This window comes from Nuphar pumila, chromosome 11, assembly GCF_984573655.1.
Source record: "Nuphar pumila chromosome 11, dmNupPumi1.hap1.1, whole genome shotgun sequence".
Lineage (NCBI taxonomy): Eukaryota > Viridiplantae > Streptophyta > Magnoliopsida > Nymphaeales > Nymphaeaceae > Nuphar > Nuphar pumila.
In genome coordinates, this window is record NC_143259.1 from 61,720,861 (window position 1) to 61,792,949 (window position 72,089).

Sequence of the window (72,089 nt, forward strand, 5' to 3'; positions counted from 1 at the left end):
ACTTTGTACAGTTTAGATATAGATTGCTTTGAACATCACCCGTTAAGTCTTGAAGGGGCCTCTATTTGCCATCATTATCTGAAGTTGGATCCAATGTTGTTTCCATAATAACGTTGTTCAACATTTCTTTGACTTGATCATGAACCTTTGTCATATCATCACTCTTATCATAATGTACATGAACTGCATTATCATGGGCTTGAGCTACACTCACATGAACTAAATATATTCTATGGTAGAACCACGTCCAATCAAGTGTAGTTTGATTTGTGATAGAACTTTATATTTTTTATTCTTAGAGTCTCGACATGGGCATCACATTCTAACAACAGAGTTGACATGGGCACGTGACGCTTCAAGGAATCAATCAATTCTCGATGTATAATTCTATTGTGAATGTGTATCTAGGATGGATCCATATTCATAGATGACAACCCCACTATATTTAATAAGAGAATATTTGATTACTGGCATTTATAAATGAAACACAATTTTTTAAAATTCAAAAAAATGCCCCTAAAATTTTAAGTTTTTAACATTCACATAAATATGACTTTCATTATTGAAAGTCAATAAAAAATCATTGAAATCAAAGCACAACGAAAACCCACTTAATTAATCTCTTTCCCTCTTCCTTCTCTCTATCAATATAGTGCTAACTATATTGACTATGAAGATTAAATCTGCAAGAACAACCTCAGTATATATGCTATAAAAAAGAAAGCATGTAATTCTCCAAAAAATTAGATTAAAAAAATATTTTAGATCAACGCATTCAAATATATAACGCCCTAAATCCTTATAGGTACCTAATGATTTGTTATGCTAATAGTGAGCATAACCAACTAAGAAAAAACTCTACATATGCAAACAGATACACACAAAAAATCTACATATGCAAACAGATAAACTCTTAGGTTCAGGTCTCATAAAAAAAATGTTTTAACATACCTATATATAGGGATGGTCTAGCGGCAGTCCGACAGTGGTCTGGTGGAAAGGAAAGAGGTGGATTGAAGGCGGCCAGCGAGATCGCAGAGAGAGGTCTAGTGAGATCATAGAGAGAGAGAGAGAGGTTCGACAATGGATCGACAGTGGTTCGGAGGTGATGAGGGGGGAGGATTGGAGGTGTCCAGCGAGTTTGCAGAGAGAGGTCTGGTGGCGGTCTGACAATATCGCAAAGAGAGAGAGAGAGAGAGAGGTTAGACGAGATCTAGAGATAGAGGTCTGGTGGTGGTTCGACGTGCGTGCATGCACAAGAGGGAGAGATAAAAAAGGTCATCGGGCACTTTTTAAATATGTCTATATAATGGTGACATAACTGTCACTATTATAGAGTAAAACCCTATAATGATGTGATTGATATGTCATCGTTATAGTGTAAAACCTTATAAAGTGTTTTAATAACAATATTTAATGGCCAAGAATCTCATCGTTACATATATGTCTTTAATGATAATAAAACTCTCATCGTTATAGAGTAGAACCTTATGACGGTGAGATTCAAATCTCGTCATTAGTGATCTATAATAGTGAGATTTTATGACCATTAAATATTGTTATTAAAGTGTTTTAACCGTAATATTTAACAACCACATAATCTTATCGTTATAAGCATATCTTTAACTATGACAGATGTTGTCATTATAGATGTGCCTTTAACGATGAGAGTTATATCAAGGACGAGGCATTCATGGCCCGGTCTAACTCATTGTTATTGATTAATTAATAATGGTGAGACACAAAGTTGTAGTAGAGTAATAACAATGTGATATTTATGTCTCATCTATTACCTATTAATTAGCAATGACTCCTCTCATCATTATTGTTTCATCAATAGCGTCGAGTTTTTTTCTTGTCATTAAAGAGTTGTCGCTATTGACCCTCATCCTTGTAGTGACATTTGGATGTCGCCATTAAATACATATTTACAATGACAAGTTTATCTGATCGTTAAATATTGTCATTAAAAGAGTTTAACAGTTATATTTAATGGACAGAAGTTCTCGTTGTTATAGATCAATAATGAGAAGATTTGAATCTCATTGTTATAAGGTTTTACTCTATAACAGTGAGAGTTATATCGTCGTTAAAGACATGTATAATGGCAAGATTCTCTATTATTAAATATTATCGTTAAAATACTTTAACAACAATATTTAACGACCATGGAATCTCGTTGTTATAGATCAATAACGGTGAGATTTGGATTGCATCATTATAGGGTTTCACTATATAACTGGGACAATTATATCCTTATTATAGAGTCATATTTAAAAAAAGGCTTGATAGGCCCTTTTTATATTTCTCTCTCTACGATCTCGTTGTACCACTAGCCACCACCTCCAATCCTTCTTCCTCGATCTCGCTCACCGTGGGTGTTCTGAGCTCTCTCTGTTTGTGTGTATACAAGGAAACCCTTTCTCTCTCCCTCATCTCCTCACCATGGGTTTCTCTCCGACGAGTACCCTGACAATTCGACAAGAGATTCTCTCATCAATTGTCACCTCCTTAATCTCTCTATGTCTGCAAGGAAGCAAGTTTCTCAAGCAAGCAAACCCTAACTCCACTCTTTGTGGTTTTCTTTTTTTCTTTCAATAAAATTTCTTTTGAACCCTTTGATGCAACTTTTTTAATAAGGCATTTTAAAAATATATTTTCAATAAAAATGTTTATGCAAACCGTGTATCAAATAATAAAAATTGATTAACACTAGTGGTGAAGTCTGGGTCAAATTTAGGGAATGAGAAAAGCACTTTTGTACCCCACACAATACTTCTTTGTTGCCTTGAAAATTAATTAATTAATTAAAATAAATAAAATGGAGTGCTGCCCTCTGTAGAGGGCTTACAAAAAAATAATAAATGATTTTATTACATACCCAAATTAATAAAATTAAATTTTTTTATCTAAAAGAAAGAGGAAAAATGTTCTTCTATGCTTGAGCTTCTTGTCCTTTCCTTAAATGGTTATGATCTTTATAAGGGCTCTCTGAGAGGCCTGAAAGGCCTTTTGATTGGACCTTTTTAGGACTTGAGAGAGCTCTTTGGGGGCTCATTTTGGGGCTCATTGCACATCTGAATGTTCTTCTATAAAAATAAACAGACGAAACACAAAAATATGAGAAAAAACTACAAGAAAATCACGAGTTAGTTTTAAGAAAAATCACAAAAATACTAAACAACTATGAAGTACACTACACTAAAAGAAAAGATAACATAACTAATTCTATAACTAACATAAAATAACTGAAAGTGCAGTAGAATCGAGGCAACAAGCACTAGAGAGGGGGTGAATAGTGCTTTAAAAATTATCTACGGAATTTTGACGGATTTTGCAATTCACAAAGCAAGCACACAAAGAACACAATAATTTATCCCGGTTCGGTCTTTCCCGACCTACATCCAGTCCCCAAGCAAAACTCGCTTGAGATTTTCACTATCAACCTTGTGTAACTATAAGATCATACAGACCAAATTCGGTCCCACTTTCAGTAACACACCTACTGAAAGCAAACAACTCCTTTAAACCAAGAAGTCCTTTCTTTTACAGAAAATTGAAATAAGTAACAACTTACAAAACAACCTACGAGCCCTTCTTATGAATGTAAATGAGATGCAATTGGCTTTTGAGGCTGTTGGAATACTCTACTCACGAATTCACTATCTCTCAAAGGAATTTGAGTGAAAAACTGAAGTGAAAATATCAAGTGAGTGAGAAAATGAATATGAGTGAAAAGCAAAGAGTAATTGATTCAAATTGATTGAATTGCAGTACTTTTGAGTGTAAAATGCACTCATATTTATAGTTAAAAGTTTCCATACGTTGAGGGTATGAAAGGGTGTCAAAACAGTTCATTTTGAATGATCAAAATGTTTGAAAAATGAAAAGACACACCTTTTTAAAGTTTCAGGAAAAACGGCAAAATAAATCGACTGGAACAGTAGTTAGTCGACTAATAATTAGCTATTAGTAGACTGACAGTAATCATCGGTCGATTGATCTGTCAATTGAGCCGTTTAAAAAATTGAAGTTTTGAAACTTAGTCGACTAGAGAAAAGTTAGTCGACTGATAATATCATCAGTAGACTGAAAAACCTTTTAGTCGACTGTTGCTAAATTTTTCTGAAAATATATGTTCTGTTCAGTTGACTGATAAAATCATTAGTCGACTGCTGCTAAATTTCCAGAAAACAGACATTCTGTCCGGTCGACTGATAAAGTCATTAGTCGACTAATTTGACAAAAATGACATTTTGTTTAAAAAATTTGGCGCGAAAGAATTAGTCGACTGGTGAGTCTATTGGTCGACTAATAAACACGAAAATTTAATAAAAGAGTTTTCTAAAAAGATTTTCATGAAGGGTTCTTTTAGAAAAGTTTTTCAAAAGACTTTTTAGCTGAAATGCAACCGAAATATGCACTCTAAGTAAGGCTTTTACAAGAATCTAAGACTTTTAATGAATTTAATAATTGCACACTAGTCTTCAAAGATTCTTCATCGAGTTCTTCAATGCTTGTCATCTTTCTTCATCACCTTAGCTGAAATGCAGTTGATTCACTTGCTTATCATCAAAACCTTGTACTTGAAGTATCATGTATGGCTTCATTGTCGTAACAATCTCTCCTTTTTTTATGATGACAAACTTAATCAAAGATGAAGCATTTAGATACATAGATGGAGATTTTACTCCCCCTATCAATATGCTACACAACATTAAAAGTAGGACATTCAAAGCACATATATCACATATTAATGGTTTGCATTTCCATCATTACTTCATGCATTTTTAAAACTTTTTCATAAATGCAATTTTCAATGCTTTCTCATGATATAATTTCCATGTCATAATGCAATATTCAATTTCTATCTTTTTCTCTTAATTTCTCATTTCTCATGCAAGGTCTATCTTTTTCTCTTGTAATTTTCATGCATGTGTCTACCAAATTCTATCTTTTTCTCCCCCTTTGTCATAATAAAAAAGAGTAAGGGCAGAAATAGCATAAGCAAAATGTAAATTCAAGTTCAAAATATTACAACCCATAAAGTATCAAAGTTCAGTAAAGACAGAAAACAAAGATCAGAAAAGTGAGTTGAGCAAGTCCTTGATTGCAGTAATATCTTTCTGAATGGAAGAAAGTTGTTGAGTCACATCTTCACGAAAAGTGTGTTGATGCAGCTCCAAAGCTTCCAGTCGCTGCAAAACTTCATCATTGTCTTGACTAGTAGAAAATTTCTTTCGTTTTGCTTGAGATGAAGGTGTCACAGAAGATGGTGAGGGTTCAGAGATTGATGGTTCAGTAGGATCAGATGGTTCAATTTGATCAAAGTTTAAAGGAGGCAGATATTTAATTTTCATTCGTTTAAAAATAGTTTGATCAAAGAACTCCTTTTGCTCAATATATTTTTCATTGGTTAAGGGTACTTTGAAATATCTGAATATACGAGTAAGAAGACATCCATACGGAAGAAAAGGTTTTTGTTTCCACAAATTAGTAAAATACACGTTAGCCCAATTTACAGAAATATTTTCAAATAAGACATAAAGAGCTGTAGAAAGATCTATGGAATAATAATCAAAAGAACCAGTTTTAGGTAGAACATTGTGGGCAAGGATTCGTCTAGCAATGCGTTCACGAGTTTGAAGATTGATATTTTTGAAAGAAGGACAATGAGGTGCACCGGGAAGAAGAATTTGTTCAAAAATTCTTTCATCATTAAGTTTAATAGTATTGAAAAGAGTGTCTGAAGGTAGATATTCTAGGATTTGTCCAAGTAATTTAGAATCAAACTCAATTTCAACATCACAAACAAGAGAGAAAAGAACTCCAGTTTCATGATCAATTTATAAATTTGTATAAAACAAGTGAATCAGAAAAGGATAATGAAGGGTGTCTGCACAGGCATCAAAAAGATGTGAAATACCTGAAAATAATTCTTTGATTTTGTAACGAGAAAACATGTGAAAGAGGACATTTTGGCCTGGTAAAATAGGAAGTGCAGAAACCGATCCAAAAGTATCATATAAAAGAGAATTTCTGAGTAATCTGAGAGAAAATCCATATTTTGCTAGAGGTGTAGGAGGAGGAGAACCTTTTTTTGATGCAGTCTTCTGACGAGGCATGGATGAAACAGATTCACCAAAAAAAAATCAGTTGCAGAGAATGATTGATCAACACATTTGTTGAGAGGAACAGTTGATGTTGGCTTCCAAATGACGTCTGGCGGGAGGAAGATATCTGTCGTCATGCAACAGAAACACTTTATGCAAAGTGAATGATGTGCCTTAAATTTGTTGGTAGTGGCCAAAATAATCAACAGTAACAACCTACTGAAAAGGGATGTCGATTCTCCACAAATTTTAGGCAAGAGGGAAGAGACGAGGAGGAGTCCGCGGTGGATGACGGCAGGTGAGAGGAGGCTGCCACAAGGGGATTCCGATGAGAACTGAAGATGCACCGGTCACGGCAAGAGGATTCCGGTGACTCCCTGTCACGGCCAGAAGATTCTGGCGAGGAGAGGTTCGAACGACACTTCGAGGGTTTTTCGGAAGAGAGAGAGGAGAGAGAGAGAAAGAGAGGTTCGTTTAAGAAAAGGGAAAACGAATGGGCCTAAAAAATGAAACGGTGCCCTTTTTAAAAAAATCGGGTGTTTTTTTTTTTTAAATCCAAAGGGTATTGGGTCCCTTCAGTTGAAATTTTAAAAAAAAATTTAGTCGACTAAAATTTTATCGGTCGACTAATAAGGTGTGACTCATTCTATAAAAATTTTAAAGCATCAGTCGACTAGAAATTTATCGATCGACTAATATGGTGCGATTTTGAGATTTTGTTCAAAAATCAACATTTTATAAATTCAAAAACAAGCAAATGCCTAGTTCTCTTCTAATTCTCATAAAATCTTCATTTTTAAGTGGTTTAGTGAAGATAACGGCATGTTGTTCATTAGTGGAAATAAAATTTAACGAAATGTCTCCTTTTAACACATGATCTCTTAAGAAATGATGTCTAACTTCAATATGCTTAGTTCTTGAGTGTTGAACAGGATTTTTTGAAAGATTTATAGCACTAGTGTTATCATAATAAATAGTTGTTGTGGAGTAATTCAAACCAAAATCTTTTAAGGTATGTTTCATCTATAGTACTTGTGAACACGCTAAACTAGCTGCTATATTCTTCAGTTGTTGAGAGTGACACTGAATTTTGCTTTTTACTAAACCAAGAGACTAAGGCATTTCTTAAGAAATGACAAGTTCTGCTAGTACTCTTGCGATCAGATTTACTTCCTGCAAAATCTGCATCACTATATGAAACTAAATCAAAGGAAGATGATTTTGGGTAAAACAAATCAAAATCTGAAGTATCTTTCAAATAACGAAGAATTTGTTTTACTGCAGTTAAATGAGATTCCTTTGGATTAGCTTGAAATCTTGCACACATACAAACACTAAACATTATATCAGGTCGACTAGCAGTTAAGTATAATAGAGATCCGATCATACCTCTGTAGAGCTTAGTATCTACATTTTTACCATTTTCATCTTTATCAAGAGAAGTAGTTGTGCTCATAGGATTTCTTCTTGATTTCGATGAGTCCATCCCAAATCTCTTGAGAAGTTCTTTTATATACTTAGCCTGATTGATGAAGATTCCTTCTTCAGTTTGCTTTATTTGAAGTCCAAGGAAGTAGTTTAATTCGCCCATCAAGCTCATTTCAAACTCTTCCTGCATAGCTTTAGCAAATTCTTTACAAAGAGAATCATTAGTAGAACCAAATATTATGTCATCAACATAAATTTGCACAATATGAATATCTGAATTAAGATTTTTAATAAATAAAGTGGAGTCTAGCCGACCAATGAAAAAACCAGATTGTTCTAGAAAATTTCTTAGTCTTTCATACCACGCTCTTGGTGCTTGTTTAAGTCCGTACAAAGCTCTTTTTAATTTGTAGACTTTTCTGGATATTTCTCATTTTCAAAGCCTGGAGGTTGCTCTAAATAAACTTATTCATTGATGTGTCCATTTAAGAATGCACTCTTAACATCAATTTGATATAACTTAAAGTTCATGTAACTAGCAAAATCAAGCATCATTCGAATTGACTCCAGTCGAGCCACCGGTGCATAGGTTTCATCAAAGGAAACCAAAAAAATGATAGATCCAACTTTCTCTTCTTCTAAACCTCCACTCAGTAATAGATTCAATGGCTGCATCAACCTTTGGAGTCTCTCTATGGGGCGTGAATGAAGAGAAGAAAAAGAAAACAAAACAAAAGAAGAAGAAAAAAAAGAGAAAAATGAGAGGGGAAAGAAAGAAAAATATAATTAAAGAGGAAGGGTGTGTGTGTGATGCCTCCTCTTATAAACCCCTCTTGGGTTTCCCAAACCCAAAAGGTAAGTCTTCTTTATTAAAATCGTATCTATGTTGGCCTCTTGCCAACACTTTAAGGAAGTTTTTTTTTACTTTTAATTAAAAATGAAATCTTAGGTAAAATAAATTTTAGAAAGTAGTAGAATTCTCACCCAAGTAGGAGGGCCCAATAGGGGGACATCCCATCCTCTTGAGATCTCTTTCCTATTTAATTAATTTAGCTTTACTAAATTTAAATCATTAAAAAATTTAGTTTGGATCCTAAATCCAAATTTTTTATCTAATTAGGACCACACTTTAAATTCAAATTTCAAAAATTTCACCTCTAATGAAATCCAAATTCAAAATTAGGTTTAATTTAATCCAAATTCAAATACAGGTGAAATTAACTTCAAATTCTAAATTCACGTTGAACCAAATTCAAATATAATGTATTGGTAATCCAACTTCAAAAATTTAAATATGAAATCCAATTTAACCTGAAATTTAAACTAAATCAAGATTCATTTTTAACTTTAAATTTGAACATCAATGCACTTTAAGTTCAACTTAAATTATTTTAAATTCTTGATTTTTATTGAATTAAATTAAGTTAGAAACCAGTTTCACTCATGATTGATGGCATACTAAATTAATATTTTAATTAACTCAAACCCATAATTTAGATATAAAAATTCAATTTATTTTATTTAATAATTGACAAAAAATCAGAGGTATTACATCACACATATATTCAAACCAATATCGAAAAAATCATACATATAAACAATGTCAGATAACAAAAGAAAAAACACGTTTTGTTTTAAATATATACATATTGTTTGAAAGTTCATGAATTGCATGGATAGCAGATAGTCTCAGAACCGGAGGTGCACCTCGCTTGTATATTAGGCCTACGAATAAACATAGATGAACGAATTATACGCACACGCACACACACACACACACACACACACACACACACACATATATATATATATATATATATAACTAAATACATATTCATATACAAAATTAGAATATTTAGTTATATCAACTAACTTAACGTGCTTGTGAGGAACTTGGATGATTATTGTCCACCATTCTCAACAATAGCTCCTTCAACCTTATGACCTCAGATTTTACATCTGTAAGTTCCTCTTGCATTATATCCATCTTTTCATGATACATATTGTTTTCATGCAAGAGCTCTGCTCGGCTTGGACCTGCACAGAGTACTTCCTTGTTGGACACCCCCATGCCAAACATTCGTACACATTTATATTTGTCTGATCTCAAAACCTGAGAGAGGACATCCATTTGTGATGAGTCATCCATGAATGCATCTGACATCTGAGACAACTAAGCTATCTTGTCTTTGATCTCCGTCTGTTAGACATGTTAATTCAATAAGAATTACATATTTTATTTTCATATATAATTCTTCTATTAAAAATAATGAACCCTAAAGAAGCAAATAGGTCTTACCATTGCTTAATTTGCTTTCACACTGACAACCCTAGGTTTTTTGTTGGTATTGGTCATGCAAAACATCTGCCCCATCATCACTAACCTACGAATAAATGAAATATGATTAACAAGTGTAAAGTCATATACATGAATGATAACCATGCAAAATATGATATGAGCATTCTCTCCTCAATATTGTGTGAAACTCTTCATACCCTTAGTGTGCAAAATTTTTTGTTAGGCATAATTGGTTGTGTTCAGTGTACTTAGCACCTACAAAGACATGTGAGATATATATATACTATTACAATAGGATATAATAAATGTATACAATATTAACATATAATGAAAATGCAAACCCTCAATGAACAAGAATCAAAATGATGCATCAAACATTCTCACTGATGGTCAGGGATGTAAGGTGGATGTGTAGCAAGATACTCCTCAAGAGCACTATGTTGCTTGTAGATCAACCTAAACTCGAACCTGAAGTTTCTCTAAGCTCTAGCGTATTCTTTCATCACCCATCCCTTCATCATTCTAGAATTTTGAACTTTTCTTACACTAACAATATATATCTCTTACCTATTGTTAAAGGAATAAATGTTAAAGATCAAATGAATTATAAAATATTTATATTTGAAATATGCATACCAGAATTAAAGCCTAAGCATCCTCCTTGTGGGAAGTTGGTAATGCATGACAGGTGAAAAAATGTAAAGGTGTCTAGCAAGGATATCTTGTGATTGTTCCTATAAAGTTGCTAAGGTATTATGCCTCTCACCCTATGAGTTGTCTACACTTATTAATGACAAACTTATGTTTCAATCTCAGGTGAATGCCTGCAGTAGTCAAAGCACATGTTTGCCCACTTATCCTCCTATCTACTACATTGAAAAGACATGCATCAATAATTTGTAAGTTACCATAAACAATATTGCATTGTCAATATGACATCGCAAATACCTAATGACTTAGCAGGCATTTCAGATTTCAAAGTTGATACTTGTGAAGATACTAGTACAGGATTTTTTATCTGTTGAAAACTGAATAATAAGTTCAAATCTAAATAATATATAAGAGAAAAAAATTAGATTTAGCGTGCATTCACTCAATAAATAACAAAATTAGTAATTAAAATACAAAACCTATAAATTTTAAGTCATATATGATAATTGATTTAGCATACATTCACTTAATAATTTACACAATTAAGAATTAAAATCCAAACGTCCTAAAATCTAAATCAAATATAAGAAAAAAAAATATTTAGCGTATATTAAAATAATATATTTTTAAATTAGCAATTAAAATATAAAATCACTAAAATCTAAATCATACATGTAAAAAAATTCTTAATAGATTTAGCATGCATTCACTCAATAAATAACAAAATTAGCAATTAAACTACAAACACTTAAAATCTAAATGATACATGAGAAAAAAAAGAATTAGCATGAATTTATTGATAAATTATATAAAATTAGGAATTAAAATATAAAACTCCTAAATTTCAAATCATATATATGAAAAAAATAGATTTACCATGCATTCACTGAATAAATTACACAAAACTAGAAATTAAAATGCAAAATTCTTAAAATCTAAATCATATATAAGAAAAAAACAGATTTAGCATGCATTCACTAAATAAATTATACAAAATTAAGAACTAAAATATAAAACCCCTAAATTTTAAATCATATATAAAAAAAATAGATTTAGCATGCATTCTCTGAATAGATAACACAAACTTAAGAATTAAAAATTAAAAATTAAAACCCTTAAAATCTAAATCATATATAAGAAAAAAAATTAAATTTAGCATGCATTCACAGAATATATTTCTAAATTAAAAATTAAAATATAAAACTCTTAAAATATAAATCATACATGAAAAAAAACTGAATTAGCATGTATTCACTGAATAAATTACACAAAATTGGCAATTAAAATATAAAAGCTCTAAATTTTAAATCATATATAAGAAAAAAAAATTAACATGCATTCATTAAATAAATTACACAAAAAATAAATTAAAATATAAAACCTGTAAAAACTAAATCATATATAAGAAAAAAATTAGATTTTTTGGCAATTAAAATGCAAAACCACTAAAATCTAAATCATACATGATAAAAAAATTTCTAAATAGATTTAGCATGCATTCACTCAATACATAACTTAGCAATTAAAATTCAAACCCCTACAATCTAAATCATACACGAAAAAAAAAATAGACTTAGCATTCATTCACTAAATAAATTACAAAAAAATAGGAATTAAAATGTAAAACCCCTAAATTCTAAATCATATATATAAAAAAATAGATTTAGCATGCATTCACTGAATAAATTATATAAAATTAGGGATTGAAATGTAAAACCCAACAACAACAACTATGCCTTCATCCCAAACAATTGGGGTCGGCGATATGAACCAAAAAAGAAAATCATTCTGGGTTTTCCACATGAATCCTTCTCCTCCAATCATTTCTATTCAATGCCATGTCCTCGGTGAGGTTCAAAACATTCATATTCTTTCCTATCATCTCTATCCAAGTCTTCTTAGGCCTACCCTAACCTCTTTTAACTAATATATTTTTCCATTTAGATTTTAGGGATTAAAATGTAAAACCCCTAAAATCTAAATCATATATAAGAAAAAAATAGATTTAGCCTATATTCATTAAATAATTACATAAAATAGGAATTAAAATATGAAACCCCTAAATTCTAAATCATATACGAGAAAAAATAGTTTTAGCAAATATTTATTAAATAAATTATAAAAAATTACTAAAATCTAGATCATACACAAGAAAAAAATTGCTAAATTGATTTATCATGCATTCACTCAATAAATAACAAAATTAGCAATTAAAATGCAAAACCCTTAAAATCTTAATCATACTTAAAAAAAAAATTAGCATGTATTCACTAAATAAATTACATAAAATTAGGAATTAAAATGTAAAACTTCTACATTCTAAATCATATATAAGAAAAAAATAGATTTAGCATGTATCCACTGAATAAATTATACAAAATTAGAAATTAAAATATGAAACCCTTAAAATTTAAATCATATATAAGAAAAAAAATAGATTTAGCATGCATTAAATCAATAAATAACATACTCATTATTTCGATGAATCATTGCTTCAGGCAAAAGAAGATTATGTAAACACTTACTCAAAATCTCACTTATCAGATTTCATTATAGAAGAATCGCCCATAATGAAATCTAAAGAAATTAGCAATTAAAATATAAAATTCATAAAATTTAAATTATACATAAAAAAATCTTTAAATAGATTTAGCATGTATTCACTCAATAAATAACAAAGGTAGCAATTAAAATGCAAAACCCTTAAAATCTAAATCATACATGAGAAAATTAAAATAAAATTAGCATACATTCATTGAATAAATTACACAAAATTAGGAACTAAAATGTAAAGCCCCTAAATTCTAAATCATATATAAGAAAAAAATAGATTTAGTATGCATTCATTAAATAAATTACACAAAATTAGAAATTAAAATATAAAATCCCTAAAAGCTAAATCGTATATAAGAAAATAATTAGATTTAGCATGCATGCACTCAATAAATAACAAAATTAGCAATTAAAATACAAAACCTCTAAAATCTAAATAATATATGGAAAAAAAATCTAAATAGATTTAACATGCATTTACTCAATAAATAACAAAATTAGCAATTAATATGCAAAACCCATAAAATCCAAATCATACATGAGAAAAAAATATCATGCATTTACTAAAAAAATTACATAAAATTAAGAATTAAAATATAAACCCCATAAATTCTAAATCATATATAAGAAAAAAATAGATTTAACATGTATTTACTAAATAAAATAAACAAAGTTATGAATTAAAATATAAAACCCTTAAATTTTAAATCATATGTAAGAAAAATAAACAGTATTAGCATGGATTCACTAAATAAATTAACAAAATTAAGAATTAAAATATAAAACCCTTAAATTCTAAATCATACATAAGAAGAAAAAATTAGATTTAGCATGCATTAACTAAATAAATTATAAAAATAGCAATTAAAATATAAAACCCTTAAATCTAAATAATAAATAAGAAAAAATCAGATTTAGCATGCATTCACTAAATAAATAACAAAAATATGGATTAAAATATAAAATCCCTAAAATCTATAGCTTACATGTTTAAATATGCTAGATCTCACTTTGGGTTTTTCATTGGTATACATCCTTGAGTTATATATTATTCACACAATCTTTGTAGACTTTTATATACTCATAATTTTAGACATACTTGAGTCCCATTTGACTCTTATGTCTAGAGAAAACTTTCTCAATGACTGCTTTTGTCAAGCAATCTGCTATCATGTCACCTCAAGAAACATAATCCACTGCTGTTTCATTTTTCTTAACCATGCCACGTACATATTAATATTTGACCTCAATATGTCTACTCTTAAAGCTATTAGCTTCAATAAGAATTAGATGTATAGAAAGTTTGTTATCACAAAATTTAACTAGATCTTTTAGAATATTCAATTTCAAATAATTCAATAAGTGATTTATCCGAATGCCAAATGATGTTGTCATGTTACAAGCTATATATTCAGCTTCTTGGGTGTGTTGTGTTATACCTTTACTTTTTGCATGACCATGCTACTGCCTTGCCTCTTAAAATAAACACATAACTCGAGGTAGATTTTGCTTCATTTCTATTACCAGAAAAACTTGCATCTAAATAACCCACAAGCTTTAGCCTATTTACTAGATAGCATAGCTTGAGTTCTTTTATGCTTCTTAAATACCAAAATATTCTTTTCACTACTTTCTACAAGAAAACTCAGGGTTGTTCTAGTATCTACATACCATACTAGCATATGGAACATCTAATTTCTCTAATTATCTTTTGGAAAATCATTTTTGCTCAATCTTAGGTTTTTAATCACAGGAGTTGACTTTGCCTTAGTACTTTCTATTTTAAATTTTCTTAGAATATAATTTAGATATTTTTCTTGACTTAAATATAATAGTCTCAATTTTTTTATCTCTTTGGATATTAATTCCAAGGATATATGATGCTTCACTCATATCCTTCATCTCAAATCGAGAATTTAGCCAAGACTTAGTTTCATTTATCATTTCTATATCATTTTTTACAATTAATATATCACCAATATAGAGGGGAAAAATAATAAACTTAATCATATATTTCTTGGTATATACATAATGGTCTAAATTATTTGCTTCATAACCTAACATGGTTATAACTTTATAAAAAATCAAATACCACTATCTAGGTGACTATTTAAGCCATTATAAGAATTTATTCAACTTGCATACTTTATCTTCTTGACCTTTAATTTTAAATCCTTTTGGTTGTTGCATATATATTGTTTCTTTCAATTAACCATTTTAGAAAGTTGTTTTCACATCCATTTGATACAGGTTAAGATCAAAATAAGACACTAATGCCAATATTATATGCAATAAAATCCAATTTTGTTACAAGAGAATAAATAATTTATTTCCTCACATTGAGAATAACCTTTTTCAGTCAACCTTAGATTGAACTTATCAATAGTTTCATCAACTTTAAGTTTCTTTTTGAGAACCCACTTGCTACCAATTGCCTTGCAACCCTCAAACAATGCAATTAGTTCTCAAAATCTATTTCTCTCTATAGAGTCCAATTCATCTTTCATTGCCTCTATCAAATATTCAGATTCATTTGAGGCAATAGCATCATGAAAAGTTAAGTGATCAAGAGTTTCATCCAAGTCCATGAAATAACATGGTTCTTCACTCAAGAATAAGTAATAATCATTTAAATAAGATGAAAGAGTTTTTAATCTTTTCTAACTAATCACAGGTTGTGAAGATTGCTCGTGATTCACATTTGGATCATGAGAATCAGACTCTTGTGTTGATACTCCTGAATCATTTAAGATATCAAGAAGGACATCAATTTCTTCAAGATCAAAGCCATATTCCTTATTTTTTAGAAATTCAACTTTTCAGTTTTTTATAAATTCTTTCTCAGGATTATATAGTCTATAAACATTTGATCCCTTTGGCTACTACACGAAAATGCACTTGATAGTTTTACTATCTAACTTATCCCTCAGTTGACTACGAATTAACACATGCATTGGTGACCCTCACTTTCGTAGATGACTAAGATCTGACCTCCTGTCAGTCCACAACCCATGGAGCGTAAGCTCTATAAACTTAAATAGAACCCTATTTAGAATACACATGGCAATGCTTATAGTTTCTCTATAAAACTTCTTGAGAAGGTTTACATGTGCCAACATGGATGCGACTATTTCCATCAAGGTTTTATTCCTTCTCTCAGCTACATCATTCTTTTATGGTGTATAAGCATAATTGTATGATGAATTATGTTGTTAGCATATCAACATGACTTAAATTTATCATAGTTATATTCATCACCTCTATCAAATTACATTATTTAGATCTTTCTCCCTAACAACCCTTCAACTGCATGTTTATATGCCTTAAACATTTCTAGAGCTTCTAACTCATGCACAATGGCTAGCAATCCAGATGCCCTGCTACCCTTAGGAAAAGGTTTCCTAGTCATTTTTTCAGATGCACTGCTACACTTTTCAAAGTTTCCATTTAACAATGAAAGGCAACAATCCTATGTTCATAATCTTTTTTATCTTATTAGCATTAACAAGACCTAACTGCAAATGCCATAAATATGCATCTACATTCATTCCACAATCAATATAATCAGAAATAGTTACTGTATTATTCATTGAAGGAAATATAACATTTAAGCAAAACCGATCATGATCTACATCATAATAAAACATGAGCTTCACTTTTCATGTTTCCTAAAAGTCACCTTATCATAACAAAAATGGACTTCAAAGCTTTTCTTAACAAAGTCTGCAATAAAAAGAAGATTATGTCTCATATAAGGAATATATAATGCATTAGTCAAAAGCAAATTAGTTTAATCCAGATGTAGTCTATAGGTCCAAATACCAACCACATCACTATAAGTATTATTTCCCGTATACACTATGTGATCTTTTGGTTTTAGGTCCTTCAGTTCCACAAGTCCTTGCTTTATCTTGGCAATGTAGTGCGTTGCATTCGAGTCAATCCACCATCCAGGGAGGTCACCATCACTAATCAATGACTTAGAAACTGTGTTGATTACTTAACATCTTTCAGTCACCTGCTTTCCTAGAATCTCTCTTTTTTATTTATTTGGGGAATATTTATTGAAATACCTTGGATTTTCATAGGCAAAGCATATTCCCTTTGGTTTGACTCACAAATTTTTGTTCTATACCTGGTGCCCCTTGAATTTCTTGAAAGCTGGGCAATTAGGTCTATACCCCCGAGAAGGTTCAGGAAAGCAAGCTTGTGTGTTCATAATCTCTCTCCTGTTATCTTTGTTCATGTGCTCTTGTTCGAGAGACAACTGAAGAGAGAGCTTGGTTAGGGTCACATTCTTATGGTTCAATCTCATGGATACATACACCATTTTTCATAATGGAGGTAGGTTATTTAGTATTGTGAATATTTCCATTCTTTTTGGAATCTCATTTTCAACTATTGCAAGATCTTTCACCGTTACCAATATATGATTGGCATGGTCCATGACATTATCGAATTTCTTTATTTTAAATGAGTTATACTATTTTAGGAGAAGTTGGATATGTGTTTATGAAGTCATATCATATTTCTCCATAATTGCTTTCATCTTGTTTTTGGCAATATCATAATCCTCAAATACTCTTTATTAAATCATCCTCCATGAAAGTAAGGAATGTTATTCATGCAAGTTGATCATCCTCAATAAATTTGTTAATTTTTTTTTTCCATCTCACTTGATTTTTCTAAGAGTGTGGGTTTTACTTTATTAAGAACATGAAAGGTCGTGTCATGGGTAGGCACGTATTTCATTTTTCTCCTCCACATGCCAAAATTTGTTTGATTTAGTTTTTTTATTTTTGATAACTTAGCAATGATAATTATATTTGCCAATTTCCTAAACAGAGAGAAATACTCGGATTAATGAATTAATTTATCTGCTAGTAAATTTCTTTAAAATGATGTTTTTTCATAAAGAATAACTAATTTACAAATTTTATGTCTAATAAAATTTAAACATGCATCAATAAGATCTAACTATACGAAGGAACATAATAAATAATATTTTTATGCAATTTTAGTAAAAATAATATTCTATTAGGCCTTCAGAAAAGTTAAACCATTTTTTTGAAATTAAAAAGAAGTCAATAGCACCGTTCTATAATATACAACAAAATAAAACCATGTTTTTGTTATTCTGAAACTTTTGAGGTTTTAAAAAAGTAACCACTTTTCTGTAATTATTAGAAAAGTCTATATTACTGTTCTAAAAATTTGAAAGCCAAGTGGGTGACCTATACGGCAATCGCTGGAGAAAGGTCACTCTCAATGATTGCATAACTCCCAAAAGGCGTATAAATTATATAATAGATTTAAATATAAAACATAATTATAATTTAAAGAAAAATAATAACACAAAGAAAATTATAAGTTACATAACTTAGATTTAAGAGTCACGAACTTTGGGGTTGAAGGGGCACCTCTCCATTGGACATGTCATGACTTAACCCCCTTTTAGGATTACAAGTAAGGCCGCCAGTTCTGAAAAAATCCTACATACAACAAAATCTGAAAAACAAGAGCTTGTGAGACATTATCTGTGGTGATTTCCTGTGTTAATGACACCCTTTGACTTGGGTCCACACCTTTTGCACACGTCCCTTTTCTCACCAAAATAGATGAAACAAATACACCCTTAGACTTAGGAGAAAAATCCATCAAGCTTCCAAACGCATTATCGCCTGTCACAGGGAGATGTCATTTTTGTTGTGTCCGTGGACACACGAGGGGACACAACAAGACGCGTTGAAATAGAAATCAACACGTATGGAATTATTTTAACATTTAAAAAATATATAATATGTCTTAATATTATTTTAATGTAAAATATTTTAAATGTTAAAATATAAAAATAGTTTTTAATTGATTAAAAAAGTTCAAAATTCATGCTCGTGTCTGATTTTTCAAAAGATTTCAAACCTACATGGCGTGACAGATCGTACCCACATCATTGTGACAGAGATTAGCACTGCGCCATTATGAGTCAAACTCACCCTTAGCCCAAAATATGATTTTGCTAACCATAAAATTTTTGTGCATTGTGATCCATTGATTATGAAATGCTTAAAAAACTTATTTATGCAAAACTAATAGGACCAGTGTTGTCAGTATCGGTGTCTATAGGTTGATACTTATCGTATTGCCAACAAATGGATACCATACTGACCTGAATCAATTATTTTTTAATAAAATATGAAAATAGCTTAAAATGAATTTGTTAATATTATTTTAATAGTTTTAACATGTGTATTGACATGTAATATTTTTTAATTATTTATTGGCCCATTCAGAATGTTACACTTAAGTATCGGTACAGAACCGATACACCTGAATAGTTGGCCAAACGATACTGACAACATTGAATTGGATGATCTAAAACATGTTTTGACTAACCAAACAAGTGTAGATCTCATTTAGGGAAGCAGATCAGGTCATGCTGAACATGAGCGTTTTTGCTTATGCCGACATCGTGGCCCTCTGTTTGCATTTTGGATGAATGCCACGTGGTTTTGTTGACTTTTGAGCTTTTTATAATGCAAATCGGATGGCCACGATGTCGGCATGAGCAAAAACGCTCATGTTCAGCATGACCTGATCTGCTTCCCCCATTTAGAGGGCTTACTTGAAAAATAAAACAAAAAAAGAAAGAAAAAAATGTAAAAATTGCTTAGGCAAAACAAGTGCATCCACCGTTCTGAAATTGTAAAATAAATGCAAAAGTAAAAAATACGGGCTGGTATCATTGGAGAGATGATTCAATGGAGTGCAGCAAATAATTTCCCTATGTTCATTTCAGGTCATAGTCACAAATACCTGCCATTCTTTTTAAAACCTCACGATTTTCATGTGAAATTTTCAAAAAGTATATAATCTCTGCAAAACACGATATTTCCAAAATACAACCTATTTTGATATATCACATTATTAACGTGGTATTTACATTTTTATATATTTTTATGTTCTTAAATTTCTTATATTTTTACATAATTTTTTTGAATTCTTGATATTTAAACATGCCGATATTTTTACAGGATGTTTTTTTTTAAATAACTTTTTAGAATTTATTGAAAGATTTTTCTTTGCCGAGAAAATCCCGATAACGAGATTTGTGACCAAAAAGGTTAAAGACGAAAAAAGTGGGTCCAAAGAGAGAGAGAGACCCACGGTAAAGGTAGTGTCCGTACGGGTAAAAGTCGTAACTGCCTGCTCTGTCGCGCCGTTGGATTTTTCCCATTGGTAAACTTTGTGCGATCCTTTTTGTATTGCACAACTTGTTAAAATGCCCATGCTTTTTCGAATAAATTACCAAAATGGTAAGGAATTTCCTGTGGGCCCTACTACCCTACGTTGGTGCTGCTGGGTCAAAAAAAAAAAAAGCCACGTGCGCTTGTCCTTGCACAAGTGCGGCCGTTCACAAAAAAAGAAACCAAGAAAAAATTACTGTGGTAACAAAACTTGAAAGAGCGATTTGTTGCTGAATCTCGGGATCGAACGAGATAGCTGGATGGGTAGGCCGGACCAATGTTGTCAGTATCGGTATCGGCCCTGAGTTGTTGGGCTGCCGATTCAGCAGTATCGGGCTGATACCCATACTCAGCTGATAACATGGGACCAGACCAGTGTTGTCAGTATCGCTGCCTATCGGCCTGAATCATCCGATATCGTATTGCTAGAAAATCTATACGATACTGACCTGAATCGGTTATTTTATAATAAATATAAAAAAACTTAAAATTAATTTTTTTGAACATTATTTTAATGACTTTAACACATGTCATGTTCAGATTGACACGTAATATTTTTTAAATTAATTTTTGGTCGATTCAGAATGATTCACTTGAGAATCGGTATCGGCTGATTCTCCCAAATCGTTGGCCAAACAGTAATGGTTCAATTCGATACTGACAACATTGGGCCTGACTATTGTAAACTAGAGGTCTTGACCGAGTTCCAATCCCATGGGGGTCATCTATCAGATTGCGGATAGAAAAAAGAAGTTGGTGATCAAATGTGAAACAATTCATGTGAAATAACACATAATTTCATCTTCCTATGGAAAAAAAATCATATTCTTAGAAGATGCCAGGGTGGTGATGAGGGGGATGGCCAAGTATTATATTTGTCATGATGGGTGCCTGTCAATTCTTGGAGATGGGATACAATTGAGATGGGAAAGGATGTCGCGAGCAGTTGAGAGAGAGAGAGAGAGAGAGAGATGAATACAGTGTTCTCTGTCTTCTTTATGAAAAATTAAACAAAAGAATTTTACCACTCATTTTTCTTCAATTTTTACAATAACAAAGGCAACCAAATTACTTTACATGCAGAAAGGGCAAGAAAAAAATTGTTTAATAGAGAAACAATCAACCTAAGGTTCAATTTGGGAGACAGTAATTGAAGGGAGTTGATGGAATTGAGTTGGAAGGAAATGGCAAAGTTAGATTTGAAAAGAATTAGGTAAATTCACCTTGTGTGGCTGCATCTTCAATTCGTTCAAAGATACTCAATTCACTTTGATTCTTTTTAACTTGTTTGGAGACAGCTCTTTGTTCACGCAGTATGAGAGAAGAAAAAAGACGACATATAAGGTAAGATAAAAGCTGGTAAGAATTATCAAGCTTTACCATCTTTGCAAATTGATGGTTTTCTATTTTAGCCAAAATCCTTCAAGCTAAAGGATTTGGTAGATACCTCCTCTATGTAAAGAAACCAAATTAGAGAAAAAAGAGGAAATGCTAGATGTAGATTGCCTTACGATTTTCAAGAACCTACTAGTTTTTCTTCCCTAGTCAATATCAATCATTCATCTTTGTTGGTATCATTTTTCTACACCACTTTTCAAATATACTTACACTACAAAAACAATGTGAATTAGCGATGAACGTAATCCATCGCAAATCCGTCATTGAACAGTTAAGCGACGAACTAACGATGGATTAGCAACAGATAACTTTCATTGTAATTTCTTAGTCACTAATTAGCGATGGAACATATATGTCGCTACTGCCATCGCTAATTTACGATGGATTAGCGAATGTCATGATTCGTCGCAAGGCCATCGCTAATCTGCAGAGATTTAGTTTTGCGACAGATGCACATTCGTCGCTATTGTAGCGACAGATTTGCGATGAATTACAATCCGTCGCAAAACATCGGTCGATTCAGTTTTGCGATGGATAAATATCCATCCCTAATCCGTCGCTAAATTGGAGGCTGATACAAATTAGCGACATATATTATCCGTCGCTAATCCACCGTAAAAATTTAAAAAAATTTGTTTAAAATATAAATATCGAGAAAAAATTTCTCGTTATACAATTTATATATCCTGTGTATAAAAAACAAAGTACACATAAAAAATACATATACAAAGCAGGTGAAACAAATTTAACACAAGTTACAAGGGGTAAAAATTTATCGATCCACTATAATCCTCGCCAAGTTCTAATTATTTACAAGTGAACATATACAAAGAGTTTTGTTTGAAACAACAAGAAGATGCAACAAATTTAACACATGAATCTAATCATCGCCAAGATTTGGAGCATCATCCTTTTCAATGTCTCGATCTGCCCCTTCATCCATGCCTCCATCAGCTCCTCTACGCTGATTATTTTCAGCATCCTACAAGAGAATCGAAAGGTTAGTATTAATAAACAAAATATAATGAAATAAATTATATGCAATGCACCTAATCTAAGGTTGTCAAAAAACTTTCATAGTGATTCAATCATGCATATATGTGTTATAAGGCAGTCAAACAATTTCATAGTGATGAAATTATGCTTATATATGTGTTCTAAGGTTGTCAAAAACTTTCATAGTGATTCAATCATGAATATATGTGTTCTAAGATTGTCAAAAAACTTTCATAGTGATTCAATTATGCATATATGTGTTATAAGGCAGTCAAACAATTTTATAGTGACAAAATCATGCTTATATATGTGTTCTAAGGTTGTCAAAAAACTTTTATAGTGATTCAATCATGCATATATGTGTTCTAAGGTTGTCAAAAAACTTTTATAGTGATTCAATCATGCATATATGTGTTATAAGGCAGTCAAACAATTTTATAGTGATAAAATCATGCTTATATATGTGTTTTAAGATTGTCAAAAAACTTTCATAGTGATTCAATCATGCATATATATGCTATAAGACAGTAAAAAAACTTTCATAGTGATGAAATCATGCTTATATGTGTTCTAAAGTTGTCAAAAACTTTCATAGTGATTCAATCATGCATATATTTGATGTCCTTTCTTTTTATGAAATATTTTTGAAAAGATCTTTAAATGGAAAGTAATGTGAAAACCAGACACCAAATATAAAAACCGGTTCTTACTAGTGGTAGAAACTAGGGCAAACTCAGAAAACGGGGAATACTTTGTATTCAAACAAGCAATTAACTATTTTTTATTGCCAAAATTAAAAAGGTACGAAGAAAGTAAAGCTACTTAGATATTACAATAAATGAATACTCTACGCAGAGGGCTTAAAATGACTTTATTACAACCCAAGAATTAAATGGACAGTAAACCCCTAATCTAAAAAAAACAAAGGTCTTTTATGCTTGTCTTTTATGTCACGTGTTGAATGCTTCCGCTCCACTTCAGCTCTCCTGCACAATTCAAAAGCACAAGCAGTACAAAGGAAAGACTAACAAGTATGCTAAGAACAAGGTAAATCTAGAAATGAATTAAGATCTAGAATATGATAAAACTATGTAAAGCAATTATACTATATGTAAACAACTAAGTACAACTAATGCTAATGAAAAACAACCAATGTAATTGCAAACTATACTATGCTAATGCTAAATACAACAAATGATAATGCATATGATTTGAATGATAAACAATTAAAAAGCAAACACTAACAACGATGTGAACAAAAGTAATGAATGCTAAGTAATGAAAGACTATGCAGAACTAGCTATTATAAGCAGTGCAAAAAAATAAAACTTGAACCAGATGATGCACAGGTGGAATGATGCGTGATTAAAGTGAGTCACTATGCTGGATCATTACACAACATATCAACTTTTGCTGGACTACTAAAACTATGATGTAATGAAGAATAGAGTATGCAAATCAGGAATAGGAAATGAACAGATGTGTATACAGTGCAGTGCAGAAATATAACATGAAACTAATGTGTAATACGCAAATGAACAGTGTAGAAAATATAACAGAAAGCTAAAAACTGGTACAATGCTCAGGAAATTGCTAGTAAAATGAATAGTAATCAAGAAACAGGGAACTTACAGAAATCAAGAAACAGAGAATTGCTAGAAAGATGAATAGTAAAATGAAGTAATAAAATAGCAAGAAATTGCAAGAAATGCGCAGCTATGCAACAATTAAAAACAATAGAAAAAAAAAACAAGGAATCAAGAAATGCTCGGTTATAAAAGAATTACAAAAGACAGGAAAAAAAAACAAGAAATCAAGAAATGCTCGGTTATGAAGCAATTACAAGAGATGCTCAGCTATGCAAAAGACAGGGAACTAGAAATTTAGAACAAGAAGTCAATCAAATACAAATGAAAATGGAAATTCAATAACAGGAATGTAACAGAAATGATTCAATAACAAGAATGTAGAAACGCTGATGCAAAGTAAGGGATGCTAATGCAATTTAAACAACTCACGGTAGATGATGTTAATATCAGAAATGATGCAGATAAAAACGGTTGAGATGCAAGAAAAACAAGAAAACAGAAAATCACAATTACAGAAGACAGGAACTAAAAACAAAACAAGAAATCACGATGCTAATTACAAGAAAACAGGTATGATGCTATGCTGAAGATGAAATCCATTGATGAAGCTATTAATGAGCAAGAACAAATCACGAATAACAGGAAATGAAAATTGTGAACACACACACACAAAAAACCCACAGCAGAAATGCACACAGAATGAAGAAGAGAATAGGGACGAACGAGAAGAGAAGAGAAGGAAGGAAAGAGAGAAGAAAGAAGGGGCGAAGGAGAAAAGAAACTCACCGTTCAGATTAGGTTGGGAAAAGAGGTGATCTTCCACCCTTTTCATTGTTGTCGGACCATGTTCTCCACTAGAGATAAAAAGAAGGGGAAAAGAAAGGAAAAAAAAAAAGAAAATGTAGGGAAGAAAGAGGAAAAGGAAGAAGAAATCTCTGGATGGCAAAGAGGGGAGAGGAAATAGGGCAAAGCAAAGAAGAGGAAGACACCCCTCTTCTCCACTTTGTTGAGTTAAAAAAAATTGAATATGTTAAGTGGTTACATGATTTTTCATAGAAGCTCTATTATTTTCTAAAAATTCTAAAAACCACCCCTTCTAAAAAATTATCTATAAGCCCTAATATCTTTTCTAAAACTTTGGCTAAAACTAATTCAAAACATTTTTCATTATTTTCTAACTTAACCTACTCAATTAATTGCAAATACTAGTCTATACACTAAATTGCAAATACTAGTCTATACACTAAATTGCAAAGTAAATCTAATTTTTCAAGCATTTTCCTCTTTTTATCCTTTTTGCACATTTTCTCGAAACTAGCATAAATTTGGTTTTTTAAAATGTTTTCTTATGAAATCATGCATAGTTTAATGTGAATTAAATCCTAAAATGTATGCATGATCAAATACCCCCATGCTTATCTGTTGTTAGTCCTCGAGCAAACTAGAAAAATGCGAGAAATTCAAACTATCACTAACTCACTTTTATAGGAATCACAGTTGTATTTAGCACATGCAACAAACCCTTTCAACCCCTGGGTTACCCCAGTGGACGAGTAAGGTCTCGTGAGGGTTTGCAGTGATGCTACCCACCAACATCTTTGTCATGTATGCATAATATTACTTATTTTCATAAGTAGTAGGTAATTAAAGACTTTGTTTTTACAAATATTTTTTGTTATTTGTAAAATCACAACATAATTAGTCTTTTATATACCACCATAGAAAAAGAATTTCCTTCATTTTTCTAAATATCACAATTATTTATGTTTTATTCTTAGAAAATCCAATAAAAATAGGTTATTGTTTACTTTTCCTCACTCATATATTTTTTGCACAGGTTTTCTCAATCACACTTCTAAGTACTGAACTTTTTCTTTTTAAGCTCTTTTCTTTTCTTGATTTTCAAATTTTCATGCTTTTTCTTTTTGCGCACTTTTTCTTATTTTATGGCTTGCGTATGGTCTGCTTGTATGCCAATATCTTTTATACTTTTTCAATGTATACTAAAAGTTATCAACTAAGACACAAAAGTAACTTCCTTCATTTACCTTTTCGACATGAGACTCAAACACTTCAACTTGTGTATGTTCTCAACTACTAAGGATTATGGAGTTTTCCACTCTCCTTTTCGAAATGGGATTCAAACGTTTTAACTTATGTCTAAGTCCCATCTACTAAGGATTGTGAAATTATCCAAACAACCTAACACATGCTCTTTTACTTTTGAGCTCATTTTTGTTCATTTGCTTAGTTTTTCAAAAATAACATTGTGCATATTCATATTTGTGATTCAAAATAAACTCTAACATGCATTTATCATCATTTCTTCAAAATCCAAATAAATAACCATAATTTTTAGATCCATGTCAGAATTTTTTTTTGTGAGGCTTAAAAATCCTCTAAAAACATAAGATTTGAAATAACATTCATATAAGTTCAAACTCTTTCTTTAAAGACTTACTTTTCATAAAAATTGTGTAAACATGTGCAAAACGTAGACAAAAATATTCAGGTGAGCTACTACACCCTCCCCCATGCTTGAATGACACTGTCTCAGTGGCACTCCCCCATGCTTGAATGATACTAAGTAAATGCACATGAGATGCAAAAATGAAGAAAAGAAAGCATACTCAACCTGAAATGAAATCTAAGATGTGAGAACATGCCTACGTTAAACATGATCTATACATTATGCACATGGACTATATGAAAACAAACTAAATTGAAACTAAAAATGCTATTCTATGAATATTTACAAAATCCTATGAATGATACAATATACAAATATGTGTGAGCCCTATGCTTCTAAAAGACCGACATCCTCGATGTCGTGTCCTATCACAGTATCTGAAATATAGGGCTTCAACTGCTGCCCCATTCACTTTGAAAATGCTACCCGTGCAAGGGTCCAAAAGATATATTGCTCCATGCAGAAACACCCTATGCACAATGAATGGACCATTCCATCTGGACTTCAACTTGCCTGAAAAAAGATGAAGACGCGAATGATAAAGCCACACTTTTTGACCAGGCTCGAACTACTTCCTAACAATATGTCGATCATGAAACTTCTTAGTTCGAGCCTTGTAAATCTCGACACTTTTATAGGCCTCATTACGCATCTTCTCTAGCTCACTCAATTGTAATCTTCTCTCTGCTCCAGCTTGGGTCATATCAAAATTAAACTTTTTGATAGCCCAATATGCTTCAACACTACAGAGAGATGGCATGGTTTCCCAAAAACCAATCGATACGGCGAGATACTAGTTGGGGTCTTGAAAGCAGTCCTATAAACCCACAGGGCATCATCAAAGCATTGGGACCAGTCCTTGTGATCTGGTCGAACTGTCTTTTTAAGAATCTGCTTGATCTCCCTGTTAGAGACCTAAACCTGGCCACTAGTCTGCGGGTGATAAGATGTAGCAATCCCATAATACACAAAATATTTTCTAAGTAAGGAAGGTACTTGCACATTACGGAAGTGCATACCACCATCACTAATGATTACTCTAGGGACTTTGAACCGACTAAAAATGTTGTGTTTGATGAATCGAAGCACTTCCTTATGATCATTGGTTCGGGTGCCACGACCTCGACCCATTTTGAAATATAATCGACCGCTACTAAAATATATAGAAATTCAAACGATGGCGAAAAAGGACCCATAAAATTAATGCCCCATATATTAAAAATATCAACAATCAGAATAGGAAGAAGAGGCAGCATGTCGCGCTTGGTGATACGACCTATTTGCTGACAGCGCAAACACCTCCTACAGAACTCATGAGCATCTCTATGAAGTGTTGGCCACCAAAATCCAGACTAGAGGACCTTTGCGGCAATCTTTCGATTAGAAAAATGGCCCCCACAGGCTAATGAATGACAAAAAAATAGAATGGAGTCATACTCCTCCTTGGGAACACATCTCCGAATCATCTAATCCAGGCATAATCTAAACAATTTTGACTCCTTCCAGAAGTAATGCTTCACCTGCGCAAAAAATCTTTCTCTCTCATTCTGGTTCCAATATGCAGGATAATCTCTGGTCACAAAAAAGTTTATGATATCCGTGAACCAGGGTAGACGCCTGACATGAAATAACTGCTCATCTGGAAAAGAATCAACAATTTGAACCTGATCAGTGGATGAGTCCACAGTCAGTCTGGACAGATGATCTACTACAAGGTTCTCACATCCACTCTTATCTTGAATCTCAAGATCAAATTCTTGTAGCAGAAGAATCCATCGAATGAGACGTGGTTTGACATCCTTTTTACTCATCAAATATCATAATGCTGCATGATCTGAGTAAATGATGACCTTGGAGCCTAACAAATATGAGTCAAATTTCTCCAACACGAAAACGATGGCTAGTAATTCATTCTCAGTGGTAGTGTAATGCATCATATAGGGTTCTACTAGCATAATGAATCACATGAGATCGTCGCTCAATCTTCTGACCGAGAATTGCTCCAACCGCGTAATCTGACGCGTCACACATAATCTCAAATGGCACTAACCACTCAGGAGATCGAAGAATAGGAGCGGTGGTCAGAGCCTCCTTTAGGGCTAAAAATGCCTTCAGACATGCATCATTAAACAGAAACGACTGGTCTTTCAATAGCAGGTTACACAACGATCAAGAAATATGGCTAAAATCCTTAATGAATTGTTTATAGAAACTTGTGTGCCCTAGAAATGAGCGCACCTGCCGCATAAAGGTCGGTGGAGCTAATCTAGCAATGGTCTCCACTTTGGCTTTATCGACCTCAATCCCTTTCTCAGACACAATATGTCCAAGAACAATCCCCTGTCTTACCATGAAATGACTCTTTTCTCAACTAAGCACTAGATATGTCTCCCTACAACACTGAAGCACATGAGATAACTTTTGGAGACAATCATCGAATGAAGAGCCATAGACCGAGAAATCGTCTATGAAGATCTCAAGGACGTCATTCATCATGTGGGAGAAAATTGCCATCATACATCTCTAAAATGTAGTCGGGGCATTGCGTAGCCCAAACAACATTCTCCTCTATGCAAATATACCGTAAGGACAGGTAAATGTCATCTTTTCCTGATCCTCAGGATGTACGATCACTTGATTATATCCAGAATATCCATCTAAAAAGCAATAATACAGATGGCTTGCGAGTCTCTCCAAAATCTGGTCGATGAACGACAACAGGAAGTGATCCTTCCTAGTTGCACTGTTCAACTTCCTGTAATCAATACATACTCGTCATCTTGTAGTAGTCCTCATGGAAACACTTTCTCCTTTCTCATTCTTCTCCACAGTGAGCCAAGACTTTTTAGGGACAATCTGGGTAGGGCTCACCCATTGATTGTCGGAAATGTGATAAATGATCCCAGCGTCTAACCATTTGACTACTTCTTTCTTCACCACTTCCTTCATGTAAAGATTTAACCTGCTTTGTGCCTCTCTTGAGGGTTTAGATCCCTCATCCATAATGATCCTATACATGCAAAAGGAGGGATCAATCCCCTTTAAATCTGCAACATACCATCCAATAGCCTTCTTATGCTCATGCAAGACCTGTAACAACTGGTAATCCTGTGAATAGGTCAGGTATATGAAAATGATGATTGGGAGAGTCTGCTCTTTTCCTAGAAAGACATACTTGAGTGAAGCCGGTAAAGTCTTCAACTCCAACTCTGGGGGACTCGCTATCTATGGTTTTGCGGGCTTCTCCGCCAACTCTGTAAGTGGCTTAAAGTGCCAAGTCTAACTCAATTTGCCTATTTCACTATCTATCAATTCAAGGTGATCATCTTCGAGTGATTCATCCTCCTCCTTCTGAGGTGGATCACTCAACAACCAAGCATGCTCGGTGATGTCTTTTTTGCAATCGTTGTAAATTTTGAAAAGATTTTTAAATAAAAAACATGTGAAAACCTGACATCAAATAATAAAAACCGGTTCTCACTAGTGGATGAGACCGGGTCGAACTCAGGGAACGGGAATATGTTGTATTCAAACACACAAGTCTAAACTAATCTTTATTGCCGAATTATTGAAATGTAAAATGTTCAGAAAAGGTAAAAGAACTAACTATTACAACAAATGAATACCCTTCGCAGAGGCCGTAAAGTGCAATATTTACAAACCCAATTAAAATTCTAAGTCTAAACTGAAAAGTAAAAATCTTCTATCTTCGTACTTCGTGTCACGTAGTCTCTTCTGCTCCAACTTCGTGCAATCCTGCACAAATCAAATGAACACAAGCAGTACCAAAGAAAGAAAAAATAGAATGTACTAAAAAAATATACTAACTAAAAGCTAAGAATATGAAAGAAATCATTAAAGAAATCTAAATGACAATTTTAAATGCAAATGATATATATATTTTTTTCTTTTATTAAATCTAACTAACTAATTGCAAAGTAATTAACAACTCTGATTATCTTCCTTAACTAAACTATTTTTAATAGCAAAATGACTAGCAACTATTTCTAATATCAACAAATCAGTTAATCAATTAACTAAGTGATCTAATATCAAACACTAAGTAATCTAAGTATTAAGTAATATCTAAAAAAAATTCAGCAAAGCATTATCATCCGATAATTCGATATCTCAAACCCGATCCGGATATCCAATTAACTGTAAAATTCATTTGTCAATTCAGAAATCACATTGTCAATCAGATGAAAAATATGGATTCATGATATTATTCAATAGAATCAAATCATGGCTCATTCAATATCGAATGTCAAATTGATTCACATTCAGATAATATTTCAGTTTCTGATGAATCCAGAACAAAAATTATTTCAATTGACATTCACTGGATATATAACAGAATTTTCAATTTCGGTTCAAATGACTTAGCCGGAATATCCAATTCCGCTCATTTGACTCTGCCGGATGTGAAATTCAGGTGAACTTAAAGTTCAGGTGGAGTTATGCTGCCGGATAATGAGGTTTCCAGAGATATTAATCAAACTTAGGAAAAAAAATCAATCAATCAAATCTTGTTCCACCGTGAAACAGGTTTCCTCTGTAACGAAGAATTTTCCGCATATCCAGATGATCTAGATGATTTAGATCATTGCTGGAAAACAGTATGTGACTCTCACCGGAAATCAAAACAATCACAAAACTTGCCGGAGATATGTAAACAGTCGATCAAAACTAAGATATCCGATAATTTGATTTCAATTGATCGAACTTCCACTGATCTTCAGCTCAATCAAGCCTCAACACAATTCTAGCAAACTGAAATTGATTTAGTCATTCAGTGGATCAATATTAGGCATCCGATCGATCAATCAATCGGATTTTCATATTCAGTCGCAGGAAAAATAACAAATCGTCAATAATCACCGGACGACTCATACAGACCACGCTTCAATTGTCGGGATTCAAATGATATCCGATCGGATGATTGATTCAGAAGTATCTGATTCAATTCATTCAGATCACAGCCTCACAGGATTCTGATAAGTTGAAATCGATCCAAGCCTCCAATCGGATTGAAATAATCAGTATTGATCTGCTGTGGAAAAAAATTAATTCCCGATACTCAAATTTCATTACAATGATCAATAGGATAAAGTGCTTGATCCAGATATATGATATTTTTTTTCTCTGATGTTAACATCACAACAATGGAAGTTGATCAGACATCCGATCAATGAAAAAAAACATTTGATGTTTTAACATCTTTTTATTTTTATTGAAACAGAAAAATAATACGATCTATATGAACTACAATTAAAATCTATTCTAACGATTACTGAAACAAAAACAGGAAATCAACTCAAATTTCTTTAATCATGAGTTATGAATGCTTAACAGAAATTAAAATTAAAATGAAAATTTCAGAAAAAAAAGAAAAAGAAGAAGAAGAAGAAGAAGAAGAGGAGAAGAAGAAGAAGAAGCACTTACCGGAGGGATTAGAAAAGAGTTGGAATCCTCCTATATGCCATTACCGTAGCTGGATGCCTCCACCGGATTGAGAAAGAAGAGAGATCAAGGGAGAAGGAGAAGAAGGAGGAAAGAAACAAGGTGAAGGGGAAGAGTTAGAAGAGAAGGCAAAAGCATAAAAGAGAAGACAAGCCTCTCTTCCCCCTACGTATGGTATTTATAATTTTGAAAGTTTTTCCATAAGTCCCTCTTATTTCAAAGAATTCTATTTCAAAACCTCTCTTCAAAAAGTTATTTACAAAGCAACTCAAAATGACTATGTTTTAGAAAATACAAAAACTAAGTATATTCTAAATCTAAATTTTTTATGATTTTCAAAAACTAAACAACTATAATTATGACAAACACTAAAATAGGCATTAAAATGTAAAATAACACTATTTTTCATGCATTTTCTATTCTTATATTATTTTAGCACATTTACTCGAAACTAACATAAAATTGGGTTCTTAAATCATTTTCTCATGAAATCATGCATATTTTTATATGAAATATCCCTAAAATATATGCATGATCAAATACTCCCATGCTTATGTTTTGCTAGTCCTCGAGCAAACTAGAAAGATGCAAGAAATCAAACTATCACCTAACTCACTTTCGTAGGAATCACGGTTGCATTTAGCTCATGCAACAAGCCCTTTCAACCCCTGGGTTACCCCAGTGGACGAGTAAGGTCTTGTGAGGGTTTGCAGTGATGCTACCCACAAACATCTCTGTCATGTATGCATAATATTACATATCCTCATAAGCAGTAGGTAATTAAAGACTTTGTTTTCACAAATATTTCCTATTATTTCAAAATCACAATATAATTAGAGTCTTTTATATACCACCACAGAAAAAGAATTTCTTTCACTTTTCTAAATATCACAATTATTTATGTTTTATTCTTAGAAAATCCAATAAAAAAAACATATTATTATTTACTTATCCTCACTCATATGTTTTCTGCACAGGTTTTCTCAATCACACTTCTAAGCATTGAACTTTTCTTTCTTTTTAAGCTTTTTTCTCTCTTTTTTTTCTTTTCACGCTTTTTCTTTTTGCGCACTTATTTTTCTCATATAGCTTGCATGTGGTCTGCTTTTATGCCTTGTGCAATGTCAATATCTTCTATACTTTTTCAATACATACCAAAAGATATCAACTAAGACATAAAAGTGACTTCCTTCATTCACCTTTATAACTTGAGAGTCAAATATTTCAACTTGTATCTGTTCTCAGTTACTTAGGATCACAACGTTTTCCACTCTCCTTTTCGAAAATGGAATTAAAAGTTTCAACTTACATCTAAGTTCCATCTACTAAGGATTGTGGAATTATCCAAACAACCTAACGCCTGCTTTTTCTCACTTTTTGAGCTCATTTTTTTTTTTACGCTTTTGTTCATTTGCTTAGTTTTTCAAAAATAAAACTGTGCACATTCATATTTATGATTCAAAATAAATTCTAACATGTATTTATCCTCATTTCTTTGAAATCCGCATAAACAACCATAATTTTTAGATCTATGTCAGAAAATTTTTTTCGTGGGGCTTAAAAATCCTCTAAAAACATTAGATTTGAAATAACATTCATATAAGTTCAAACTCTTTATTTAAAAATCTACTTTTTATGAGAAATGTGTAAACATGTGCAAGAACTTAAACAGAAATATCAAGGTGTGCACTCTACACCCTCCTCCATGCTTGAATGACACTGTCCCAGTGGCACTCCCCCATGCTTATATGAAACTAAGTGAATGCACATGAGAGAAAATAAATGAGGGAAAGAATAGAATAACCTGACATGAATTAAAAATGCACGTTCTATAAATGTAATGAATGTAATGTATACATGACAAAACATGAAACTCATAAAAAAGATAGAAAATGAAAAATAAAACCAAATGAAATCTACAAATCCTAACAAATGTAAAACTGTACAGAATATGGGTTGCCTCCCATAAAGCGCTAAGTTTCACGTCCCCAGCCAGACGGATCCCTGGAAAAATCCTTCATCGTCCATGAGATCAATGGACATGAAGTCAGACTCAATCGGGCTCTCTATGAAAAATAATGTCATCAGTGACATTGCGCACTATGTTCCCGTCCTGTCTACCTCTAAATGGCTCAAAGTGCCCGATCCAACTTAACTCACCTATCTGATTTTCACGTAATTCTAGATGATCCTCATCTAATGATTCCTTATCCTCCTCATTAGGTGAATTACTCAATAACCAAGCATATTCTGCTTCTACGAGGTCTTGAATGACATCAACCTCGAAAGAAGCTTCCTCAACAGCAAGCCCCATAGCAGCACGAAAAATGTTTAGCCGTATCTTCCTATTTCCGAATGACACATCCATCGCACCAGTGCGGCAATTGATGCACGCATTGGCGGTAGCTAGGAAGGGGCGACCGAGAATAATAGGAGTCTGTTGCGGGCTATCAACTCCCTCCATATCTAATATCACGAAGTCAACAGGGAAATAACAATCCTCCACCTTGACTAAAACATCTTCAAGTATCCCTCTTGGGACCTTGATAGATCTATCTGCGAGCTGAAGAGTCATAGGTGTATGTTTCATCTCTTTCAATCCAAATTGGTCATAAAAGAAACCCAGCAAGATGTTAACACTTGCCCCAAGGTTGAGCAATGCACGCCCAACAGTGATGTTTCCTATGACACATGAGATGATAGGAGTCCCTGGGTCCTTGAGCTTAGGTGGGGTTTGATGTTGCAATACTGCGCTCACCTGCCCGGTTAAATAAATCTTTTTCTGCACATGGGACATCGACTTCCTTTTCTGCGTACAAAGTTCTTTGAGGAACTTTGCATATGCAGGGACCTGTTGAATAGCATCTAGTAAGGGGAGGTTTATCTGAACGTGCTTGAATATCTCAAGCATCTCTTGCATGTTCACTCCGGACTTACCTAATGCTCTCGGCCTTTCTAACGCCTCAGGAAAGGGGGCTTTGGGAATGTAGGATGGTGAAGGCTCAGATGGAAGAACCTTCTCGCTTTCCTGAGGTAAAATATTAGGGACAGACTGCTTCTCGCTTATTTTCTCTCTTTCTTCTGCAGCCTCCCTCGCTTGGTACTGCTTCCCACTCCTAAGGGTTACTACTTGAGCTTGCTCTTTATGTGCATCAGTCATATGCAAGCTACGCATGGGTTCCTTTCCCTTAGGGTTGACAATAGGCTGGCTAGGCAACGTCCCCTCACTTCGCCTGCTAAGTGCTTCGGCAAGCTGCCCCATTTGAGTCTCTAATTTTGCAATAGACTGGGTATGTGAGCTCAAAGCTTGCAAAATCTTATCCTCAAAAGATTGACTATGTAAAGGCTCATGAGACTGGGGTTGAGTGTAAACAGGTTGGACTGAGGGATAACTGGATCTTTGAAATCCAGGCGCATAACCGCCTTAACTTGGTTGACTCTGGGAAGGGTTGGGTGGGTGGATCTGTGAGTTGCGCCATGAGAAATTGGGATGATTTCGCCAGCCCGGGTTATAAGTGTTGGAAAATGGATTAGGTACGGGCCTAGCGAAGTTTTGAGCCATCTGAGCTTGCTCTTGGACAAACTTAGGATATTGTGGCGCAACTAGGCACTCGAAGACATGGTGTGCAGGACTCGCACACAACGCGCACACCTGCATGGCAGGGGAGGGACCCAACAAAAACTGATCTAATTTATGTGACAGTTGGTCTACCTTGTTGCTCAACTCAAGGTTCATCCCTAACTCAAAAAAACCTGCCTTCTTAATGCTATCCTGTGCAGGTGCAGCCCTATCAAACCGTGAGGCTGTCGCATGGTGCATCGAATTCTCACTCAATGTCTCAAAAAGTGACCATGCTTCATCCTCACTTTTGAGCATAAATGTGTCCCTACACGCGGCATCCACCATTTGACGATTCTTTTCAGTAAGACCGTCATAGAAATATTGCACTAGTTGCCAGCGAGGCACCTGGTGGTGGGGACACTTGCGGAGAAGATCTTTCAATCTCTCCCATGACTCATGAAACTGTTCTCCCTCAATTTGGAAAAAACTGGTTATCGCTTTACGAAACTGGTTCGTTTTACCAATTGGGAAATATTTTTTTAAAAATTCTCTTTGCATATGTTCCCAAGTGGTAATTCGAACAATATCTAATGATTTTAACCAACTCTTCGCTTTGTCCTTCAGAGAGAAGGGGAACAGGGTCAACCTCATCGCGTCATCTCCAAAGTTGTTGATTCGCACTGTCGAGCAAATCTCTAAAAATTCATCGAGGTGACGATATGGGTCTTCATTGCTTAGGCCATAAAACGAGGGTAACATTTGGATCACACTGGCCTTTATCTCGAAATGGTTTGCTCCTACATCAGGTCTTGTGATGCAGGAGGCGGGAGTGTAAGTGTTGGGCATGAAATACTCCCTCAAAGGACGAGTAATCTGTTGATTCTCAGCCATGGTTGCAGATCTCTGGGCTCTCCTAATAAGGGACTCGGGGTCCTCAATCGGCTCTACCAACTCAGGGTCAAGTGAGCGTCACCCTTGCATACACCTCGTAATAGACCGGTGTAGCTCACGTCCTAACTTTGGGTTTTCTACCTAACTAACGCACTAAGCGGCCAAACCACAAAGCGAGTAAGCTAAAAACAACAAAAACTAAACAAACACCACGCAAGTAAACATAACATAGATGATGCAAAGAAATATAAAATCTATGTGTACGGTATCAATCGTACACAGTCACCTTTAAGGGGGGTCCTAGTAGGTGGGCTGTGCAGAAAAGTAAGCGCTTCTCTAAGATATGCACATACGTGGTTCTAAACCTAAATGCAACACAAACACTAGGCAATAAAGTGAATACTAATATTACGCCGTTCCCCGGCAACGGCGCCAAAAATTTGATGTCTTTTTTGCAATCGTTGTAAATTTTGAAAAGATTTTTAAATGAAAAACATGTGAAAACCAGACATCAAATAATAAAAACCGGTTCTCACTAGTGGATGAGACCGGGTCGAACTCAGGGAACGGAAATATGTTGTATTCAAACACACAAGTCTAAACTAATCTTTATTGCCGAATTATTGAAATGTAAAATGTTCAGAAAAGGTAAAACAACTAACTATTACAACAAATGAATACCCTTCGCAGAGGGCGTAAAGTGCAATATTTACAAACCCAATTAAAATTCTAAGTCTAAACTGAAAAGTAAAAATCTTCTATCTTCGTACTTCGTGTCACGTAGTCTCTTCTGCTCCAACCTCGTGCAATCCTGCACAAATCAAATGAACACAAGCAGTACCAAAGAAAGAAAAAATAGAATGTACTAAAAAAATATACTAACTAAAAGCTAAGAATATGAAAGAAATCATTAAAGAAATCTAAATGACAATTTTAAATGCAAATGATATATATTTGTTTTCTTTTATTAAATCTAACTAACTAATTGCAAAGTAATTAACAACTCTGATTATCTTCCTTAACTAAACTATTTTTAATAGCAAAATGACTAGCAACTATTTCTAATATCAACGAATCAGTTAATCAATTAACTAAGTGATCTAATATCAAACACTAAGTAATCTAAGTATTAAGTAATATCTAAAAAAAATTCAGCAAAGCATTATCATCCGATAATTCGATATCTCAAACCTGATCCGGATATCCAATTAACTGTAAATTCATTTGTCAATTCAGAAATCACATTGTCAATCAGATGAAAAATATGGATTCATGATATTATTCAATAGAATCAAATCATGGCTCATTCAATATCGAATGTCAAATTGATTCACATTCAGATAATATTTCAGTTTCTGATGAATCCAGAACAAAAATTATTTCAATTGACATTCACTGGATATATAACAGAATTTTCAATTTCGGTTCAAATGACTTAGCCGGAATATCCAATTCCGCTCATTTGACTCTGCCGGATGTGAAATTCAGGTGAACTTAAAGTTCAGGTGGAGTTATGCTGCCGGATAATGAGGTTTCCAGAGATATTAATCAAACTTAGGAAAAAAAATCAATCAATCAAATCTTGTTCCACCGTGAAACAGGTTTCCTCTGTAACGAAGAATTTTCCGCATATCCAGATGATCTAGATGATTTAGATCATTGCTGGAAAACAGTATGTGACTCTCACCGGAAATCAAAACTTGCCGGAGATATGTAAACAGTCGATCAAAACTAAGATATCCGATAATTTGATTTCAATTGATCGAACTTCCACTGATCTTCAGCTCAATCAAGCCTCAACACAATTCTAGCAAACTGAAATTGATTTAGTCATTCAGTGGATCAATATTAGGCATCCGATCGATCAATCAATCGGATTTTCATATTCAGTCGCAGGAAAAATAACAAATCGTCAATAATCACCGGACGACTCATACAGACCACGCTTCAATTGTCGGGATTCAAATGATATCCGATCGGATGATTGATTCAGAAGTATCTGATTCAATTCATTCAGATCACAGCCTCACAGGATTCTGATAAGTTGAAATCGATCCAAGCCTCCAATCGGATTGAAATAATCAGTATCGATCTGCTGTGGAAAAAAATTAATTCCCGATACTCAAATTTCATTACAATGATCAATAGGATAAAGTGCTTGATCCAGATATATGATATTTTTTTTCTCTGATGTTAACATCACAACAATGGAAGTTGATCAGACATCCGATCAATGAAAAAAAACATTTGATGTTTTAACATCTTTTTATTTTTATTGAAACAGAAAAATAATACGATCTATATGAACTACAATTAAAATCTATTCTAACGATTACTGAAACAAAAACAGGAAATCAACTCAAATTTCTTTAATCATGAGTTATGAATGCTTAACAGAAATTAAAATTAAAATTAAAATGAAAATTTCAGAAAAAAAAGAAAAAGAAGAAGAAGAAGAAGAAGAGGAGGAGAAGAAGAAGAAGAAGCACTTACCGGAGGGATTAGAAAAGAGTTGGAATCCTCCTATATGCCATTACCGTAGCTGGATGCCTCCACCGGATTGAGAAAGAAGAGAGATCAAGGGAGAAGGAGAAGAAGGAGGAAAGAAACAAGGTGAAGGGGAAGGGTTAGAAGAGAAGGCAAAAGCATAAAAGAGAAGACAAGCCTCTCTTCCCCCTACGTATGGTATTTATAATTTTGAAAGTTTTTCCATAAGTCCCTCTTATTTCAAAGAATTCTATTTCAAAACCTCTCTTCAAAAAGTTATTTACAAAGCAACTCAAAATGACTATGTTTTAGAAAATACAAAAACTAAGTATATTCTAAATCTAAATTTTTTATGATTTTCAAAAACTAAACAACTATAATTATGACAAACACTAAAATAGGCATTAAAATGTAAAATAACACTATTTTTCATGCATTTTCTATTCTTATATTATTTTAGCACATTTACTCGAAACTAACATAAAATTGGGTTCTTAAATCATTTTCTCATGAAATCATGCATATTTTTATATGAAATATCCCTAAAATATATGCATGATCACTCGGATTCTAGGAGGTCCTGAATGAAATCATCCTCGAAAGAAGCTTCCATTGCACCATAGCTGCACGAAAAATGTTCAGCCTCATCTTCCTATTTCCAAATGAAACATCCATTGCACCAGTGCGACAATTAATGCATGCATTGGCGATAGCTAGGAAGGGGCGACCAAGAATAATGGGGGTCTGCCTGGCGCTATCAACTCCCTCCATATTTTAAATCATAAAGTCGATAGGAAAATAACAAGCCTCCACCTTGACTAAAACATTTTTAAGTATCCCTCTCGGGACCTTGATCGATTTATCCGCAAGCTGAAGAGTCATAGGTGTAGGTTTCATCTCTTTCAATCCAAATGTGTCATAGAAGAAACCCGGCAAGATGTTGACACTTGCCTCAAGATCGAGTAGTGCACGCTCAACAGTAATGTTTCCTATGACACATGAGATGATCGGGGTCCCTGGGTCCTTGAGCTTTGGTGGGGTTTGGTGCTGCAATACCGCACTCACCTGCTCAGTCAAATAAATCTTTTTATGTGCATGGGACCTCAACTTCCTTTTTTGCGTACAAAGCTCTTTGAGGAACTTTGTATATGCAGGGACTTGCTGGATGACATCTAGTAAGGGGAGGTTTATCTAGATGTGCTTGAATATCTCAAGCATCTCTTGAATATTCACTTTCGACTTACCTAGTGCTCCCAGTCTCTCTAACGCCTTAAAAAAGGGGGCTTTGGGAATGTAGGCTTTGGAAGGCTCAGATAGAAGAACCCTCTCGCTTTTCTGAGGTAACTGAGTAGGGACAAGCCGCTTCTCACTTATCTGCTCTCTTTCTTTTACAACCTCCCTCGAATGGTACTGCTTCCCACTCCTAAGGGTCACTACTGCTTGAGCCTATTCTTGATGTGCATCTGTCATATACAGGTCATGCATTGGTTCTTTACCCCTAGGGTTTACTATAGGTTGGCTAGGCAGTGTCCCCTCACTTCGCCTGCTAAGCGCCTCAATGAGTTACCCCATTTGGGTCTCAAGTTTGGCAATGGACTGGGTATGTGAGCTCAAATTCGCCTTGATATCAGAAAAAGCTTATAACATCTTGTCCTCGAAGGACTGACTAGGCGAAGACTCATGAGAATGGGGTTGAGTATAAGTAGGTTGGGCTGAGGGATAACTAGATTGCTGAAATTCAGGCGCATAACCGCCTTGCCTGGGTTGGCTCGAAGAAGGGTTAAGGGATTGGGACTGTGGGTTGCGCCATGAAAAATTGGTATGGTTTCGCCAACCCGGGTTGTAGATGTTGGCAAATGGATTGGGTGCGGGCCTAGCGAAGTTTTGAGCCATTTGAGCTTGCGCTTGGACAAATTCAGGATACTGCAGCGCAACTGGGCATTCAAGGACATGGTGTGCAGGGCTCGCACACAACGCACACACCTGTATGGCAGGAGAGGGACCCAATAATAACTGATCTAATTTTTGGGACAATTGGTCTACCTTGTTGCTCAACTCAAGGTTCATCCCTATCTCGAAAATGCCTGCCTTCTTAGTGCTATCCTGTGCAGGTGCAGCCCTATCGAAACGTGAAGCCGTAGCATGGTGCATCGAATTCTCGCTCAATGTCTCAAAAAATGACCATGCTTCATCTTCGCTTTTGAGCATAAAAGTGCCCCCACACGTGGCATCAACCATTTGACGGTTCTTCTCAGTAAGTTTGTCATAGAAATATTGCACCAGTTGCCAGCAAAGCACCTGGTGGTGGGGACACTTGCAGAGAAGATCCTTCATCCTCTCCCAAGTTTTGTGAAACATTTCTCCCTCTATTTGCAAAAAGCTGGTGATGGCCTTTTGATACTGTTTCTTTAGGAACTCCTTTTGCATATGTTCCTACGTGATAATTTGAATTATATCTAACGCCTTCAGCTAATGCTTGGCTTTATCCTTCAGAGAAAAGGGAAATAAGGTCAACCTCATAGCATCGTCTCCAAAATTGTTGATTCGCACTGTCGAGCAAATCTTAAGGAACTCGTCGAGATGACGATATGAGTCTTCATTACTAAGGCCATAAAATGAAGGTAGCATCTAGATTACACTGGCCTTAATCTCAAAATGGTTTGTTCCTACATCAGGTCTTGTGGTGTAGGAGGCAGGAGTATAGGTGTTGGGCATGAAGTACTCCCTAAGAGGACAAATCATCGGCCGATCCTCAGCCATGGTTGCAGATCTCTGGGCTCTCCTAATAAGAGACTCTGGGTCCTCAATCGGCTCTATCAGCTCGAGGTCAAGCGAGTGTCACCCTTGCATACACCTCGAAGTAAACCGGTGTAACACACATCTCTAAGTAAGTCATAAAATCTACTAGCTGCATCATTTGCTGCTTCTTTATCTACCTGGTGTGAGTTTTATGAAAACCCTTTTTAAAATAATATTTTTAATGAAAATCCAGTGAAAGCCAGACACCAAAAATAAAAAAAACCGGCTCGCACAAGTAGTGGAGTCCGGGTTGATCTCAAGGAACGGAAAATACTTCGTATTCAAACACACAATCTAAACTACTCTTTATTGCCAAAATAAAAAATTTTAATTAAATAATTAACTAACTAAAGAGTGTTGCCCTACGCAGAGGGCTTAAATGAATAAAAGAATAAAATGGCCTTATTACAACCCAATAAATTGAATAGATGAAATAAAATCCTAATCTAAAAGAAAAGGTAAAAGTCTTCAGTGCTTCGATGCTTCTCGTTTCTCATATTGAAGGTGTGCCAATACGTATCTCACTCTCTTGCTTGCCTCCACGCCTTCCTGCAAAACACAAAAACACAATACGAAGCAGAGAGGGGAAATCTACGAGAAAATCAACAATAACTATGGAGAAAAATCACAAAAACTTGAAATAAAGCGATGAACTAACTATGAATCACTAACACTGAAAGATAAAAAAAAACAGAACAAAATGAACCACAGGAATTCAAGAACTACTTCAATGAACTAATTCAAGAACATAACTAATGATCTAACTAATGCCAAACAGCACTTACTAACCAGTTTAACTAAACAAACCTGAACTAAATGTTGGACGGTCTATGAATGTAAACTAATGATGAAATGTGCAAACATAAAATTACTTTTAACTATGCTAAACTCAATGGACACAATAGAAAGAAAAATTTGGCTATGCATGCTAAAATAATAACTCTAAGGGAATTCATAGTAATTAAATGACATGTAATTACTGAGTATAAGCTATCCTAAGCTACAACCACAATTAAAACAAGCAACTACAACTAAGGGAATAAACTAAGACACGTATATCACTATTACTACTCACTATCAAATAATTTTAATCTAACTAAGATAGCATGCAATAACTATCTAACATATTTAACAAAAATCAACATATCATCAATTCAATCTTTGCAGCCTATTGTGATGGCTTAAACAGGCACAACCGATTAGAGGAAAACACATCTAAAAACTGAATTAGGCAAAATATTAAGAGAAAGATGCTGAATAAGAAAATGCGAATGAAAATGGAAAAAGGGGAAATGAAAAGCAGGAAATGGCACAGAGATGCAGAGTGGAACGATGCAACACAGCTACTCTGATGCAACAATGCAAAGTGCAGATGCTATGGTGCTAAATCCGATTATGTACAGATGCAACATAGATGGATGCTGAACAGATGAATGCTGGTGACGATGGAGTGTACTGCAGGGGCGTTGCAGAGTATGCTGCGATGGTGATGACGATGCAGTGAACAATGAAGATGTATGCAGATGCAAATGCAAGGGGTTTGCAGAATCAACTAGGTACAGAAGCAATAGTAAATGCAGAGGCAGGAATGAAATAATGAAGTGGAGACTACAATACCAACAGTAAAATGCGTGTGAACTCTAAACCTAAATGCAATGCTAAAGAAATCTTAAAACAACATCGATAGAACTGGAACTCGACACAGAAATGTACCATGCTACTACAGCATTAGGAAAAGACTAAACACAGATATGAACAGAGATTCATGCCAATATTTTTTTTTTCATTTTCATTTTTCACTTAGCCGATTCAACTATTCTAACAAGAAATAAAGAAAAGAAAAGGGAAACAAAGTAGAGAGGAAGGGAATTAGAGGAAGAACACTTACCGTGGGTTTTTGGAAGGGTTGAGAAAGAGAGGTTGACCTCCACTATTGCTGCCACTGGGCAGATTGTCTCCACCGAACAGAAGAAAGAAGAAGATGAGAAAAAGAGAGAGAAGGAGAAGAAGAGGAGAGAGAGAGAGAGAGAGAGAGAGAGAGAGAGAGAGAGAGAGACGTATAATCCCCCAAGGGAAAAAGATGCCTCTCCTTTGCTCAACTTCCCTTTTTATAATAGTTAATTAGGTTTTGGAATTTTTTTTCAAAAAGAGCCTGTATATTTTTCAAATATTTCAAACAACTCAATTTTTTTAAAGGTATTTCCCAAAAACTTAATTAATTTCCCAAAAAGGCTCAGAAAGGGTTCACATTGCTCAATTTAAAATTTGATAAAAACTTTGAAAACCTTCGCAAATAAGCATTTTTTAAGCAATTATTGACATGATCATGCATGAAAAGTATATGAATTTATGTGTAAAACTTATGCATGATCACTACCCAAGTTGGTACATCACTAGGACCCATAGCAGAACCCAGTTCTGGTCCTGCAACATTAAATATCAAATCCACATATGGATTATTGTACACCACATCCACCCGTGCATCAAAATTATTCCAAAATTCTTCACCATGAAGCATCTAATTTTGATAATCACTCACAAAACCCTTTCTGTATAGGTGATGTCTAACACCATGAGGTTCTACAAATCGATTATTCTTACACATCGTGCAGGGACACCTGATCCGACTAGTGGGATCCACTATACTGACACTTGTCGTTGCAAATTCAATAAAACTATCAACATCGTTCATATATTCAAGTGATACCTCATTGTCAACTATCCTATGATATATTCATTCACGGTTTGCAGCCATTTTATCTTATGATGTTATGAATATTATCATAACCGGTTAAAAGATAATCATAAGAATGCTATGATGAAGAAAATATCTAATTTATCATGCATTGATGGTGGATGTAATGATTTGATATATATATATATAATATTATTCAATCACAAGAACTATGATGCATGCATGGATAACTTAATATTTTCATGAGCAAAACCATCATATCATATTTACACTCATCACAAGGATATTTAAAATGATAAAATCACATTCATCAACACGATACATTCATTTGAAGCATGTTTTCATGATGCAATTTCACATGGAAGACATAATCAAATTAAAAATAACTTTATGCAAGCATGAATACAATCACATCAAACATGACAATACAATCACTCATTCATACTGCAATAATGTCAAACATCTACCTACAGAAAATACACTCTAATATCCCGCTAACTACTATCATGGAACTCTAAAAATAAGAACACTTCTATTTTTATACATTCAAATCATGCTCAGCATGATCTCCAAACTCCAGCAAAGTAGTCTTAGATATCCACAACTAAGTGAGTGTATGAACAAAAAAATGTTGCATCCAAGAAATTAAATAACCTGTGATGCGCCTGCATCACTTACTCACCACGGGTATTTACCCGATTTGCATGCTTTTGCCTTTGCATTTTTCTTATTTCTTTTTGCATGACATTTTTAGTCGCATGCGATGCTTAGCACTAAGCATCACGCAATTAGCTTAGCTACGCACCTGCAAAGCACAAATGTATAAACGTAGGATTGGCCTGCGGTGCCTTTTTTATGGGTGTGTCGTCGGCTGAAATGTTGGCTCACGGCACGGTGTAGTGAGGCAAGCGATGGATTACCATAGCCATGCACTCTATGTGCGGTGGATTGCCGTAGCTCGCATGAAGCATCAGAAGTTTGCTGGAACTCTAAAGGCGATTTTTTGTCTCAGCTTAGCGACCCCAGGTCAAGTGAGGCCATCCGCTGAGTTTAAGCATATCAATAAGCGGAGGAAAAGAAACTTATAAGGATTCCCCTAGTAACAGCGAGTGAACCGGGAATAGCCTAACTTGAGAATCGGTAGGCTTCGCCTACCAAATTGTAGTCTGTGGAAGCGTCTTCACCGACGGACTGGACCCAAGTCCCTTGGAAGGGGCACCGAAGAGAGTGAGAGCCCCGTCATGTCCAAACCATGTCGCACTATGAGGCGCTGACAATGAGTCAGGTTGTTTGGGTGTCATCGGGTCGTCGGCACATGGCAGCATCGGTGCTCGGGGGTCGACGGCGGCAGCACACAGCACATGGTGGCGTCGGTGCTCGGGGGTCATCGGCGGCGGCACACGGCGGTGAGAGATGGAGTGAGGGAAGAAGGAAGAGGTGAAGGAGAGGGTGGCAGGCGGTGGCCGACGGGCGACAGAATAAAACAGAAAGGAGCTCAGATTAGGGTTTTACGAAAAATTTAGCGACAGATTAGCGACAAAAAAATTTTGTCGCAAACGCCATCGCAAATTTGCGACAAAAAAATGGTGTCGCTCATCTATCGTGAAATTGCGATGGAGTGTGAGACAAAATTTGTCCATCGTAAATTTGCGACAGTGTTTGCGCCGAAACTTTTTCATCGCAAATTCCGCAACTAATTCCAATTTTAGGGTCAAATAGTTATCTCTTGCTAATATGTTGCAACGTTGAGATAGATTATTTTCGTCATAAATTTCTATCGCTAAATAACATTTTTCTTGTAGTGTTAAGGGGTTTGTCTTAGTGGGATGGGGCCTAGGATGCTAGGCAGGAATTATAGATTCAAATCACATGGGCACCATCCCTTACTCAAGCTAAAGTAGGGATGGCAGTGGACCAGGGAAGGGGCGGGGGATAAGGTCTCTACCCCTGCCCTGTCTCAAAATTCAAACTTTCATCCCTGCATGGGGATGGATTTTAACCTCTATCTCTCCCTCCATCCATGTTTTATGTCCTCCATCCCTGGTCCAAACGGGGATGAGGCAGGGCAAGGCCCTTCTATTGTCATCCCTTAGAAGGATTGGGGATGGGATGAGGTGGGGCAAGGTGGGGATCCAGACGGGGATAGGGCAAAGCAAGAGAAAGCATAGGTCCATCCCGCCTCCATCCCCATACAGGGATGGATTTTAACCTTCATCCCCGCCTCCATCCCCACACAGGGATTGATTTTAACCTTCATTCCCACCTCCATCCCCGTTTCATGCCCTTCGTCCCCAGTCCAAATGGGGTGAGGTAGGGCAGGGCCCCATTTTCCCCTGGTCCACTGCCATCCTTAAGCTGAAGCGTGGTGCCTTCCTGAGGTCAAAGGATAAGCTCATAGAATTTTATCGTGTTAAGACAGTGATCGTAAGTACGATAGGCAAATCTAGCACAACTAGGTCTCTGATCTTTAGAGAGGTTTCTTTGTGGAAATGTGGTCTATTTAATATGGTATTTTTTGGAGAGCATGAGTATTTTCTCACCTTCATTGATGATTTTAATAGAAAAAATTTGATTTGATTTCATAATGGAGAAGTTGAGGTTTTTGAATTTTTCTAGCAATTCAAAACCTTGATTGAAAAACAAAGGGAGTATTTTATAAAAGTTCTTAGATCGTATAGATGTGGTGAATACTATTTAAAGGATTTTGACAACTTTTGCAAGAAGCATAACATTTTGCATCAATTTACAATATCCTATAATTTCCAACAAAGCGAGGTAGCAAAAAGAAAAAATCGAACAATTCTTAACATGACAAGGAGCATGTTAAAGTGCAAAAATATGCCCAATGATTTTTGAACCCAAGCGGTTGCATGGACGATACATCTCTTGAATCGATGTCTCACTAAGAAAGTTTGTTTTATGACTCCACAAAAAGCGTAGAGTGGCTCTTAAATATTAAGATTTACCATTCGTATTTACTGGTGTGCAGTTTGTCATTTCAAGCAGATTCTTTTAGGGAGAAGGATTTGGCAAATATCTCTTGTGAAAGAAACCAAAATAAGGAAAAGGGAGGAAATGACAAACGTACACAGCCATCCTATTTTCACAAAATTACTAGTACTTCTCAAACAGGTTAGACGACAGTCCACCTCTCTGATTACCACTTTCCAAACAGGCACTTAATGAAAATGGACATGAAATACTGGAGAGAAAATCTCCCTCTTGTTTTAGCAACACTTGATGGAACGCTTGTTTTTTGCTCCAACCCTTCTCATCTGAGCAGGAAACCTCATTTTTTTGTATGGTTTTTTTAGAGATTTCAGATTTTTGGATCTAAAATTCCTTGTTTGCTTGAGGGTTGAATTTAGCATGGGCTGCACACCAAATCCTTAGAGCTCAGAGATACAAGGATATCTTCAAGGCAATCAAATGCACCCTTAATTATACAAAATGATATCGCAATTAATTCCTCTTTGCACAGGAAGATAGAATAAGGATTTAGAAGGGATTGTCAGATGTGGGTTTCTCTCATATTATGATGATCCTACCATTTCTTTTGCCCCAAACAATTCCATGTAGGGATTGGAAACCTTGGCCTTCATGATCATGTTTTCTTGGAGATGTAAACGGTTTGGGTTCGGATAAGACCAATACCATATTCGACGAATTGGATGTTAGCTAAACGAGTTTTAATACAAATTCAGATTCAGATGGTGAAAAGCGCATTGGCCAAATCCACTTTTTTACATGCAAATGGATTTGGACATCCATCAAATTCGAATATTTCTCAGAAATGGTAGCAAAAATCCAAACCATATCCGCATCCCATTATAATCAGATATTGTTTTGGCTTACCAAATGCAACTAAACAATTGAATTTGGTCAGATATCGCATCAATTCCGATTCATTGTCATCACTATGTTTTCTCCTTGTCCTCACTGGGGACCATCAACCCTGGCTGATCGGATTGGGATAACACTGATCAATTTCATAAAATTCAATGCCTTCACCAATTATACATAATCAATTTGCATTCCAATAAACCATGATTAATAAATTGAAACTATTTTAAATTACTATTTGTTTCCTATGTTTAAGATCATTTTTTATACCCTTATAGAATTAAACGTACCCTTAAATCCTAATAAAAGAAAAATAACCCAATATCCTTAATCATAACATTTATATAAAGGCATGATCACCATATCATTTGATTGTGCTCAAATATTTTAAATTTTTGTGGTCTTAATGGTCATCTATAGTCTACCGGGGATCCGCAAATTTTTATGGTAGAAGTGAATAGCAAATGTCACCAAGGTGAAGGAACGTCACGAGTTAGAAACCGACAGGTGCATGTCGGAAGCTGGGTGGCCCTAGGATATTTACACCAATAAGATCATGAAAAAAAGCTAAATCTATTTTCAATACTTGTATAATAAAAAAAATCTAGTTTCTTTCCTTTTAGCCTAACCTGTCTCTCTCCCTCTCTCAATTATTAAATTTTTTTTCTTTGGTATTGTTTTTTTTTTGTTTTCAAGGAAAACCACCATCTTTTCATCGCCTAAACAGAAGATTGTGATTCACCAGCTAGCTATTTAATTAATGAATCACCCAGGACAGCTGCTGTGATTATAATTGCATCAATTCCCTCCTACGTACTTCTCAAGACACAACCCAAACGGGTTGATTGGATACTCAGAAAATTATTGCTCGATGCTTAAAATAGACTTTTAAATTTAAAGGATTCATAATTGAGTGTAGCCACGCTGTAGGAGGCAGCAATTGCCAGCAATGGGCCACCAGACTCTCCGCAGACCCTTGTGCTGTGTGGCTGGGGTTGGAGAGAGAGAGAGAGAGAAGAGAGAGAGAGAGTGAGAGAGATTGATTTCCCATCTCAAAGGACATGGTAATCTCTACCGGGAAGAGTTAAAAGAAGGCATGTTGGTGTATCCAACGTCAACACTGTTTTGGTTATTCCTTGCATATATTCAACGTATTTTGGTATATTGTGCAATTATTTTTAAATATTTGTATTCTTTTATCGTCTTTTCCCATTCTCTCTCTCTCCCTCTCTCTCTCTCTTTCCATATATATATATATATATATATATATATATATATATATATATATATATATATATATATAAGAATTGGGATTATCCTGCACCCTTTTTCATTAGGTCACTATTAGGATATTTCAAAAATCATGTTTTATGCTCAATTTGAACTGTTAGGTGTGTTTATCATTGCTTTATTTATTAAGAAACAAGTTTTGTTTCAAATTGATTTGATATGAAAATGTAAATATTATCATAAAATTTTAGTACAATATCAACCATTTGATTTTTTACCTCTTTAAGATCGACATCTGAACATAAAGTTGTTTAATCAAATATATGTTTTCTATTAAGTAAATAATGATAAACACATCTAATAGCTCGGATTAAGCATAAAACACCTAAAACTGTGATTTTTTGAGGATCCTAACGGCGACCTAATGAAAAAGGGGCAGAATAATCCCCATTATATGTATTGTGTGTGTGTTCAGTGCGGACACTATGTATTGTGTCAAAATCAAAACTCATAGATGCAGGTTATTTCACTAAATCTAACAATAATATAGATGTGTTTAAGATGGTCGAATTGCTAATGATTACCCTCACTTAAATATTTTTAGTCAAGATTTTACAACTATTGATTCCTTGAATTACTAAAAATCTATTCAAAATCAGAATCTTGGTGGTCTAGAGCTGATCTTTGCTAAACAAAGCATGTAGATCACATTTATGGTGTCGGATTGAGGCAAAACAACTTGTGGTTGTGAGTTTCGAGTTTCAACTCATCAATACCGTATACACACCTGGAGACCATATCCTATATATATATATATATATATATATATATATATATATATATATATATATATATATATATATATATATATATAACAAGCAAATATTTGCTACTATTAAAAGTACCATACATGCGCAACATGGTTTTCAACCTAAAAATACAATTTTCGAGTCACAATTTGTTAGTACGTTGAGTGCCGTTGATTTTTAAAAGCCCTGGTAAAACTTGCTTACACGTTGCAAACACGTGATTCAAAACTAGTTTCTTCTGGGCAAACCATATGGATCACATCTTTGGAGTTTGATTTTAAAAACCAAAAAAAGTAATGACTCCAGTCAAACAGTGATATTTTCAATGATAATCAAAACATGAGAGAGAGAGAGAGAGGCAAGTGCTATATAAATAAGAGGGAGTGACGCCCAGAGTGCGCAGCCCTCTTACCCTTTGGCCACCTCTCCACTACTGCATTCACTCAGCAGCGAAAGGGCTACCATCATGGAGCAGAAATGGCGGATCTGGGGCGGGCGGGTGCGAGAACCGAGCTCAGCGGCGGAGAAGGAGGCGGAGGTGGAGGTGGAGGCGGAAAGGTCGTTCGGGAAGAGGTGCGGCAGCGTGGTGAAGGAGCAGAGGGCCCGCTTCTACATCCTCCGCCGCTGCCTGGCCATGCTCGTCTGCTGGCACGACCGCTCCGACTCCTAACACCCACTCCACTCCCCTCATTGCCTTAAAGAAGTCCTTCCTTCTTGGCCGCCTCCCCAACCAGGACTTGTAGATACAAAAATGCTGCTCTCTTTTTCCAGTGAGAACAAATTGTTTTCCTCTTTCTTTTTATTGTTCTAGGCAATGAGCACAAATTGTTATTATTATTACACATCAATGAATATGATCTGTGGTCTCTCTCTCTCTCTCTCTCTCTCTCAAGATTAGGATACCCATTTGAACAAACTAAAAGTAGTCATGTTTTTCGCCCATATTTTTTCTTCACTTCTTTCTTTTAAGTTTGGTGACAACCATTTGTGATATTAAAAGCTATCATAAAAATGGTTGCAATAGATCGACAAATGTAATACTAAAATAATATGCATATGGATTTTAAGAAACTTCTTTTTTGCTTTTGAAAAACTTATGGTTTTTAAGGAACTTGATGTGAAGCTTCTGAGCTTGTGTTTTGTGACGTTCTTTGAATGATTTGTATACAGACTACAGATTGAATAATGAAGAGTTAGATGCAGGTCCGGAGATGCTTGTGAATGAAAAGAAAATCAGAGGCAAGATATGAAATGATGTTTCTTGGGTTTAGATTTGTTAAAATAATTGATATGTTTCTCAAAAGTAGCAGAAAAGGGGAGAAATTCAAAATGCTTCGCTTTTGGAAAAGCGTGTGATAGGGCAAGTAGATGGTGGGGGTGGGGCGGGGGAGGGATTTTGTCTTTATTGATTATTGGACTGGAATCTACGATTAGTAATCCAAAGTGGATATTGGTGGTAAAAATCCAGGGATCACATTTTTTTACCTGTGTCTGCACTTTCTGATATTTCTTTCCAAATTTTTGGTACATACAGGCTTCGAGGGACATGTATGATGCTCTCTTCTTTTCTCCCAAGAATGGATCAGGTAACCAGAGCCAGCATGCTTGATCACCATCCTGCCAATGAGAACATAACATGTGTCCCTTGATTCATGGACCATGAACACATGTTCCCATGACATTGACTGTCCGTATCAATCACTTGATTCTTTTTCTTTTATTATTCTGGAGACCTGAACTGAGAATTCTCTTTCTTCATCATCAATCCAATATGCACCATTGGCAACTTGGAGAGTTTGAATTGAAGCTTGATTAAGTTATATTAAATGGGGATTGGTCTAAATAAACAGTTTTTTTCCTAAAGTATAGTCTGGACTTGGGAGAAATGATCTAATGCAATTCGTATCCAATACCGTAGTTACCAAACTTCTTGCTACATGGAGAAGCTCGCTTCCAAAGCTAAAATCTTCTCATTTTCTCAAAAGAATGGGAAGGTTTAGGAAAAATGCTTCTGAAATATAAGAAATTAATTTGATTTCTTTACATTAGAAAATTGTAAACATTTTATAACAAAAATTTGTATTGATTTTATTTCATTTTATATTTGTATTCATGTCAATTATTTGTTTCAGCCAGAACTTCATATTGCTTTATATGTGTTCTATTTTTCATTTTTCCTGCACTTGCATAATCACTCCATAATTGTATCCCACTTCCCACTCCATGATACTTTTTAACTCTCGCTTCCCCGCTTCTTCGCCTATTCATTTCTTTTCCTGGTAACTATGTACACGACCCCTCAGTTATAATTGCACAACCTAATCATCCAGCTATCACATTCTACCCCAAATAAACAGTGGGCTAGCGAAAGTGAATCCTAGCAAACATCTGACATTCATTGAATCAACGAGGACAAGCACTGCCAATCCAAACTCGATGTCATAGTATTTCTTTCATCTTATGATAAAAATAATGCATAACATGCCTTCTAGATATTAAAATGGAACTATGTGTTCCTTTTTATGGTCTTTGTTTCATAAAGGTGCCAAATCTCAACCAGCACTCATTTCCTGTTTCCATTTAAAGCCAGAATAGACGAATGATATACATCACATATTCGTAGATCATATAATTTCGATCATCTTTATTTGGACTATGGTGACATCAGTCCAGGCTTGTCTAAGGTAGCTTTGGTTCGGACAGCCAGTGGGAGCGAGCCCAACTGCATGAGCATATTCAACTGTACGTCCGTAATTAAAATTCAGTCTGGCAGATCATATACATGCACCTATGGGACTGGAACATGCTAGCCATATATATATATATATATATATATATATATATATATATATATATATATATATATATATATATATATATATATATATATATATAGTGTCAAAGCTTGACCTAATTAACAGTGTGACAAATATAGAGAGATTTATGAAAATCTCATGATAATATCGAGAGAAATTGCCTGAAAGTTTAAAACGGCAATTTCTTGCGAGATTTTCAAAATATCATGAGATTTTTGAAAAAACATAAATACCGCGATATTTACGTTTTAAACAGCTATTTATCTATAAAAAAATCTTATATTTTTATTTTAAAATAATTTTTATTAATATTTTCTTATAAATAATTTTCATATTTTTTAATTAATTTTTTATTGCCGAGTTTTTGCCAAAAAATGCGAGATTTATAGAATTTTTTCAATTTCTCGTGAGTTTTTGAAAAACGAAAAATTGCCGATAAAAACTTGTCACTATGCTAATTAATGCCTAAAACTCTAATATGAGACCAATGTTGTCAAAATCAGTCTGAATCGGCTGATTCAGATGGAATCGAATCACCCAAAAGGCCATTCAAAAGGGGCTCGATTCAATTCATTTTTAAAATATTTTTAATGGAATAAAAGGATTTTATCATTTTTTTATTTTTAATGATGTGTCATATGATGGTAAAAAAGGGCCGAAAACAAAAGATCGATTAGATTCGATTTTTTTCAATTTTTTTTAAGAAACCGATTCACCTAGTGAACCTATTTTAATAACACTGTATGAGAAGGGATCCAGCTAAATTTTCTATTAGTTTCATCTATTCACGTTGAGCAAACCAATATATATGGTCAGACCTAGCGTGACAAATATAGACAATAATATGAAATTATTGGGAAAATACATGATACTTTAGTCACCGTCTTAGATGGTGAAAAAAAATCTGATAATTTCAAAATATTGTAATGTTAGCTTTTGGACAAAAAATATCACCATGTTATTAAGATATTTACCTTTTTATAATTATCAACATAATGTCTTTAAAATATCAACTAGTTTACTTGTTGCATATTCTGTACCATTTTTGTTCCTTGGTTTATAATTCTTAGTTTTTGTTTATTTATTTTATAATAAAAATGTAAAAAAAAAGATAAAAAAATTAAATATCTTGTTACGTGGTTCATAACTTGCCGCTTGAAATGTTTGCCGCTTAAAATGTAAAGTAATTAAGGTCATAATACTTTTTTTTTGGTCGTTCAGAAAACAAAAAAAGAAATAAAGGTTCAGCTATGGAAGGAAATCCGACAACCAGAATCGAAGGAACTGTGTGTAAAAGTAGACAAGGGCACCCCCACTCGCTCCTTGTCACCAGCTTCTCAATGGTGGGTCCCAATGACCATCTCCATATTTCAAATCATATGATACCCCACCACGTGGGAACGATGCCTTCATGTCTTACCCACATTGGTCTGACCAACCGGTGGGTCCGACTTGCGCGCGGTGGGCTGGACCGATGTTATCAGTATCGGTGCGTACGTATCGGCCATATCGTATCAGCAGAAAATTGATGTGCATCACTCTTGAATCGGCTATTTTTTAATAAATGTAAAAAATATTAAATTTTCAGTTTTTAATATTATTGTAATGGTTTTAACACGTGTCACGTAGCGTTCTGATTGACACGTAATGTTTTTTTATTATTGATGTGGAATAAGGATTTGAATGACTCGGTCAAGTTTGGCCTTTTATGCTAGTTAGCTTAGTAGTCTTAAGCAAAATGATGATTTTGTTTGTGAGAAAGAGACTTGGATTTTGGTTCTATTGACCTTAGACTGATATTGACCCAAGGCAAAGGAATGAAGAGCCTCCAAAGTTTATTAATTATGGATGTTTGTGGAAAGTGTCCCAATGATGTCAAGTCTCATTCACCAAATGCGAATCAATTTCCCCAATCATGCACAACTTTATCAAATTAAGTTTAAAATCAAGCAACTAATCCTAGAGTAGCCTTATTGGTAGGTTTAATTTTTTTTTTATAACAAACAGAGGCCACCGTTATCGTTCAAACATTTCATTATGGGCTTGCTTATTTAATTGCCTTCGACCTTACTGTAAAAGATGCACACTTGCAAGGCCATTCAACTTGAACACCTTAAGCCCTTTCACTTAGGCTTTGTTTGAGAGACAGTTTTGGAAGTGGAGACGCGGATTTTCGAGATCGCTACCTGGTTGTTTTGGTGTAGTTGGGAGATCGGAGAGGAATTCAGATGGGAGATCGGAGCAGAGTCCGGACGCTCCACTCGTTATTTTTGGAGTTTGAGGATGTTGTCGTGAACTCCGCCAACCCAACTCCACTCCCGTCTCCCTCTCAACTCCGGCGTCCAAACATAGACTTAACCAAATGTGCAAAGCCCTTGTAGGCTGGTAGGCCTGGCTTTCGATTGCATCACAACATTGACATGAATTTTGAGATCTAAAGGGCATTGGCTAAACTCTAAAGGAACTAAGATCATTATGATAATGCATCGCAATTAGGCTGGTTTGCATTTGTAGACCTGATGTCGCATGCTATTTGGTAATCAAGTTTGGCATTGTGCATTGAAGAAGTTGCTTAGACCTACGACGGAAGAAGTATAGATGTTAAATTGCTAACTAATTGAATAATAACTGTTTTTATTTAGTTAAGGGATTAATTGAGGTTAGGTTAAGTATATATTTTTTAATATTTATGGAATACTGATTGCCTCATGATCAATGTAACCACAGTGTTTATATAATAAAAAGTTTTTTAATAAACTTTTTTTTCTTGAAAACGTTGGCAGTATGCTCTGTGAGACACTAATGCTTGTTAATCCTTGTGTGAAAAGTCAATCTTTGCGCAGTGGGAGCAAATTTGTCAACTAAGGTAGTCATAAAGCCATGCTACTGGTGTGCTTAGTGTCAAGCTCATTTGCCATCCATAATAATGAAGTATTGAATAATTTGTCCCTCCCACGTGTGTTGGAGAGAGAGAGAGAGAGAGAGAGAGAGAGAGAGAGAGAGAGCTGACAAGGTTGAAGAAGGGGGTGTTAGTGTAGTCACATCACATGGCTAAGGAATCAGTGGCTGTTGCCACACGTGAGGACAATTGAGTGCACCGCAGGCCACTCTCACGTGCGGTCAAAAAAAGCAGAAAGCGAAGATTTCTCCATCAAACGCTCTCCCTCTCTTAGGGAGGGCAGTGGAATCCATCTGTTTGAATAGGAGATGGAGGACATAAAATAGAGAAGAGATGATGGGAAAATCAACTCTTACAAAAATGAGCTCTTACCCTGCCCTGTATATATATATATATAACCCTAAACACTTTCTTTCTTTATTTTTTTTTTTTAAATAAGATTGAAGTTATTTTGAGATGGGGATGGAGACGAGGAGGGGATGGGGCGGGGACCAGGATGGAGATGAGGATAGGGACAACTATTTTGAGATGGAGATGGACCGAGAATGGAGGGCAAAATTTTGAGATGGTGGCAGACCTTATCCTCCGCCCCGCCCCGGTCCACTGCCATCCGTACTCTCTCTCTCTAAAGTCTGGGTTTTGAATTTCATGCAGTATATATATATATATATATATATATATATATATATATATATATATATATATATATGTGTGTGTGTGTGTGTGCTTACTCAGTTTTGTATAGCCAATGAAGGGTTTTTGGGTTGTTTTAGGCAAATCTAACTTAGGAGATGCATTCAGCATAGACGATTTGGTAGGAAACAACATTTGGATCGTGAAACATAAATTATTAATCCTTGAATATCTATAATATTTATAAAAAAAATTACACTGTTGATCTTCAAACCTCATAAAAACTTGTCTGTTCATCGGAATCAGATGATGCAAGAGTCCATTCCTATAAAAAAAATACATGAAATACATTTGTATGGTTAGATTTGAGAAAAACATGAAAAACGTTAGACAGAAATTAGTGAAAGAATTTTTATATATATTAATGCTATGCCTACTCCCACCTATTAGAAGCTTAATTTTTTTATATTTTTGAGTCTTTTTTTTTGTGGATCCAAGCTTATAGATATGATCTACAATTATTATTTAGTGGAAAATAAGTTTTGGATCACATGGTTTTAATATACATGTAGGTTTTTGAAGATCTTCAAAAATGGACAACTCACACTGTACCAAATTTTCATGACTTAATAAATTATATTTTTATGTCCAAAAAATATTATTTCCATCAAATAAGTTATGTTGATGATTTATCCTAAGTGCTCAGCATTACTAATATATATATATATATATATATATATATATATATATATACACGAGATACTCAATGGAGGAATTATGGTACTGCTATTGTTGTTGAAGTTTTTCATTATTAACTATTTTACAGTACGGTTACACAGCTGGTTTCTCATATGGTAAATGACATTAAAGTTACTCCAAATGGGAACTTTCGTTTCACAACAACTTTTGGAAAGTTGGTGAAACACTTCCCACACGTGTGAGCCTGTCAGAACGCGCCTGCTTGTACGCATGCATGTCAGTGTCCTCAATTTTTGATACTGGAGTTGGGAAGGCTCAAACAGCAAGTGTGCAGTTTGCTCAAGTGTCCTTGATCGGAAGTTAGCCCTAGTGCTCTACCCCTTTAAAGGAGTTGGCGTGGGCCATGGCATGACGTGGCATTTTTTTGTTGGGCTGAACGAATTGTATGTATTCGGCACCAATCACTGGATCTGCTCCCCTATCCATTAGGGTGCATTTGAAAGTCATGTCTTTGCAAAGAGATCCATGAACAGGTGGATCAAACCATAAAGCCATGCCTTGATCAATCTCAATTCAAACAATGAATCTTTGATCCAAGGATTTGAGATCCATGTCACGCGTCCCTCCCCCCTCGAAATTTTTGGATCTCTGTTTGATTGGGAGGAGGGTCGTCGGACAAGAGATTCTCATATATGATATCCGAGTATCTCTAGTCGAGATCCTTCAAATCTTTGATTCCGAGGATTCAAACATACCTTTAATGTATCAAAATGTGGCACATGACACAAGATAAACTGTTAGATTCAAGCCTTCAATCTAGAGGTTTCTCCTTTCATATGATTATGTGCCTATAGTTAGCTGCGAGATGTAACATTTTACACGAGGCGAGGATCAGTTATGTAAATAAAGCAGTCTATTCTTGTACCATATGATTATGTGCCTATAGTACATGATGCTGGAGCCAACTATTTGAATCAATGTTCAACCATAGCACATAATCTGGTGGATTACCTTGTGTGTCTGTGTGTGTATTTGAATAATGTTCCATTGTAGATCAACCCGGCAATGCCCGTCTTAGTCCTTGATGCTATTTCTTTGAGAAAGGTTGAAAGCAATCAATTAGTCATAGGCTATAAATTGCAGGTTGATGTTGTTAACCCTACGCTTTGCTTGGGAGCCTTGAAGTAGGGGGTAAATTACAGTTCAACAACTTCTGATGTTCAGGAACAGTGTATTTCGGTTTTTCTAACATCTTTTAAACCCTGTTTGGGAGCCTTGAATCGGAGATGTGTTGTGGTTTTCTCCAGTGCTCTCATGCTCTTTCTTCTTTGAAAACATTGATGTTGGCAAAACAGTGCATTGGGAATGTCCAATACCACATTTCAACAGCATTCACAAGACAACTCCATCCTTGATACCGCGATCTGGCAAAACCATGTTTTGGCAACACATGAAATGGTATGCAAGACTCTCAAAATAGAGCCTTATTGTTTGGGAGCAATGGTGCTGCAAAAGCACTGAGCTGAGAATGGAATTAGCAACTCCAACACCATTAGCAATTCTGCAGCTCGATTTTTCAATGCCACATTTTGTCAACACCATATTTTTTGTAACAGTACATCCTGGCAAAACCATATTTTTGGCAACACACTGAAGAATGCATCCATTCAAATGCAAGGGTAGCAAACAAAGCCTAAATTACTTTTCAGCTGCTAATGAATAATTGAGCAATAAAAGAAACATAGAAATTTTTTTATCTGCCATATCAATTTTCACGTTCAAATACTTGCAACTATTTGGCTAACTTCATAGTGAGGATGAACATTTATCACTTTTTGTTTCTAGGTCCCACCCAAATAGGGAAACCTGCAATGGAGCTTTCTCCACCTAGGAAATGAGCAAGTCCCTTGTTATGTCGTGACTTTGTGAGTTGGGGTCCCTCGGGAAAAGGGAATGATCCTTGTAGCCATTTAAGGACATATTGCATAGGCCCCAACTACTTTTTCATAGTCACCTAATGTGATCCATGGTAAAATATTCAACTTGGGTTGATGGGGCCCAATCATCAGCAATATCATAACGACCAATCACATAGCAGCATTTCATGGACCCCACTGTACCTAAACGCGAGATCCACTCAAATCAAGGCCACATGAATGGTGCTATGACTTAGTAAATGCTCATGTTCGAATCCTGACTCCAACTTCTTGTTTGGAGCAAGTAAACCATAATATTTTTCAAAAAAGTAGCACTTATAGCTAGCTTTATATGTGAAAAATGCACCAAGATTAAATAGAAAAAAAAAAAGTGGCTTATTATTTGGAGATGGTGGATTTTTCCTTCCTGGTGGTATATACTTAGTCGGAAATGAATGCTAGAATCTTTGATAAAAGGAGTGGAAATGTGAAATGCAGATATTGCAGGTTACAAAGAGATTTACAGAGATGAAATTTTTCATGGTTAGGGAGCCAAAGAATTTGTTTATCATGAGATGTTGGATCTTTTAGACTATTCTTATGTGTAATATAATGGTGGTGCAGACTTACGCATGTTAATCTTGTGTTTTTTTTTTTTTGCAATTTTATTATTTTACTTAATAGCATGATTGTTTGTTACAAAAAAGAAAAAGAAAAGTCTTGCATGTCTCAAAGTTTTCGTTTTCATCTAGCTTTTGATAGACAAGCACTGTCTCCCCTGTACAAGGGCCCTTCAATGAGGTGCTGAAGCATTGTGGTTGAACAGTCATATGTCCTACACAACTTTTGTTAGCTTTTACAAAGTAAAATTAAGTGGGTAAATGGGCATGTTCACTTGGTGAATACATTAGGGTACAACTTGTGCCCTAGATCATGCACTAAGTTTGAATGGGTGAAAATCAAAACTCTTATCTAAATGGACTGCAAAGTTTATTAATGCTAGCTTGCTTTGCAGGGGAGAGGGTGGATGCCAGCTATATCTTGCCAAAATTTAACTCTCTCTCTCTCTCTCATATGCGCAGTTGCTCTCACACACACAAGTTTCATACATATATGAGAGTGTGTGTGCGTGTGTATGAGCATCAAACTTGGATACCAATATAATCATTAAAGATCGTTGAAATGACTAATTCTTTTAAAATGTAAAGTGTTGAAAGTTCCAACAGAATAGAAGAAACCAAACACTTGTAAGAAAACGAAGGGAAGTTCCAATTGTCCACATATATATCAAATCTGTTTTGCTCATCCCGTCATACCCTCCTTGGGATTTCATTGATGCAAGTTGTTTTTTATTAAATTGAACTCCATAGATTTCATCTACATCATTCATTTAGTGAACATCGGCATTTAAATTGCTGAAATTTGACTCATGTATATGATTAAAAAATCAACGGTTGAAAAAATCACAAAATTTTGTGATTTAAATAATATTTTTTTGTCAATTTTGTTTTTTAATCCAGGGTCTATTCTATATTAAATAGATCAGGTCAAATCCATCCATAAAGTCAGATTTGATCAAAACAACTTGCATCATAAAATTTACGAGGGGCACGAAGACGAAGATGGGCACATAGGGACAAGCGGAACCACTCTATACACGTATATTAATGTGTAAGTCCACATGGCAGGGCTCTATTGATAATGCTCAGAACCATTTCCGAAGGGAGTGCCTCTTGAAACTTGAAAGGTTAGGTAAGTACTTCAGGGAATGATTTGCAAAGGGATGTGTTGTCTGAAACTTGAAAGTCTATGCATGTATGGACGTTCTATGGGTAGACATCTTTTAAAGGTGTAACCAATGCAGATTTGCTAGGAACCCACGGATGGTTCATATTTTTTTATAGGACAAAAAAATGATTTATTGATCATTGAAAATTTACAAAGATTTTTAGGATGTTGATTTTTCAAAAAAATCAAACCACATTCCTGAATTGGATGATCCAAGAGCCAATTACTATTAAATCAGGCACATGAATCATATTTATATGGTCAAAATTTATAAGAAAAACAAAGAGCCCCAAAACCCCCCATTTTACATGTTTCATTTTGTTAGTACCCATCTGTGTGTCTGTGTGTGCGCGCACAGATGTTCATGTACGCAGACAGGTTCACACATGGATGCACATGTGCACAGTACCTAGTTTTCTGTTGTGTTACAATATATTGGAACAAAACCAAGCTCTCTCAAGTTAGGTTCGTCCCAAGGCACAGGTTTGTATATACTAACGGCAATATGACATGTGTAAAGAAATAACATATTTACTGGCGCATCTCTCTGTAGCGCCAGTAAATAATAATTTTATACTGGCTTGGATGTAACTTGAGTGTTTAAAAACTTTTCTCTGGCGCACATTTTAAGTGTGCCAGAAAAACATTTTACTGGTGCATTTATTGTTGCGTCAGTAAACCATCTTTTTTTGTCGTAAATAAAAAGTGCGCCGCTAAAAATGAGTGTTTTAAAAAAAATCTACTTCTGAAAGCCCTGCTCGCTATCTCTCCGCCAGGACAGGAATACTTGGGTCAAAATTCAGTTCGATGTACAAATTGACCAGATTGGTAATGCTAACAACTATTGCACATAGCTGCATCCAACTGAAAAGCCAGGTCTGCTCCATCCAAATCTAAAGTATTGCTATAGTAGATTAATTTTTTCTTTGCCTGACGTGAAAAACTTAGTTGTCATGTGAACCACATCTCTTATTTTTTCTTTTCTCATATTTTGCAAACATGCATTCTCAATAATGTATGGGGGCCTAAGCCGCTAGGTGGTTGGTCTAGGTTCAAATCCCATGACAGCCACCCCCCTGCGCAAGCCAAAGCATGGTGACTCTTTGGGGGTGAGAGGTAACCCTTAGAGTTTTACGCTGTCAGGACAACGCCCGTAAGTATGACTGGCAGATCCAGGGTGACTAGGTCTATGATCTTGGGGTTGCTTCTCAGAGTAAAAATACAAAATAATGTGATCAATTAAGTTTGGAAATTAGCACAAAGGCCCCACTCTGGTAACACCGGCAACAGTCTTGTTTACTTTTAGGCTCTGTTTGTAAACTGTCCTTTCAGGGATGTAAAAGTATATTTCATAATGGTCATGGATTTAACAAATTCTTTGGGTAGTTTGGGAGCACTCTTTAAAATCCATCAAGGATTCCCTACTTCCATGGTCATGATGTTTGAGATGCAGTTTTCTCTCATAAATGAACTAAGAAAGTCACCAAAAAGTCACCGGTGTGACCATACTAAGTGTCACTCTTGTAGCATTTGGTAATTACCACCTCACCCTGGTGGTAACTGAAATGAGGAATTAGAACTGACAAAGATCAACACACCTCCAAATTTCCCCCTTTCTCATGGCTTCCAAACAGTTTTGTAAGTGGGGATTCCACATTTACCACTCCGACGGTCACTTTCCAAACAGAGCCCTAGTTACAAGGATTTTTCTCATCATCATCATTATCTTTTTAATGTTGAGGAGCCCTCGCCCGGGTCACTTAATGGTCTCTCTCTCCTACTATAAATTTTACTTAATTTCATTGTTAATCGTATTATTGTTTTTTGAACATAGTTCATCATGTGTCTCTTTCTTTCGACCATTAATCACTGTCAAGCATCACCACCATCAAATTTGTGTGGCTTGCATATCTTATCTAAATGTCAATTTCTAAAGCTCATAAATTATAATTTGAAATTTTTCGTAATGCATCCTAATCACAATAATTAATAGGTGATGGTAATGCCCACTTCAGAAATGCTATAAAGTCAAAAAACATAATCGATCCATATGGTTAAAAAATAATAGACATGCAAATTTTGATCATTTATTGATGTCTATGTCACAAAGATATCGGTACGACCCGACGTGTAAGTTTGAATTTAAAAAAAAAAGAGAGGATACGATGACACGTATTTTTTAATTTAAAAAAATGATTATTTGATATTTTATTATATAAAAATATTGTTTATTGAAATAATATTTAAGAGTATTAATGTTGTTTAAAACATTAAAAGGATGTTAATATGTGTTAGTAGTCGTGTTAGCGTATGTCTTACTCGTGTCACCCATGACACACCCCCTAATTGGCGTTGCTCTGACATATCTTTTTCTTAAAGACAAAATTGTGATTTGCCCATAAAATTCACCTCTCTCTCTCTCTTCTCTTAGCAATATAAATATGGGCTTACTAGTGAAAAATTCTTTCGATCAATATTTACCAAGCATGAATCTTAGTATGGTTAATTTGTAGAAGTATGGTATATAAAAGATACGCAAATCAGACTATTCTAATGGTTAAATTACAAAAACTTCAATTCATAACTCAAGCATGGAATTATCTCTAGCTCATATACGTTTACCTCATAGCAAGAAAATATTGGCTATAGTCGTGGGTTCCAAACCTCCTAGTAGTTACTCGTAGGAAGAAGATTATGTTGACCGATTGTGACCCTATAGATGTGTTCAGTATATTCAATCGACCCTTAGATCGTGTGTTTTTGTCGTGAAAACATGTTTTTTGGACAAATGAAATTTTGATACATTGTACGCCATTGATTTTTCAACTACCAAAAACACCAGCATGCATACCATCAAATCAACCAAAATTCAATTGAACGTCCATTCCCAACTTGCCATATTGCACCTTCTGATATTATATGCAAACCTGCCTAGAGACTTCCCAAGCCTAGGATCCTTTAACTAAAGATCATTCAAACCAAATTGATTCTTTTTTAGGTATTTCATAAGAATTAAATGAGTTCGTGGGTTAGATACGCCAGACACTATCTGCCAATCTAATTTAGCCAAAAAACACTGCATTCATACATCTGCTAGATGACGAATTCCAAGACCTTCATGCATAGATGTTCACACATCCTCCCATGAAATCTCCATACTTTTTTAGAGTGATTCCCACTCCATAAGAATCTACACATAGTACCAACGGGGGCTCTACTTGTCTGGTGGGAGCAGTTAGTGAACGTCACCTTGTGTTGGGACGTTGCAAGTTCAAAACCGAATGGTACCGTTGGATAACTGGTGGGGGTGTACCTAACCCCGAAGCAGGTTATATGTTCTCCCCCGAAACACGCAGGTGCATGTTCTCAGGTCTGAATGAGCACCACGTATGTAAGCACGTGGGGCTCATTTCCCCGTGCGTGTCAACATCACTTAGCATCGGAGTCTAGTGCGTTTGCAAAGACTTAAGTACCCTTTCCTGCCATTAGCATCGTAAAACGATGTTTCGAGTAAAGAACAAAATTGTCCTCCCTCCAAAAAGGGTTAAAATCATCATCATTTTCGCCCTAAAGAGTAAACTCCTCTACTTTAACAGGAGCTCCTCGCAATATATCGTCCTAAACGTTTTGGATCACCCTTTGGCGATGCACCATCGGTTGTAACATGAGCTCCGATTGATGACACACCCTTTCTCGTTGTCTGCTACCGCCGAAGCACCCTTTGTTGTCGTATGTTGTCATCGGAGCACCCTTTTGTCGTCGTCTGCTGTCGCCAGAGCACCTTTTGCCGTCATCATTGTCTATTATCGCCAGAGAAATAGTTGAACTACCAGAAAAATCAGCATTCTATCTATTGTTCATCACGATACGAGAGTGCAAACGATGAACTGAGTAGACAGAAAATAGCGATTTACAACAGAGATAATGATGGCAACGTCAAACTGAGTAGAGTAGTGATTTACAATAGAAATCAGATAAGAGAGTAGCGATTTACAGTAGAAATCAAATAAGAGAGTAGCGATTTGCAATAAAAATCAGATAAGAGAGTAGCGATTTACAGTAGCAATCAAATCAGAGAGTGACGTTTTACAATAAAAATCAGATAAGAGAGTAACGATTTACAGTACAAATCAGATAAGAGAGTAGCGCTTTACAGTAAAAATCAGACCAAAGAGTAGCGATTTATAGTAGAAATCAGATAAGAGAGTAGCGCTTTACAGTAAAAATCAGACCAAAGAGTAGCGATTTATAGTAGAAATCAGATAAGCGAGTAGCAATTTACAGTAGAAATCAGATCAAAGAGTAACGATTTACAATAAAAATCATATCAGAGAGTAGCGATTTACAGTAGAAATTAGATCAGAGAGTAGCGATTTACAGTAGAAATCAAATTAAAGAGTAGCGATTTACAATAGAAATCAAATCAGATAGTAGCGATTTATAGTAGAAATCAAATAAGAGAATAGCGATTTACAGTAGAAATCAGATCAGAGAGTAGAGATTTACAGTAGAAATCAAATCAGAGAGTAGCAATTTACAGTAGAAATCAGATCAGAGAGTAGCGATTTACAATAAAAATCAAATTAGAGAGTAACAATTTATAATAAAAATCAGATAAGAGAGTAGTGATTTACAGTAGTAATCAGATCAGAGAGTAGCGATTTACAGTAAAAATCAGATCAGAGAGTAACGATTTACAGTAGAAATCAAATCAGAGAGTAACGATTTACAGTAGAAATCAGATCAAAGATTAGCGATTTACAGTAGAAATCAGATTAGAGAGTAGTGATTTACAGTAGAAATCAAATCAGAGAATAGCGATTTACAATACAAATATGATCAGAGAGTAGCGATTTACAGTAAAAATCAAATCAGAGAGTAACGATTTACAATAAAAATCAGATAAGAGAGTAGTGATTTATAGTAGTAATCAGATTAGAGAGTAGCGATTTACAGTAAAAATCAAATTAGAGGGTAGTGATTTACAGTAGAAATCAAATTAGAGAGTAGCAATTTACAGTAGAAATCATATCAGAGAGTAGCGATTTACAGTAGAAATCAAATCAGAGAGTAGCGATTTACAGTAGAAATCAGATCAGAGAATAGCGATTTACAATAGAAATCAAATCAGAGAATAGCGATTTACAGTACAAATCTGATTTGATTTCTACTATAAATCGCTACTCACTAATTTGATTTCTACTGTAAATCGCTACTCTCTAATCTGATTACTGTTGTAAATCATTACTCTCTTATCTGATTTTTATTGTAAATCGCTACTCTCTTATTTGATTTTTACTGTAAATCGCTACTCTCAGATCTGATTTCTACTGTAAATTGCTACTCTCTGATTTGATTTTTATTGTAAAAAGCTACTCTCTGATATGATTTCTACTCTAAATCGTTACTCTCTAATTTGATTTCTATTGTAAATCACTACTCTCTGATCTGTTTTTTACTGTAAATCGCTACTCACTGATCTGATTTCTACTGTAAATTGTTACTCTCTGATTTGATTTCTACTGTAAATTGCTATTTTCAACAGAGATAGAATAAAAAAAATCACGGTTGCTCAGAGAAAAATCTTATTGCTCTTTTCAACAGTTACAAAAGAGAAAGAAAAAAAAGAATTTATACAAGGCAAGAGCGACAACCCTAAACCTAAACAAGTTGGGTCTGATCCATAAGAAACCGAGTCTCAAACATAAGCCCAATTTTTTTTCGAGGGCGCTGCCCCCCAGAGACCCCCGCCAGGGGCGCCCCCTGGACCCTCGCCCGCTGACTGCGCAGCAGGACCCACGTCGGGGGAACCCCCGGACCCCCTTTTTGTAAGGAAAAAAACTATGAATCAGGCTCCACAACTCATTAGGCAGGAACAAGAAGGCGACCATATGTTGTAACACAAGCTAAAAATAAAGGCGAAACGTGCAAATCTATTTACGGGGAGCGGGAGGATATTTTCATCCAACGCATATCTATCTTATCAGAAGACATTTTCGTCAAAAGCATATTTACCTTTTTTATATGTTATTTTATTATAAAGTTTTCATGGGCAACATTGGCATATGAATTATCGCGGATCCCAAGATATTCCTTCGTACACACAGGAAGAAGCAATTTGTGTTTCGCGGAAAACACACACCACCCTCTCACCTAACCCCAGCTTGCCTTTCAAAAAAATTAAAAAAGAATCTACACATAGTTGCTTCCATTGCATGTAAAACAGTAGATGGCAACTTAAAGCACGTCATGAGGTATAAGCAAAATGAAGCTAGCACATAATTAATCAAAATCAATCTACCTGCCATAGAATGGAGATGAGCCAACTGTGATTCCAATTGGGTATGAAATTCCCATAGAAGATCCAAACAATGGCTTCGCTTATGCCTAGCAAGGAAGATAGGCGAACCAAGGTATTTAATAGGAAGAGAGGCCTTGCACCATTGAGACTGTTGAGAGATTACTCGAACTCTGTCTGCTGCCATTGCAAATGGAATAAAGGTCTTAATATGACTGACTTGGAGACCTGAAACACGTTCAAAGTGATTTATAATTGACAAAAATTATTAAAAAAGTTAGTGGTCCCTAATAAAAAAGGGTGCATCATCCACATAGAAATTATGATCCCAATGAACTGAAGTAGTTGCACAACAAATGATTTCTTTTGTTACTTCTTTTAATTGCATTTTGCTAGAAAGTCACTCCATGACTATGAGAAACAAATAAGGATACAGAGGGTCACCCTGTGATACCCTTTCTACTATAACTCGTCAGGCTGGCCATTAATTATGATCATTGTTATCAATATCATTGTATTGGTATTTTTTGATACAAAAGGAGGCCTGAATCGGCCATTTCAAAAATCGACCGATTCAGGCTGAAACAATTCAGCAGGAATCAACCCTTTTCAACTCATGTTTCTACTTTCTAACCTTCTGTTTCATTTTTCTTTTCTCTTTCTTCTCGAACTTTCTTCTGTGAATGAACGGACGGATGAAACCCTTGAACTTCCGTCCCTTCCACGACGGCGCCACTCCAGCACTCCCAAGTTTGGCCAACCACTCTGGTGTCGCTCTGGCTGCCCCTCCTCCACGACATTGATCAATCGTCAGTAACCCATCTCTCTCTGCTTTAAGTGGCCGACCATCATAACAGGGTCTCAGGATGGCCCTTTTCTGGCCAGAGAAGAGCCGCAGATAGACCCTTCTTTGGCGGATGTCCCCACACCCCTCTTTGCTTCAAGCGGCCAGCCGCCAGATTTGGGCCTGAACTGGATAAGGGCCTCTGATTGGCCCTTCTTTGGTTGGTCTTCCTCCCCTCTTTCTCTACTTCAAGTGGCCAAAATAAGCCCTTCCTTGGTGGTTGTTCTCTCTCTCTTTGCTTTAAGCAATCGATCACCAAAATAGGGCCTCAATCGAAGAAGCGCCTCTGATTATCCCTTCTTTGGTTGTTGTCCCCCCCACCCCCTCTCTGCTTTAAGTGGCTGAAACTGGACCTTCTTTGGTCCTTGTTACCCCTCTCTCAGGTTCAAACAACCAACCGCCGGAATAGGGCCTTTGATTGGCCCTTCTTTGGTTGATGTCCCCCGACCCTTCTCTCTATTTCTATTAAAGACCCGCACGTACACCTTCCTAGAGTGGGACGCCGCCTAAGTCCCATCTAGGGTGGACTCCCAATTAACCGAAAGCAAATCAGGTCATGCTCAACATGAGTGTTTTTGCTCATGCCAACATCGTGGTCGTCCGATTTGTATTTTGAAAAGCTAAAAAGTCAACAAAACTACGTGGCATTCATCCAAAATACAAACAAACAACCATGATGTTAGCATGAACAAAAATGCTCATCTTCAGCATGACCTGATCTGCTTCCCAATTAACCTAGTATTCTCTCATGAGTGGAACGCTGCCTGAAGTCATTCATTGTTCTATAAATACATATATAAAGCTTCTTTTTTCTTAATGAGATTTATTAAGTTCTACCTCTAAGTTTCATTTTGGTTTTTGTATCTGAGAGCTTTTAGAGAGAGATTTTTCTCTCTCAATCGTCTATCCATCTCCATCCTTGGTAGGCTAGTCAAGCACAAATTTCTTCTTTTCAGTTATGTCTTCGCTTCTATCTCAATTTTTGTGTCCGCCGGTGAGGTTCTCATCTCTCCCTATGTTTTCTCCTTGGGCATGTCTCAATCTAGAGACACACACATCCCCTTCTCCCTTGTGATTTCTTGTGACCATGTCCTACTTGACGATATGCTCGTTGTTATTAAGAGTTTGAGTTTGACCCAGTCACGCCATTGCCGCAGCCATTGTTGTTGCATGCTCTCTTGTTGTTACACCCTTGCTGCTATTGTAGCAAACCCGTGACGGTCCCGGAATCAGCTCCGTGTTAGCTGAGCAGTTGCAATTCCTTTTTCGAGTTTTGAACCATGCTTTACAAGGACGAAACTGATAGAACTGGTCCATTTAGAAGTTGAGTTCTATCAATTGGTATCAGAGCAGTATGTCCTGCGTGCTTTGCTGACCACCAACCACCTTGATCCGTAGCAAGGGCTCATGCCCTTCTCGCTTCTATTCAGGTATGATTCGCCGCACGTAATAAATTCAGAGCTATAGTTTTTCATCGGATATTATCGTGTGGAGTCCTAGATCAGAACCAACATTGATCTAACTCGAATCTAGAGGATTCATTTTTGTTTCTTGTACCTATGACAAGTTTTTGGTCTCCAAAGAGCCTGACAATAGTTTTGGTGGCTTTATAGACTTGTGGCTATTTTTTTTAGTTTGCACCTAACTGAATACGTATTTTGATGCAACCTAAGCACTTTTGAGAGGGTCTAACCAACCCAAGTGTTCGATTATTATTCTAAGACATATTTGTCTTGTGTTAGGGAGCCTCACGTGTAATGCCCCACCTCAACTAGGGAAAATATTTTTTTAAAATACAGCGAAAGACTTTTTTTAACTAGCTCAAAACTATCTCCAAACTCAAGTGCGTCGCAAAGTTAGAATCAAACGACAATAATTTGAATATCACAAAATAGTTTCATTTATATCATAAATAAAATTTCAAAGTTTGTACATAAGGCACAAAAAAATAGAAGGGTACAGTCCAATCCAACATAGTAGTCCTCGTATCCCTCGACATATATTCACCTATTCTCGTAGAGATGAAAAGAGAAAAGAAACAAAGCGTACAAAAACAAATCATTCACGCATGCTCTCATATGTATATCAAACATATAATCATATGTATATGTATTCATGCATATAATTATGCACACAGGTCATTTGAGCATAAACTTAAGCTCACATACCGAATTCATATAAACAGTTAAGCATTTATCACATTTAAGAATAAAATCATGCTCATAGATACTCCATGCATACAATTATATAAATATCAAATTAAACATACGAGCATACTTATAAATAGTTTAAATGCATCCAACTATTCTGTCATTTCATGACTTACCTCATGCATGAGTAGTTTTCTTTTCTTTTAATTAACTTTTTTTGCAATTCATGCATTACTTGCAAACATCAAACTTAAATTTCATTTTGTTGCCCTGAAGCACCACACCTAGCCAACTATGGGTACTTAAGTCTCCTTGGGGGTGTCCATTCACATAATTTATATTTTTCATATTTTAATCCTCAAAAGAATAAGAGACTAGTGCCAGAGTTTGAAACACATCATCCCTGAGACTAGAATATCGTAAGCGCACTACTATAAACATACAATTGTTGCTCAAACTCTGCCATGTGTATCAGAGTGCAAAGTTCCCTTAAACCGTTGTGGTAGGGGAATAGTTCACATTTGACCCGATGAGAATGACATAGTCTATGTCTGATGAGATCACATTTCTCACAGGGTTTGTACATATGCAGGTTCACATTTGACCCACTTGATTGACCTCAATAGTAGGAGCTAATGTCACCCCATCTTTCAGAGTAATGCACAATGTAATTTTTAAGAACTTTTTCTTAATGCATGCCATTTCACCAGTAAACGTACATGTTAGGCAATATTCCATTAACAATTGTACTCGGGTCAATACCTATAAATTTTATGCTATTCAATTATACATATCATGCATTACATATGTCAGAATTGCAGATTAAAATAACAGAATTGCAGATTAAAACACAAATAACAAAAATTTAACACAACAAACAATAACTTGAGTTGATACTTATAAATCCATGTTATTCAATCACACACCTCATGCATAAATAAAACTTGCCATACTTGCAAGATTTAATACATAGAACATAATTTTAATATACAAAACAAATATTGGGGTCAATACAAAATCCGAAATACGTCTTTTGAACATATATCACTTTTATAATTTACCATTTGCCATATTCGCAAATGTCAAATACGCGTCACAAGGTTTCATATTTGAAACAAATGCAAATGCTCGTTACGTATAAATGTCAAACCATACAAATATGTCATACAAATGCGAGGATTTGCATTTGTTTCAAATATGTTCAAAAGACGTATTTCATATTTTATATTGATCCCAATATTTGTTTTGTATACTAAAATTATGTTCTGTGTTTATCTACTATCAAGTCCTATTGTATTTTATTCATTTGAGACACTATTTTCAATTCAAAATAACAATATCTATCAAGTCTAGTCTTTGAAGTGATGTGAGTATGATTAGCTTTATAACCCTCATCACGGCATGTTAAAAAGCAAATGCATATCATGTGTGACTACGTCCTATACAAAGAGTTGTTTGTTATCCAGTTCAACACCAAGAAACTAAGGCATGAGTTATGAAGTGATATAGGAGACCAAGATATTTTA